General features: G+C 48.7%; 1 protein-coding gene across 1 annotated transcript; it reads right to left on the bottom strand.

The window, feature by feature from the left end:
* Positions 1-26903: 26903 nt before the first annotated feature.
* si:ch73-62b13.1 (uncharacterized protein LOC100002270 homolog) lies at positions 26904-71151 on the bottom strand. Its single transcript, XM_041216336.1, has 3 exons — positions 71081-71151; positions 63544-63731; positions 26904-28201 (listed from the first exon to the last, which is right to left on the bottom strand). Exons 2-3 carry the CDS (start codon positions 63686-63688, stop codon positions 27075-27077), a joined length of 1272 nt encoding a protein of 423 aa, XP_041072270.1. The 5' UTR covers positions 63689-63731; positions 71081-71151; the 3' UTR covers positions 26904-27074.
* Between the last annotated feature and the right edge of the window lie 938 nt (positions 71152-72089).

Here is a 72089-nt window from a genome sequence, read left to right as displayed (position 1 = left end):
CATGAAGCCTCATCCCGCCAGTGGACGAAGTTTCATGTATTATCAGAAGCCCGCTGGGGCTCCTGGCCTGCCCGCCAGCCTTAAGGTTGGACGGGCAGGGCATTTATCAAGCTTAACTATCCTGTCAATGGCCTGAATTGGCCATTGACGGGTCGGCGGGTGGACAGCTGATTTCACTGTCTGCCCGTCTTCCTCAATATTTAAATGGACCAGGATGATGTCGGGGGTTCCTCCTGACATCATCCCGCGTCATTTTCCCATCGGCGAGCGGTCCCTGCCCCCAAATCGCTGACTGGAAAATTCTGCCCCTAATCTCATTATGGTGACCATGGCAAGTATTGTTGGTTGCTTTTTTGAAAACAACCTATCTGGTTCACTAATATCGTTTAGAGAAGGAAATCTGCCATCCTTACCCAGTCTGGCCTACATGTGACTCCAGACCCACAGCAGTGTGGTTGATTCTTAAATGGCCTCCAAATTGGCCTAGCAAACCACTCAATTTGTATCAAACCACTACAGAAAAGTCAATAACGAATGGTATCCACAATCAGCCTAGGCACCAGAAGTGACAACGGCAAACTCAGCCCTGTCGGCGCTGCAAAGTCCTCCTCACTAACATCTGGGGAGATTGTGCCTAAATTGGGAGACCTGTCCCACAGACTAGTAAAGCAACAGCCTGGCATGGTGATACTCACGGAATCATACCTTCCTTCACTGTCGCTGAGTCAAAATCCTGGAACTCCCTCCCTAACAGCACTGTGGGTGTACCTACACCACATGGACTGCAGCGGTTCAAGAAGGCAGCTCACCACCACCCTCTCAAGGGCAATTAGGGATGGGCAACAAATGCTGGCCTAGCCAGCAGCGCCCACTCCCTTTATTTATGTATTTATTTACACCTCTAGCAGATCTCCCGTCACAGTAACACAGTAACTTTAGATACTGTGCAGAAGGAGGCCATTCAGCCCATCGAGTCAGCATTGGCTGTCTGACCCTCAACCCCCTTTTCTGCAAGGAGAACAACCCCAGTTTTTCCAGCCAAACCTTGTCTATAAAACGGGAATAACAGGGATTCCAGTTTTAATCATTTTCATGGAAATGGAATGCGGAGAAAAATATTTACTGGAAGTAAATTTAACATCACACTCATTGCAGTGAGTGTTAAATAAATGAATGAAGTTAAGTATTGGATCTAACAACAGTGTTGGAATGACATCATGGTGCCTTAGCAATCTCTTATTTCTAGCTCCACATTAAAGATGAGAGATGGAATCATCCAATTTAGAAATAATTCTATGAGGAATTCATCAATGTTTGACCTATCAGAGACCCCAAGAAAATTACATCACCAGTAATGAGAGTAAACACTAAAATGCTCACCAATTTGTTGCCACTGACCTTTGGCATTAAAATTTCAAAAAGAATAGGTTGCCCGTTGAATCTGCATTCTGAACAACCATGTTGAGCTTTCTGACATGCCCCATGTTGGGGTGTTTAATCATTCTGAAGATTCAACACTCGTTTGGAAGAATTGAAAGGAGTAAAATGCGCTTCCATTCAAAATTGAACTTATTGCCAGGGATATGAACTTAAATGGGAGGTGATTTTAATCCTAATTTACCAATGGAAAACAAGATGGCGTGGACTGTTACAATTGCCCATGTAACCTCACCTCTCTGGGACCGATTGGTTTGGATTTTAACCCATTTCCCTGAACAAGCAAAAGGTTATTCACCTGAAGCTGGCAGCATCCTCCTTTACACCTGCTGTTGGCTCCTGATCAGGCCATTGAGATCATACTGCAATATTAGCTCAGCTCCGATATCTCCCCCAAACCAAGCCAGACCGGGAGTGGCTCAGGAATGGATGCTGCTCGGAGTAGGAATGGATTGGAAGCAGATCGAGACCAGTGGAGGCCCAAAGGGTGAGTCTCAAACTTCTTTCATTTCTTTGGGGGCCTATATACACAGAGAACACCCTCCACCCAACCCCCTTGATCCCACTAACCCCCACCCATACCATCACAAGGAACTGTATGGGGCAGTCCAAAAGCCCATAAACATTCACTCTCTCCACTAGCGATTCACAGTGGCCTCTGTGTGTACCATCTACAAGATGCACAACAGCAACTCACCAAGCCTCCTTTGACAGCACCTTCCAAACCTGCAACCTCTACCACTTAGAAGGACAAGGACAGTAGACACATGGGAATACCACTACCTTTAAGCCACACACCATCCTGATTTGGAAATATATCACTGTTTCTTCACTGTCGCTGGGTGAAAATCCTGAAACTCCCTCCTTAGCAGCACTGTAGGTGTACCTACACCACATGGACTGCAGCCAAGACTACTGGTTCAAGAAGGAGGCTCATCTGCTCTTTCTCAAGGACAATTAGGGACAGGCGACAAAGACCAGCCTTGTCAGCAATGCTAATATCCCATGAATAATTTTATTTAAAAACTGAACACTTGAAAAGCAACTCAATAAATTCACTAAACTCAATAAATTAAGCAAATTGGTATTGCCAAGTGGGGGTAAATTCACTGAATCTGTATTCCAGTGAGGTCCCGGGGAAGCAGCAGTTGAAGATGGGGTTCCCTCGATTCTCTGAATATTGTCTGTCCTTAGGTTGATCAATGTCAAAGGAAGGACGGTAGGAAGGAGCAGGAATAGGCCATTCAGCCCTTTGAGCCTGCTCCACCATTCAACTAGATCATAGCTGATTATCTACCTCAACACCACCCCCATATCCCTTGAGGTCATTAGTGTCCAGAAATCTATCGATCTCTATCAAACATGCTCAATGACAGAGCTCCCACAGCCTCCTGGGGTAGAGAATTCCTAAGATTCACTACCTTCTGTGTGGAGAAGGTGTCAGCTATGTCCTGCAAAGTGAATTTTCCCTGAAGGGTTCCTCTGCTTTCGGAATTAGAGGATATTTGGGGATGGATTTTGCTCTGTGCATAATGTTAAAAGGAACATCTTTATTAACGGCTGAAAGTTGATGGTGACAGCTTAGCAAGGTTGCATTTCCACTGGCCATTGAGACTGCAGTTCCTGGGTCAGCAGGGGGGTTGGGAGGGAGGGGGGGGGCGAGGTGCTTAAGCTCCACATGGGCAACCTTTCATGAGATTGGCAGCTTCGCCAGGACCACCTTTCTGTAGGCCCATTCTTTAACCAACTCACAATCATCTTGGTGTAGCTCCAAATGCATCAGGCCCACCTGCAAACAATGTAGACCATTGTAAAAACAGCCTCCAGGGAGGCTTGAACTTTACACACAGTAAACTTGAGTACCTGATTTATTTATATTTCAACCTGTTGGAAGCCTTAATGCATTAAGAGGGGCCACCATCTATTGGAACATTGCCGACTAATTCAATTACCCATCTAGTCAGCCTCCTAATGCGGCTTGTAAATTGGAAGATGTGATGTTAATAATAGAAAGGGGTTACATCCAGGTGTAATGGCAGTACTTAGATTAATGTTGGTCTTTAACTCCAGGGGACCGCAATATAAGGGGGACGAAGTGATGCTTCAGTTTTACAGAGCCTTGACCGACCCTCGTTTGGAGTAACTCGGTTCAGTCCTAGGCACCTCACCTCAGGAAAGAAATATTAACCTGGGAGGGAGTGCAGCTCAGATTCAGCAGAATGATATGGGGTTAAAACGGTTAAATTACAAGGAAAGATTGCACAAATTTGTCTTGTATTCCCTTGAGCTTGGAAGATTTATTTGATTATCGATTTGAAGTAGTTAATAAGGTAGATAGAGAGAAATTATTTCCGCTGGTGGGGGGAAGCATTTCTTTAAACAAAGGGCAGTCGAAACCTGGAACTCTCCCCCACCTCCTCACCACCCCCCACCATCGATTGTGGGTCAATTGGAATTTTTAAGAATAAGATCGAAAGAAGCTTGAAATGAAAGCAGAAAATGGTGAAAATACTCAGCAGGCCAGGCAGCATTTGTGGAGAGGGAAACAGAGTCTGTGACTTTTCATCAGAACTGGGTAAGTTAGAATTGTAATAGGTTTTGAGCAAATGGAAAGGAGGGTGGGGGGCAGGGGGTGGTGGGGGCTGGTGGAGGTTGGAGAAAAGGAGAAAAGGGAAGGTACATGATAGGGTGATGGGCAGGAGAGGTTAATGGTGTAAAAGGTTTCATGGTGTAAAGCCAAAGGGAAGAGTAATGGGGTAAGTAAAGACACAAAATTATGCCTAGAGGACATGTGAATGGCAGGATCATGACTAGCTGGTGTCTAGAGGAGGTATGAATGGCAGGATCATGAATAGCTTCTTCCTCATCACCGTCGACAGTCCCCCGGAATCGAGGATGATGTCAGTCAGGCTTGGTGAGACTTTAGATGACTGAGGAGCCCAATTCTGGATCCACATGTTCTTGCACGGTTGCTGCACAGCGGAGGGAACTCACAGCCCCGTGTTGGCTTCCTTCTCTTCCCTCTGCTGCTGCCGTTCCACCTCGCTGGCGAGTCGCTGACCCTCGAAGCAGCTTGTGCCCTGATGGACCAGGTGGTGCCACGCCAAGCGATCGGCAGCATTCTCTTCCCAGTCAGCGGCGTCAATGGCTCCGTGTTTTAGGGCGACCTTGAGCATATCCTTACACCTTTACCTTTGGCCGCGTTGGCCAATGGAGAGCTGGGAGAAGCTGGTAGACACAGCTTCATGAAGGACGCGAGTGTTAGTTTGGTGGTCCTCGCATTTGACCCCCAGGATTTGGCGCAAGCATTGCTGTTGGAAGCTCTCAAGGATCTTAATGTGGCACCTGTGGACAGTCCATGTTTCGCTGCAGGAGAGGAGGTTGCTCAACACTGGCCTTATAAACCAGAACCTTTGTTGACTTCCAAAGGACCCTGATGTCAAAGATACGGCGCAGCTTGAAGAAGGCAGCGCTGGTGCAGTTGACTCGCTGTTGGACTTCATCATCGATGATAGTTCCTTGGGAGAGGTGGCTGCCGAGATAAGGGAAATGCTGCATATACTCCAGGGCCACCCCATTCTCGTGAATGGCATGGGGGGGTGCTCAACTGGCCCAGGGGAAGTTGGTGAAGGACCTTCGTCTTCGCAATGTTTAAGGACAGGCCAAGCCTCTTATACAAGTGGTTGAAGAGGTCAAGCGTCCTTTGCATGTCCTGTACAGACTGAGCCATCACGCAACAGTCACCCACAAACTGAAGGTCGTGGATGTCCACGGCAGTGAGTTTTATTTTGCCCGAAGCGTCGAAAGCTGAACAGTTTCCTGTCCAGACGATGGCGAATGCTGACACCAGGTGGTAGGTGATCTCTGATGAAGTGGATGATGACAGTCAGCTAAATGGTGAACAAGGTGGGGGTGATCTCACAACCTTGTTTGACCCCAATTTGTATGTGAAAGGTGTCAGTTTCAGATCGTTCACTCAGGATGGTGGCAGCCATGTTGTTATGCAGGAGTCTCAGGATGGTGACAAACTTTAATAGGCAACCAAAGCATTGGAGGACGATCCCTAGAGATTCATGAGTTAAAGAATCAAACGATTTGGTCAGGTCGGTAGAGGCGAGGAACAATTCCTCGGAACTTGAATGGTTGCTATCTAGAGAAGGTGTGAATGACCCAACCATGAATAGCTACTGTCTAGAGGAGATGTGAATGGCCCAACCATGAATAGCTACTGTCTAGAGGAGGTGTGAATGGCCCAACCATGAATAGCTACTGTCTAGAGGAGGTGTGAATGGCCCAACCATGAATAGCTACTGTCTGGAGGAGGTGTGAATTGCCCAACCATGAATAGCTACTGTCTAGAGGAGGTGTGAATTGCCCAACCATGAATAGCTACTGTCTAGAGGAGGTGTGAATGGCCCAACCATGAATAGCTACTGTCTGGAGGAGGTGTGAATGGCCCAACCATGAATAGCTACTGTCTAGAGGAGGTGTGAATGGCAGGATCATGAATAGCTACTGTCTAGAGAAGATGTGAATGGCCCAACCATGAATAGCTACTGTCTAGAGAAGGTGTGAATGGCCCAACCATGAATAGCCACTGTCTAGAGGAGGTGTGAATGGCAGGATTATGAATAGTCACTGTCTAGAGGAGGTGCGAATGGCAGGACCATTTATTGCTGCTGTCTAGAGGAGGAGTGAATGGCAGGATCATGAATAATTGCTGTATAAAAGCAATAACAAGAAATAAAAATAAAATCAAAACCAAAACCAGCAAAGAAAAAGGAAACAATATGGGGACAAGGTTATGATTTATAGTTGTGGAACTCATTGTTGAGTACAGAAGGTATAAGGTGCTAAGTTGAAAGATAAGGTACTGTTCTTTGAGCTTGTGTTGGCTGATGGGGTGGAAAGTGAGGACAAAGGGAATTCTATCATAGTCTGGTGGGGGCAGAGGAGGGGTGAGAGCAGAAGGGCATGAAATAAATTAGACATGGTCGAGGGCCCTGTCAACCATGGTGGGGGCTGAATACTTGGTTGAGGAAAAAGGAAGAGATATCAGAAACACTAGTATGGAAGTTTGCATTGTCTGAACTGATATAATGAGTCCTTATAGGAAATGTAAGGGGGTGTAAGGAAGTATTGTCAAGGCAGCCATGAGAGTGTATGGGCTTGTAGTGAATATTAGTTGATTGCCAATCACAGATATTCCCTTTTGTTCTCTGTTTATTTCAGATTTTGAGCATCTGCATAATTTCACTTTTGTATTGATAGATTTTTGTTAGGTCAGGATATAAAGGGATATGGGGCACAGGTGGGTAAACAGAGTTAAGACACAAATCAGCCATGATCTGCCTGAATGGCGGAACAGGTTTGATGGGCTGAAAAGCCTCCTTTCCTGTGCAGCAAAAAAGTGCGATTATAAATTTACAATCATCTATCTTTTCTACTGAACTGTCAACATCCCGCTCCTTCACTTGGTCTCCCACTGAGCTAGTGAGAATTGTCAGGCCTGGGTCTGACGACCAGCTCTACAATGTGGATTCCAGTGAAGAGTAGTGAAGCAGAGAAGACAGCAACAGCCCCGGGAGCCAAGTGCTGCACTTTGATTTAAAATGAAGGTGATGAAGACCTGTCAAGAAGGAGCCAGAAATACATCTGAGCGAGACTGATGAGGAGCACAAATTAAATGTTGGACTGTCTTCATGGACAACAGGGGCAGACAAGGTGGGAATATCTGAGAGGTTTCTATTTTGATGGCCAGTTCCTGTCACAGTGCAAGTTGAAAGGGAGTTACTTAAATGATCTGCAGATTGAACACAGTAATTTCAGGGTCCGTTTTATTTGAACTTCAATACTTCATAAAAGTTCCTCCAGGAGATTCTATGGATGTTTTAAGCCTCTACCTTTCAGATGAGATTCAAAAATGATCAGGGATGGACAATATTTAATAATCCACCCCCCCACCCCTCCCCCATTCAGGAGTGTTCAGTCTTTTTAATTTATTCATGGGATGTGGGCGTTGCATGTCACCCGTTCCTAGTTGCCCTTGAGAAGGTGGTGGTGAGCTGCCTTCTTGAACCGCTGCAGTCCATGTGGTGTAGGTACACCCACTGTGCTGGTAGAGAGTGAGTTCCAGCATTTTGACTCAGCAACAGTGAAGGAACGGTGACATATTTCCAAGTGAGGATGATGTGTGACTTGGAGGGGAACTTGCAGGTGATGGATTCGTCTCCTGCCTTTATCCTTCTAGGTGGTAGAGGTCACAGGTTTGCAAGGGGCTGTCTGAGGAACCTTGGTGAGTTGCTGCAATGCATCTTGTAGATGGTACACACTGCTGTCACTGTACGTAGGTGGTTGAGGGAGTGAATATTTAAGGCAGTGGATGGGGTGCCAATCAAATGGGCTGCTTTGACCTGGATGGTGTTGAGCTTCTTGAGTGTTGTGGGAGCTGCACTCATCCAACCAAGTGGAGAGTATTCCATCACACTCCTGACTTGTGCCTTGTAGATGATGGACAGGCTTTGGGAGTCAGGAGGTGGGTTATCCTCTCCAGGATTCACAGCTTCCGACCTACTCTTATGGCCACAGTATTTATATGGCAAGTCCAGTTCAGTTTCTGGTCAATGGTAACCCCGATTTGATGGTGAGGGATTCAGCAATGGTAATACTGTTGAATGTGAAGGGGAAATGCTAGGTTCTCTCCTTTGGAGATGGTCATTGCCTGGCACTTGCGTGGCTTAATGTTACTTGTCACTCATCAGCCCAAGCCTCAATGTTGTCTAAGTCTTGCTGCATGCGGGCACAGACAGCTTTAGTATCTGAGGAGTTGCGAATGGTATTAAACATTGTGCAATCATCAGCGAAAAGCTCCATGTCTGATCTGGTGTTGGAGTGAAGGTCAGTGATGAAGCAGCTGATGATGGTTGGGCCTAGTTCACTACCCTGAGGAACTCCTGCAGTGATGTCCTTGGACTGAGATGATTAGCCTCCAACAACCACAATCACCTTCCTTTGTGCTAGGTATGACTCCACCTAATGGGGAGTTTCCCCCTGATTCCCATTGACTCTAGTTTTGCTCGTGCTCCTTCATGCCACACCTGGTCAAAAGCAACCTTTCTGTCAAGGGCCAGTCACTCTTAACTCACTTCTTGAATTCAGCTCTTTTGTTGATGTTTGGACCAGGACTGTAATGAGGTCTGGAGCCAAGTGACTCTGGAAGATATCAGACTGAGCATTGGTAAATAAGTTATTACTGTGTAAGTGCTGCTCAATAGTATTGTCAATGACACCTTCCATCAGTTTGATGAATGAGGTTGGACTGATGGGGCAGTAATTGAGCGGATTGGATTTGTCCTGCCTTTTGAGGGCAGGTTATACCTAGCAATGTTCCACATTTACAGGTAGATACCATCAATGTTGCTGTAATGGAGCAGCTTGGCTAAGGACGTTGCTAGTTCTGGGGCACAAGATATTGTCAGGGCCCATAGCCTTCGACAAATCCAATCCACCCAATTACTGCTCCAGCAGTATAATCTCAGTCATCAAACTGATGGAAGGCGTCATCAACAGTACCATCGAGCAGCCCCTCCACAGTAATCACCTACTACTTCCGCCAGGGTCAATCAACTCTAGGCCTCATTACAGCCATAGTCCAAGCATCCAAGTGAGCTAAGTGTGACTGCCCTTGACAAAAAGGCAGCACTTGACCGAGTGTATCATCAAGAAGCATGAGCAAAATTGGAGTCAATGGGAATCGGGGGAAACTCCCCATTAGTTCCTCCTCTGGTTAGTTGCTTAATTGTCCACCACCATTCAGGACTGGAAATAGCAGCACGGCAGAGCTTTGGCCTGCTCTGAGAGATGGTGGCATAGCAGTAATGTCACTAGCCTGGTAATGTGGAGGCTTAATCGTCTGGGGGTATGGGTTCAAATCTCACCATGGCTGCTGGTGGAATTTAAATTCAGTTAATAAATGTGTGATATAAAGCTTGTCTCATTTAGGGTTGCCAAATGTGATTAAATGTAATCCTGGAGATTTCATCACATGACTTACCATTATTTGGCCAACACATCCATCCTTGTGATGTACTGCCTACAGTGATTGGCAAGTGAAAAGACCCATTACCCAATTCGATGATGCTTGACTATCAGCCAAAGGGCCTTTTCTCCGCATTTTCAATATATCAGGTATATCAGGTACAGAGAAATGTTCAGAGTAATTGACAAAAAAACTTCTTTAATGTGCTGATGACTTTTCTCCAGGGTTGCACACAGCAGTGACCTGACGATTGATCTTCAATTCCTGGAGACTCCAGGCCAATCCTGGAGGGTTGGCAACCATAATCTCAGTAATGGTGACCACAAAACTATCATTGATTGTTGTAAAAACTCATCTGGTTCACTAATGGCCTTTAGGGAAGGGAATCTGCCGTCCTTACCTGGTCTGGTCTACATGTGACTCCAGGCCCACAGCAATGTGGTTGACTCCTAACTGCCCCTCTGAAATGGCCCAATAACCCACTCAGTTCAAGGGCGTTTAGGGATGGGCAACAAATGCTGGCCTTGCCAGCGACGTCCGCATCCTAAAAAAGACTAAAAATAAAGATCTGTTGGTTGTGGGATTGCTTAGTTCTGCTTCTTCATTGAGCGTACATATAGTCCTGTTGCTGTCGCTTAACCAGCTTGACACCTCATTTTTCAGTAAGCCTGGTGCTGCTCCTGGCATGCCCTCCTGCACTCTTCATTGAACCAGGATTGTTCCCCTGGTTGGTGGTAATGGTAGAGTCGGGATGTGCCAGGCCATGAGGTTACAGATTGTGGTTGAATACAATTCTGCTGCTGCTGATGGCCCACAGCGCCTCATAGATTTCCAGTTTTGAACTGCTAGATCTGTCCTGAATCTATCACATTTAGCATAGTGGTAGTACCACACCATATGATGGAGGGTATTCTCAGTGTGAAGACGGGACTTCATCTCCACAAGGGCTGTGCGTTGGTCACTCCTACCAACACCGTTACGGACTGATGCTTTCGCAACAGGTAAATTGGTGAGGATGAGGTCACATAGATTGTTGCCTCTTGTTGGTTCCCTCACCAGTTGTCGCAGACCCAGTCTGTCAGATATATCCTTCAAGACTCAGCCAGCTCGGTCAGTTGTGATGCTACAAAGCCACTCTTGGTGATGGAGGTTGAAATACCCCAGCCAGAGTACATTCTGTGCCCTTGCCACCCTCAGTGCGGCATCAAATTGCTGTTCAACATGGAGGTGTGCTGAATGATCAGCTGAGGGGGATTGCGGGGGATGGTAGGTGTAGGTGGTAACCAGTGCGAGGTTTCGTTGCCCAAGTTTGTCCGGATGCCATGAGACTTCATGGGGTCTAGGGTCAATGTTGAGGACTCCTAGGGCAACTCCCTCCCAACTGTGTTTCCAACATTTCTGTTTTTATTTCAGATTTCTGGAAGGATTTCGGTTTCATCTCAGAATCTTTTTATTTGGAGTATTTGGCACTGGTGCAGTCAAAGTTTGAGTGCTGATCTGAGCCTCACAAAGTCATTGATATGCAGCCAAAGGTAAGGAGAAGGCAGAAGACAATGAGTACAAAAATTTAACACAAAATCGACATGAATAAAATCAAAACTAATTTACCAAAATGAGCTAATGACCACCATCACATCTCCCAATATAAGGAGCATTTTAAACAACATTATCTTTTGAAATACTGTTACGATCCCAGCTAATGTTAATACTGGACAAGTTAGATCCCAGACACTGTGGAGGAAAGTTACTGAATAAATTCACAGGAGTCTGCTGGTGAACTTTTAATACAAAGAATAAAACATTTATTAAAACAAGAAAACTGAACTGTATTGCGCCAAACAAAAAGGTTGGAAAAATCTAAGTACAAACACAAGAAGATGATTCAAATTCCCACTATTGCTTTACCCCAGCAATATCTTTACAGACACATAAACCAGTGAAAAGTTACCATTAGCTTGACACAAAGGCTCTCACTCGGGCTGGCACAGTTGCAAATGGTTTTCTTCTGGTAATTTCATAAGTATTCACTTCATACTTCTCACCCAACTCTTATCTCTCCCCAAGACTGCCAAAAAAACTGCACTCCTAACTCTCTCTGTTGCTTCAACTGCAAAGCAAATTAAACTCAGTCTCCCAGTAACCTGATCACTTCACTGAGCCCAAGACTGATTGTTCAGTTAACTACTGTCCTGCTAGCCTTGTAGTTTTTTTTCATTCTCAGAGAGCTTAAGCATTCCTGACTTCTCTCTCTGACACACACACACTGAGCACTCCCTCCCTACTCCTGTCTTTTCTGTGTCTGTGTCACTGGATCACTGTAGTAAAGCGCTTCCATTTTTCCCTTTTTTTTCCACTGAACTTTTAACCCCTTTTAACCCATCTCTTTCACTTCACAGGTTGTAAAGCCTCATTAAAAATGTAGATATACAAACAAACCCAAAAGACCCGAAACCTTTTTAGTCATAAGTCTATCCAGACATCCAGGCACCAAGATTCACAAACAAAACTTAAATGAAACTGAAACCATTTTTACCTTTCTTAACACACAAACATATAAATAAATTCAACTTAAATTTACACATTGTTCATAAAACTACATAAACCAGCATACTGTCTATTCCATTCTTAAATGCATATAAAGTAAAATAGAAATCAAACCATATTTAATATGCTTCAAAAAGTTAATGAAGGTAAATGTCCTTGGAACAGAGGAGGCTGAGGGGAAATTTGATTAAGATGGATAAAATTGTGAGGGTCCTGAATAGAGTGGATAGGAAAGGCCTAATTACCTTAGCAAAGAGTTCAGTGAATAGGGAGCATAGATTAAAAGTGTTTTGTAGAAAGATTAGAGGGGAGATGGGGGAAAGTTTTTTCACCCAAAACATTGTAAGGGTCTGGAACTCACTAGCTGAAAGGGTAGTAGGGGCAGAGACCCTCAACTCAATTTAAAGGTGTCTGGATAGGCACTTCAAGTGCTGTAACATGCAGGGCTAAGGACCAAATGCTGGAAAGTGAGATTTAGGCTGGGTAGCTTTGTTTTTTGGCTGGCACAGACATAATGGGCCAAGTGGTCTCTTTCTGTGCCAGAAACATTCTATGATCCTGTGATTCTAAATCCGATTATCCAGTGAGCTGTACAAAATTGGGGACTTTTGAAAAGGTGTTTTTCATTGTTTTTTGAGTTTGTAGAGCTAGGAAACGTGAGGTAATTTGTCCCAAATTGCAAATTAAATTTAGCTGTTGTCTGTCTAAACAGAATTAACTTCTGTGTTTTTAACTCACGGCTTAGACTTGTAAATTAATTTTTAAATTGGCTTATGTTCCATTTTTACATAACACAAACACTGCTTGCAAATCTGTGGTTTATTTGTGCAAAACTTAATAACTGATTTAATTTATCTCAAGGCTAAATTAAATTCCAAATGGTAAAATGCAAATTTTGAAATTCATATTCCATGTACTCTTATTAAATCATCACGAACCGAATAATTGACCTGACTTTGAGTCAGTGATAAGATCTGATTGCACTATTTGCTGTTTTATTCTGTATTACAATACACTCCTGTCAAAGCGGAGACTTGGGACAGAGGTGTATGCGTGATTAATTGTACAATCACTCCACGCATACTGTTCCCCTCTCTACACGATAGACTCCCTCAGGCACATGGATGTGAAATTCTATCTGATTCCATCTGTTATTAGGTCATTGGTGATGGAACAATCCGTCAGACAGAAGGAGAAAGTTGCATGCTGTTAGTCAGAGATCCAGGTTTTTCATAGCTCCCACATAAGAACGTAGGAGCTAGAGTTAGTCATTTGGGTCCTCAAGCCTGTGCTCTTCCATTCAACAAGATCCTGGCTGATCTCCTGCCTCAACTCCACATTCCCACACTATCCCCATTTCCCTTAATTCCCTTAATACCCCAAACTCTATCAGAATTCTATTCTGCCTTGAATATAAATAGTCGTTTGGTAGCACAGAACTTGAGTATTGCTGGAAAAAGAGACATTTTTTGTGGAAGCTTTTCTTCTTGCACTCATCAGGACAAATCACAAGAAAATGCCAATGTCAGGAGAAACGACAAATTTATACTGTATGAGAAGAGAGTGCTGATTGGTTGGCAAGTGGACTCTGATTGGTAGAGGTGTTGCCATAGAGAAAGCATCAGTTGATAGTGACTGACAGTTAACTGCCAAGCATTCTTTGAAATTTAAATGAGGCAGCTTGACTCTGGTCATGAATTTGTCCTGGGGAACGAACCAGTGAATAGCTGTCACTTATTTTGTTTGGCTGAAACAGGCGAAATGTGTGTACATATTCTTTCCGTCTGCAAAAAGCAGAACTCTGTGTATTAATATATGTAACTTCCAGTCCACACTAATGCACCATGCTGTGAGCCTGAGTGACCATCTTAAATTGTTTGTCAGCGTAATTCTTTGCACACTGAGGATTATTTAGCAAATGTTGCCCAATCGCAGAATCACACCCAACATTGGGCACTGTTTTTTGAGTTTTGCAAGCATGGGCTGGTTGGGTACGGTCTGTACCTTGCCTCTTGTGAACAGCAGAAGCAACATGCTGTTTGATACTGTGAGAATGGATTTTTAAAAATATTTTGGGTGTCTGTGTGTGTGATTTAATTAAGCTGGGCAGAGATTAATTGGAGTCTGGTTGTCTGATGGGTTTAAAACATGAAAAGAATAGAGGTGTTAAGTTTGAGGTACAAGTAAATAGGTTAGATCTAACATTTGAGTTTTTAGACAAATTGAGAGTTTGCCTGAATATCAAAGGGGAGTCAGAGGTTAAAATAAACATGTTTGCATCTTGCAGGAGTTCCATAGGTAAACAGTAGTGGGGATATTTTATTGACCCAAAAGCAAAGACAAGATGGACAGGGGAGGAATATTTGGAAGGGTTTGAGTTTCAAAGAGGTGTGAGAACAATGGAACTGAGATGAAAGGGAAGACAAAAAGGTATTTTAGAGTTGCTGTTTAGCTGGAGCAATGGAGGTAGCTGGAGCTGTTTGAGTTATCGAGCTTTGGCTGGCACTCTGGGCTGGGAGAGGATGCAGTTTGAATCACCCATCCAATCAAGCAAGAAAGGTATTGGGCTGCAACAAATAGTTTTATTCTGAAGTGGATTCCACCACAGAGTGGAGGAGGGTAGTGGCCACGTGGTATGCCTTTATTGAAGCTACAGCAGTTTGCCTTGTATAATCTTACTGGATTTCATAGTTAGACATCTACAAGGGAATGTTGCCTGGAAGGTGTGCACTTATGGGTTGACTAAGTCGATAATTTTTGAGGAATGTTTTGTAAGACTAACCTTAATTGTGTCACTGTAATTTTCTTGCTAATAAAACTTTTACGTTGAATTTTTAAAATCCCAAAAGTATACTGGATATCTTACTGCTGAGATCGGTATGTCTCCTTCTCATTTTCAGAATACAAAAAAATGGTTGTGGCCCATCACCCAAGTTTCCCTTTGGGATTTGGTTTGTGCAGCAATTAACACCGACTGTGATCATAACAATATGATCCACCAGTTTTTGGGACATATGGGCCTACATACCGAGCATAATGCAGGCGTCGAAATTCATATACCACATTATGCTACCAATCAGAGTCCACATGCCAACAAATCAGCACTCTCTGCTCACACGGTATAAATTTGTTGTTTCCCTGACAATGGCAATTGTCTTGATGAGTGCAAGATGAAAAGCTTCAACAAAAAAATGTCTCTTTTTTCAGCAATAGTCAAGCCTTGAATATGCTCAATGACCGAGCATCCACTGCCCTCTGGAGTAGAGAATTCCAAAGATTCACAACCCTTCGGGCAAAGAAATTTCTCCTCATCTCAGTCCTAAATGACTGACCCCTTATTCTTTGACAGTGGCCCCATGTTCTAGATTCCCCAGCCAGAGGAAACAGTTTCTCAACATCTACCCTGTCAAGCCCTTAAGAGTTTTATATGTTTCAATGAGATCACCTCTCATTCCTCTAAACTCCAGGGAGTATAAATGTAGTCTACTCAGTCTCTCCTCATAGGAAACATCTTTCATACAGAATTTAATTATATAGTAGTTATTGCACAGTAGGAGGCCATTACACCTATCGAGCTCTCTGTACAACACTCCAGTCAGTCCCATTCTCCCACTCTACCCCTCTAACCCTGCAAGTTTATTTCTCTTCAGTGCCCATCCAATTTCCTTTTGAAAGAACTGCCCTTGTAGGTAGTGAGTGTAAGTTGAAGAGTGCCAGCTGGGTGACATGAGCTGGGCGAAGAGAACAATCCCACACGGTCATTGTAATCAGGGCCGGAATTTCTCAGACAGTGGGCGGGCTCAGTGAGAGTGGGCGGGCGGGGGCGGTGGTGGAGCTGATTGCCGCCTGCGATTGGCGCCGCGCCGCCATTTTATGCGGGTGGGCCAATTAAGGCCCGCCCAGCGTAAGACGCAAGCGGAAGTGCAGCGTTACCTGTGTACCTGTGGGGAGGAGGGAGAGTTGGGGCCAGCGCTCTTTTCTGCATGTGCGTGAAAAGAACGCTTCAGTCTTCCTGAAGCACGGAGCTGCCTCAGGGAGATTAAAGGGCTTTTGAAATGATTAAATAAATGGTTTAAAAACTTATTTAAACATGTGGCTGTGTCACGTGAGATGCAATATGTTTTCATATTTAGGAAAAAAAACTATTTAATTAGTAAGAGCTTTAGGAAACCTCATCCCGTTGTTGATGAGGTTTCCTAAAAAACGGGGAAGGCCGCTTGGCCTTTTCGCCTGCCCATCAACCGTGAGGTTAATCAGGCCGCAGTAACAATTACATTAATCACTTCCTTAATGGTCTTAATAGGCCGTTTACATATCGGCGGGTGTGCAGAACACCGTGAGGCAGTGCAATGATATCGGGACGCACGCCTGACATCATCGCGCGTCATTTTACCCATTGGCATGTTGGGCCCACCCCCACACGCCAACTGAAATATCCTGCCCCAGGGGTGACGTTGTAAATGGGCCGATATTGATTCGGTCATCCATTCTCATTTCAATTTCCCCTCCTGTTAGCATCAATAGAAGAGGGGGGGGGATGCAGGCAGCCAATCCGATATTGCCCCAAGTTGAAATTGCCCCTTAGATCGATCCCAACAGCAGAAGGGTCGGCCCAGATCGCATTCAATATTGGGCTTCAGGCCTCATTTGGATCGGACCAGCAAGGAGCAGTGAGTGGCTCCTGAGTCCCTGGGCAGCTGGTCCAACATCTGAATAACTGGTAACAGCTCTTAAGTGGAGCCTGCAAGTGGGGGTGGGGGATGAGGACAATCACAGAGGATGAGTGTAAGGACGAGTGGGAGGGGGATGGAAAATGTGAGAGGGCAAACGATCTGGAGAGATGATCGAGAGATGGGGGAGGGGGAGAGGGAGGGGGGAGCCAAGCAGGGTCAGCGATGACCTTTAGCACTGCACTAGAATCAGGGAACAGCTCTGCACATTACACGTTCGCCTTTAGTTAAGTATTTTCTTAAACTCATTATTTTGGTGGTGGACTGGATCTATCCCCAGGTCAGGCCACCCGCAGATCCGGTTTTCTGGATGCCGCAAGCCATGTTCAGGTTAGCCCAGTTTGGGGAAGGGGTCCCGAATCCCATCTGTTTAAGGCCTGAGTGTCTTCACCAATATGGTGGGCGATACCTACCTGAAGCAGAACGTATGCACATTCATGCCACTTGGACACTTTGCTACCCATTTCACCCCTTTCAAACTGTACACAGCTGGCACAAAGGTCTGTGCAAAATATTCCAGTTCCTTTTATCATAAGATTATCATTCTTTGTCAGAAGGAAGCGCTGAGTGCCAAAAGCTAATCTTAAAGTGTTGAATTGGATGCGTGTTGAGACCACAGTTCCTTTCCTTAATTTTCAGCTGACTAGTTCCGACATGAGGAAGGTGACACTTGCAGTCAATGAGCTGTCCTCTCGCTGAAACATCCACTCCCCACTCAACCCTCCCTTTGGGAGAATGGTACTAATAGGGCTGGATCCTCACTCCAATCTTCTCCTTCCTCCGGGGCTGAATTTATGAAGCAGCTAACAATGAGTAACACAGATTTGTAACCTTTCCATTTATAGCAGTATTTCCTGCATTTATTAGTACAGGTGTTTTTCACCAGGTGATCCAGTCCAGTTTAGTTTCTGTGCCAACCAGAGTTTCACTGAGTACTCAATCCAGCTCAGCCCAAGTCACAAATCTTAGAAATTAGGAGGCCGTTCAGCCCACTATGCTAATTCAACTCTTCATCTGGAGCTCTCCACCTTAATCCCATTTTCCTATCCTGTCCCCTTTTATATTCTTTCTGTTCCAAAGCCTTCTTGAATTCCCTTTGAAATGTTGACCCAACCTGTGACTTGATAGCCCTCCATAGTGAATCACTCCCTGTTCTACTAACCCTCTGTATGAAGACATTTCTTCTAAGTTCCCTCTTCATTCTCCCAGTGAGAATCCTCAGTCTGTACCCTTGTTTCTGATTCACTAGCCAGTGGGAAAGTCTTATTCGCCCAAATCCTTCCTAATTTCCTAACCCATTTGCGCGTGTAGAAATGAATAATTGCTGGTTAATTACTTGATTCCTTCATGGGACGTGGGCATCACTGGCAAGGCCAGCATTTGTTACCCACCCCTAATTGCCCTTGAACTGTGGGAGCCAGGAGTCAACCAAATTGCTGTGGGTCTGGAGTCACATGTGGGTCAGACCAGGTTAAGGCAGCAGATTTCCTTCCCTAAAGGACATTAGTGAACCAGATGGGTTTTTACAACAATCGATGATAGTTTCATGATCACCATTACTGAGACTAGCTTTCAATTCCAGATTTTTATTAATTGAATGGAAATTCCACCAGCTGCCATGGTGGGATTTGAACCCCAGAACATTCAACCGGGCCCTCTGGATTACTAAAGGAAAAGCAAAATACTGCAGACGCTGGAAATCTGGAATAAAAACAGAAAATGTTGGAAAAGCTCAGCAGGTCTGGCAGCATCTGTGGAGATTGAAACAGCGTTAACGTTTCAAGTCGGCAGGCCATTTCAATCCACCCTGCTCTCTTGCCCCCATGTCCGTCCTTGGCCGGCTGCATTGCTCCAGCGAAGCCCAAGGCAAACTGGAGGAACAGCACCTCATCTTCCGACTAGGCACTTTACAGCCTTCTGGACTTAACATTGAGTTCAACAACTTCAGACCATGAACCATGTCTTTCCTTTTAATCATTTTTTCAATTTTTTCCCCCAGCCGCACCCCACCCCCCAACCCACCCACCCCCACCCCCCCCCCCCCCCCCAAACCCCCCCCCCCCCCCCCCCCCCACCACCACCACCACCCCACAAGGCCCCTTGTAACTTGTTCTTATGTTTTCTTTTCAGGAAGAGCTGATCCTTATTCTGCTATTAACACGTTCTGCTATCTGATCTTTATGCCACTGTTGGCACTTGCCTTAGTCTTTAACATCATCATTAACATCCCCTTTATCTTGGTCCATGACATCTTTAACAAATCTCTCCTTAGCTCCCACCTATAAGGATGTTCTGGCCCTGGAGAGGGTCCAGAGGAGGTTCACGAGAATGATCTCAGGAATGAAAGGCTTAACATATGAGGAACGTTTGAGGACTCTGGGTCTATACTCGATGGAGTTTAGAAGGATGAGGGGGGGATCTGATTGAAACGTACAGAATACTGAAAGGCCTGGATAGAGTGGACGTGGGGAAGATGTTTCCATTAGTAGGAGAGACTAGGACCCGAGGGCACAGCCTCAGAGTAAAGGGAAGACCTTTTAGAACAGAGATGAGGAGAAACTTCTTTAGCCAGAGAGTGGTGATTCTATGGAATTCATTGCCACAGAATGCTGTGGAGGCCAGGTCATTGAGTGTATTTAAGAGCGAGATAGATAGGTTCTTGATTGGTAAGGGGATCAAAGGTTACGGGGAGAAGGCAGGAGAGTGGGGTTGAGAAACTTATCAGCTATGATTGAATGGCAGAGCAGACTCGATGGGCCGAATGGCCTAATTTCTTCTCCTATGTCTTATGGTCTTATGGTCTATCCCTGACCCTCTATTCTGCTCCACCCCCTCTCTAACAGTATAAAATCCATCACATTTCTACCTCTCCAGCTCTGAAGAAGGGTCATACGGACTCAAAACATTAACTCTGTTTCTCTCTCTCTCTCCACAGATGCTGCCAGACCCGCTGAGCTTTTCCAGCATTTTCTGTTTTTACTCTGGATTACGAGTCCAATGACATTACCACCGCATACCCCTGAGTAGTTACTACGATTGTACAATGTTTCTCTGTCACTATTTTAATGCAGGTGCCTAACCTATTTATTTTAAATGGACCCATATTTTCATCAAATACAATGAGGTGTGATTTGAAGTTGTTTACTCTGTAACTGGAATCATTTCCAGTATTCTGTATATTGAACTATTCTATAAAATCTCTTTGTTACTCGCCAAGTGTATAGTCCAAAAACAAAGTCATCAGTTACTTTGTTAGAGCCCTTACTGTGTAGCCATGTTCTGGTATCTGTTGCCAGTATTGCACAACAGATCAATCTCCCTCCACTGAAGCCATTGTTTTCAGTCTGCACTCCAAACTACATTCTGTTAGCTACTGACCCCATCCTTCTCTCTGGTGTCTGAGATTAAACTAGTCTGTTCACAACCTTGGTGTCACATTTGACCCCAAGCTAAGCTACCAGCCTCATATTCATGCTGTTGAGGCCGCCTATATCCACCTCCATATCATCCCCCAGCTTTGCCCCTGTCTCAGCTCATCTGCTGTTGAAACCCTCATCCACGCCTTCATTACCTCCAGACTCCACTATTGCAACCCACCCCTGGCTGGTCTCCCACAGGATTTTCTACTCTCTGTAAACTTGAGGTCATCTCTGGTCAACTTTGCTGCCCATGTCTTAACTCACACCAAGTCCCATTTCCCCTATCAACCCCTGCGCTCACCGTCCTACATTGGCTCCTAGTCAAGCAACACCTCGATTTCAAAATTCTCATCCTTGTTTACAAATCCCTTCATGGCCTAGCCCCTCCCTATCTCTGTGATCTCCTCCAGCCCCACAACCCTCTGAGATATTTGCGCTTCCCTAATTCTGGCCTCTTGAACATCCCCAATTTTAATTGCTCCATTAATGGCAGCTGCACCTTCAGTTGCCTGTGCCCTAAGCCCCCCCTAAATTCTTCACCTCTCTTTCCTCCTTTAAGACACTTCTTAAACCTACCCCTTTGACCAAACTTTTGCTCATCTGCCCTAATATCTCCTTATGTGACTCAATTATAAATTTTGTTTTATAATGCTCCCATTAAGCGCCTTGGGAGCTATTATTTAGTTAGAGGCACCATATGAATATAGGTTGTTGCTATCATTTCACAGGAGCCAATGTGTTCCAGTCATCTGCTCTTGCCACCCAAATTCTCAGCGTCTTCAACAGCCATCTCTTCAGGGAGCGGACGGGGTAGAGACTTCTGCAGATTTGGCCTCACTGGTCAGCGGATTCCTGCCCTTCCCTCCATACCTGCACCATTTCCTGGGAGACACGTGATTCCAGTCTCACTATTGATGCACTACTGACTGGCCCTGTACAACAGGAGCTTAGGATTTTGGCCCAAAGTAGGTGAAACCTTTGTGGTACACGTAGCCACTTTGAACATCTCAGACAATGCTCGCTGTGGCCGATGAATACATTTATTTTCAAAGTTTCTTGTTCCCAGCTAAATAAGGGCATAGATTGAAAAGACAAAGTTTGGGTGGTATGGGTCTGGAGTCACATGTAGGCCAGACCCGTTAAGGATGGCAGATTTGCTTCCCTAGCAGATATTAGTGAACCAGGTGGGTTTTTTAAAATTCTTTCATGGGATGTGGGCATCACTGTTGAGACCAGCGTTTATTGCCCATCCCTAATTGCCCTTGAGAAGGTGGTGGTGAGCTGCCTTCTTGAACCGCTGCAGTCCTTGTGGTGTAGGTACACCCACAATGGCAATCGATGATTTCATGGTCACCATTACTGAGGCTGGCTTTATATTCCTGAATTATAAATTGAATTCAAATTCCACCAGTTGCCAGCGGTGGGATTTGAACCTATGACCTCAGAGAATTAGCCTGGGCTTCTGGATTACTGGGTCCAGTGACATTTTCACTATGTCTCCATCTTCCCCCGATGATACGAGAGGGATGAAAGGAATGGGGTAGTCCAGGAGGGATGGCCTGGGTTGGGGATTGAAAGATTGTTGCAGTAAAGAGATGGATTGCGTGGCAAATATTTTGCAGGTCTCTGCTGGTTTGCTCGTGCTTTTCTTTAACTCACTTACCGATCTTACGGAGCCTAACCAATCACAAATGAATCCGTTCATTACAATGATGTTTAACCTAAAGGCTTTGGTCCCTGGGGGTTGGTGGTGTCATGGTAATGTTAATGGAATAGTAAGCCAGAGGCCCAGACTATTGCCAGGCTCACCATGGAGGCAGTGGAATTTAAATTCAGTTAATTCACAGGTCTAGAATTACAAGTTAGTCCCAGTAATGGTGACCATGAAATTTTCGGATTGTCAGAAAACCTATCTGGTTCACTAATGCCCTTTAGGGAAGGAAATCTGCCACTCTTACCTACAGAACCACAGCAGGTTGACCATTAAATGCCTCCTGACATGGCCTAGTTCAGTTGTAACAAAAACCACTATAGAAAAGTCGAAAAGGGAACAAACCAGATAGATCACACCCTGGGGATTACCATTGACCAGAAACTGTACTGAATCAATGATATAAATACTGTGGCGATAAGAGCGGGTAAGAGGCTGGGCATTCTGCCTGACTCCCCAAAGCCTGTCCACCATCTACAAGGTACAGGTCAAGCGCCTGATGGAATACTCCCCACTTGCCTGGCTGAGTGCAGTTCCAGCAACACTCAAGAAGCTTGACACCACCCAGGACAAAACAGCCCGCTTGATTGGCACCCCACGCATCACAATAAGCATTCACTCCCTCCACCACCGATGCACAGTAGCAGCAGTGTGTACCACTGCAGCAGCTCACCAAGGCTCCTTTGACAGCACCTTCCAAACCCATGACCACTACCACCTAGAAGGACAAGGGCAACAGGTGCACAGGAACACCGCCACCTGCAAGTTTCCGTCCAAGCCACTCACCATCCTGACTTGGAAATATATCGCCGTTCCTTCACTGCCACTGGGCCAAAATCCTGGAACTCCCTCCCTAACAGCACTATGGGTGTACCTACACCACATGGACTGCAGCGGTTCAAGAAGGCAGCTCACCACCACCTTCTCAAGGGCAGTTTGCAGTGGAAAATACCATGCTAGTCTGGTCATTGACGCCCACTTCCCATGAATGAATATAAGAGAAAACACCCGACATTTACCTAGGCACTGGAAACGACATCCCTAATCCTAATTGCCCTTAAACTAAGTGGCTTACTAGGTCATTTCAGAGGGCAGTTAAGAGTCAACCACATTACTGTGGCTCTGGAGTCACATGTAGGCCAGTCCGGGTAAGAATGGCAGATTTCCTTCCCTAAAGGACATTAGCAAACCAGGTAGATTTTTACAACAATCGACAATAGTTTCATGGTCACCATAACTGAGGCTAGCTTTCAATTCCAAATGTTATTAATTGAATTTAAATTCTACCATCTGCTGTGGTGGGATTTAAACCCGTGTTCCCAGAGAATTAATCTGGGACTCTGGATTACTAGTGCAGTGACATTACCAGTACATCACCATCTCCTCACTACCACTGGGCCAAAAGATCAGAACAGATCTAGCAGCTCAAAATGGCATCCATGAGATGCTGTGGGACATCAGCAGCACCGGAACTGTATTCAACCATCATCTGTAATCTCATGAACATATCCTTCACTCTATCTTTACCAAGGGATCAACAGTGATGCAATGAACAGTACAGGAGCAGCAGCAAGCATATGAAAAAATGAGGCATCAACATGGTGAAGCTACAACACAGGACCACACGCATGCTAAACAACAAAGTAGCATGTGATAGATGGAGCTAAGTAATCTCACAACCAATGGATTAGACCAAAGCCCTACAGCCTTGTCACATCCAATTGTGAATGGTGGTGGACAATTAAACAACTTACTGGAGGAGGCTCCACAAGTAGCAACATCCTCAATGATGGGGGAGCCCAACTGCCTAGTAAGTCCAAAAGACAAGGCTGAAGCATTTCCAACCACCTTCAGCCAGAGGTGCCAAGTGGGGGATCCATCTTAGCCTCCTCCTTTGGTCCCAGACATCACAGATGCCAGTTCAATTCACTGCAAGTGATATAAAGAAACCACTGAAGGCACTGGATACAGAAAAGGCTACGGTTCCTAAAACAGCTACGTGTGGTCTAGATGACTTGTGCCTCAGAACTAGCCGCAGCCCAACCAAGCTGCTCCTGTACAGCAATAACACTGGTATCTACCCAACAATGTGGAAAATTGCTCACATATGTCCAGTCCATCAAAAGCAGGACAAACATAATCAAGCTAATCATCAACCCATCACTCTACTCTCCATCAACAGCAAAGTGATGGAAGATGTCATCGACAATGCCATTAAGTGCACTTACTCAGCAATAACTTGCTCACTGATGCTCAGGTTGGGTTCCGCCAGGGCCACTCAGCTTCTGGCCTCATTACAGCCTTGGTTCAAACATGGACAAAAGAGCTGAACTCAAGAGGTGAGGTGAGAGTCACTGTCTTTGACATCAAGGTCACAGTTGACTGAATGTGGCCTCAAGGACCCTTAGCAAAACTGGAGTCAATGGGAATCGACAGGAAAACTCTCCACTTGTTATACCAAGCACAAAGGAACTCCTGGACAACACTCAGGATTGGGCTGATAAGTAGCATGTAACACTCCCACCATACCAGTGCCAGACAACGAACATCTCCAACAAGAGAGAACCTATCCATCTCCCCTTGACATTCAATGGCATTACTATCACTGAATCCCTGACCATTAATATCCTGGGACATACCATTAACCAGAAACCTAACTGGACCAGCCATATAAATACCATGGCCACAAGAACAGGTTAGAGGCGGTGAATTTTGAGGTGAGTAACTCACTTCCTGACTCCCCGAAGTCTGTCCACCATCTACAAAGCACAAGAGAGAAGTATGGATGAGTGCAGCTCCAACAACACTCAAGAAGCTCAGCACCACCCAGAACAAAGCAGCCTACTTGATCAGCACCCCATGCACAACCATTCACTCCCTCCACCACCAACACATAATGGCAGCAGTGTGTACCATCTACAAGATGTACTGCAGCAACACGCCAAGGCTCTTTCCACGGACCTTCCAAACCCGCAACCTCTATTACCCAGAGGGACAAAAGCAGCAAATGCATGGGAACACCACCACCTGCAAGTCCCCTCCAAGCCGCACACCATCCTGACTTGAAAATGTATCACTGTTCCTTCATTGTCACTGGGTCAAAATCCTGGAACTCCCTCCCTAACAGCACTGTGGTTGTACCTACTCCATGTGGACTGCAGGGATCCAAGATGGCAGCTCACCACCACCTTCTCAAGGGCAATTAGGGATGGGCAACAAATGCTGGCCCAGCCAGCGATGCCCACGTCTTATGAATGAACAAAAAAAGGGAATTTATTTTTACATTAATTTTCATTGTCATTTCCACCGGTATCTGCTCGCACACAACAACAGTTAATAAGCACACTTCACCATTCACCCATCACTGGTGAAAACACAGTCACAGCGAACTAATATTGGATTTAATATCAATACTTTTTAATTGAAATGAAATTACAGTCAGATGCACTTGCTGAAGTCAGCCTCCGGGATGGCAAATGACCAAGCTTATTCCTTTGGCGTTCTCCTATTTAACATAAGATAAAATATTTTGTTTATACGACACCTTAACATCTCAAAATACTCCACATACAATCAATTACACTGAAGGGCCCATCCTGTTTTTATGGAAGCTATAGCAGCATAGCAGGATCCCAGTAGCAGTTCAGAGATGAATGACCAGTTTATGATCTATTTGTTGAGGCGGATGGTTAAAACCAAAACCATCACTAGTTCTCTTTCCCCAAATGGCCACTCTCTCTCTCCGCCCTAATCACCCTCTCTATCTCTAACTCTCTCCCCATCACTCCCCTGTCCATCTCTCTCTTAAACACTCACTCTCTCCCTATTAATGGCCCTTTGCTATATCTCTCTTTCTTTCCTTTTTTCCTTATCCCTTTCTCTTTCTCCCTCCTAATCTGCCCTCTCTCTTCCTCTTATTCGCCACTCTCTCTCCCCATCCTAATCTCTCTTTCTCCTTCCTATAAGACCATAAGACATAGGAGCAGAAATTAGGCCATTCGGCCCATCGAGTCTGCTCTGCCATTCAATCATGGCTGATAAGTTTCTCAACCCCATTCTCCTGCCTTCTACCCATAACCTTTGATCCCCTTACCAATCAAGAACCTATCTATCTCGCTCTTAAATACACTCAATGACCTGGCCTCCACAGCATTCTGTGGCAATGAATTCCATAGATTCACCACTCTCTGGCAAAAGAAGTTTCTCCTCATCTCTGTTCTAAAAGGTCTTCCTTTTACTCTGAGGCTGTGCCCTCGGGTCCTAGTCTCTCCTACTAATGGAAACATCTTCCCCATGTTCACTCTATCCAGGCCTTTCAGTATTCTGTAAGTTTCAATCAGATCCCCCCTCATCCTTCTAAACTCCATCGAGTATAGACCCAGAGTCCTCAAACGTTCCTCATATGTTAAGCCTTTCATTCCTGGGATCGTTCTCATGAACCTCCTCTGGACCCTCTCCAGGGCCAGCACATCCTTCCTGAGATACGGGGCCCAAAATTGCTCACAATATTCTAAATGTGGTCTGATCAGAGCCTTATAAAGCCTCAGCAGCACATCCCTGCTTTTATGTTCTAGTCCTCTCGAAATAAATGCCAACATTGCATTTGCCTTCCTAACTACCGACTCAACCTAATATCCATACATACTCTTTCTTCCTCCCAATCACCCACTCTCCCACTTATGCTATCTCTCCCTCCTACTAATCTACTCTCTCGCTCTCCTTCCTCATCCCTCCCTCTACTCATCACCCTCTCTGTCCTTCTCTCCCTCCTAATTCTTTTCCCTCTCCCCTAATCATTCCCTAATCACCGCTTCTCTCCCTCTGCCTTCTGATCACCCTCTTTCCTTCCTAGTTCCTCTTTCCCTCTTCCTCTTTCTCCTGATCCCCCTCCTCCTATCAATATTGCTACTAGGGACTCAATCAGCCTAATTCTGCTCCCATGGATCGGATGAGCTTCTTTCGAAGTCTGATTGGAGACCACAGGCCATGGGCAGTAAACCAGGGGGCCAATTTCAGGTGTGACTTGAGACTCTGGTATGTGCCACACTTATTTGAGGCCATAAACAGACCCGACCCAACTTCTGGCCCACGGCCCCTGGCTCTCCCTCCTGTGGGCTCCAATCATCTCTCCAGGAAACTCTCCACTTCAGCAAGCTCTCAGTTGATCATTTGAAAGGTATCCACAAAGAATGTGGCTACACAAAAGGTGCAAATGCCTTGGATTCCACTAAACTATTGGAGACATTCCGCAACTCCTTCAGTGACTGCACCAGTTGGTAGCCTAGCTGGATTAGAGTGGCATTGCAGAGATGTTGCACTGTTTGGACAATCTGGAAGGAAAGGTTGAGTCTCCAGCTTTCTGCAGTTGCTGTCGAGTTCCTTGTGGTTGTGTATTTGTAATTTCTTGCCGCACCACTTGTTCCTCTAGTGTTCTGAAGTATCCATTTCTTAACCTGATTGTCCACATCCAAACCAATGAAATGGTAAATCTCAGCAGTTTTTTTGAAGGGCTCTCTGGCCAGTTCTTCGTATCTCACCAACATGTACTTGCCCCTCAGCCAGGGTGGTTTGCTGAGTCCAGTGCCTACGGAGTTGAAGAGGTCGCTGCAAGTGGTGGCTATTTGGGATAGATCAACACTGCGTGGTCTTCTGCCGGTGGCGTTCCAGATTTTCCAGGCCCGGAAATTGTCCGTGAAAGTCCCCATCCGGGAGGCGAGTATTCCCCTGGGATCCCGGACCAGGTGGATGATCTTCAGATTGAGCCTGGGGTCCTCGCTCAGCAAGCGGAGGTCTTTGATCTCAGGAATCCTGACGGTTTTTATTGCTATGTGTGACCGTGTCTGGCAGACCTGAGATGCCAAGGTTAAGTTCAGTGCTTTGCACTGCCTGGCACAGAGGTGTTCAATTGCATCCTTCGAATTCTGATCCATGTGGCAAAGCGGGGGCTCACACAGAGCGTTACTGGCACCCCTTCGGAAAAACACCGTGGTCTCATGGTCCCTGGGCACAGGTTTCAGATAATTCTCCAGGAAATTCAGATTGCAGTCATACAGGTTGCTGAGCAGGTCCCTGTGTGCCCCCAGGAGAGCTCGCCTGTCCACCATGTTCCTCATTCTGGCACTGGAGTTCGCAAAAACCTGTTGCACGTGATAGAGAGGCTCAAAGAGGTAAAAGATAGCAGGATGCTGATTGAATAACTGCCCCAGGAAGGAGGATCCACTCCTGGTGGTGGCAAAGATTAGGATGTGCTTCCTGTCGTGTGTCTGGTCATTGTTTCTTGGTTTCCTGTGCGGGTGAGACATCCCAGAGCAGCTACTGAAACCTGCAACAGAACAGAGGAAAAGGCACAGCCTGTCAAAGGTTTTGGTGTATAGCTGTGCTATGTGTCTGGCGGTAGAATAATAGTTGGCCACACATTCCCTGCAGCTCTGTTTAAGGATACCTGTTAATCAGTTAATTCAGGATAATTGTGCCCAGTGCTCTGGGTATAACAGTACAGCTTCGTTTCCTCTTGGGATTCAAGCTCCAAACCTCCCAACTGGACCTTCGGGATATTGAACCAGCAAACACGGAACGTCCCTTATCAGTGGGCAGCACTCTCACCTCTGAGTTAGAAGCTCATGTGTTCCATCCCACTCCAGATATGTGAGCGCATTTTCTAGGCTGACACCCCTAGTGCTTAACTAACGCTGGGGGGGGGGGTGGGGGGTGGATGGGAAATTTGTAAATCTAAAGAGAAAAGCTAAGACCATAGAGAAGTGTAGCAATGTGGGTAAAGATAAGTAGGGTGCGACAGGAAGGGTCAGAGAGTTTAATAGTTATAGTGCAACAGTGAATAAGGCCAAATCAGAGAAAAATGGTAAAAAGTTAAAATAATAGGTACTTTATCAGAATACATGATGCATTCATAACAAGATAGCTGAATTAATGGTGCAATAGAATCATAGAATAGCTACAGCACAAATGGAGACCATTCAGCCCTTTTTGTCTGTTCTGGTTCTTTGCAAGAGCAAAGAAACAATTTCCTGGACCAATACATTGTGGAGCTAATGAGGAAAGAGGGTATTTTAGGTTTTGTCCTGTATAATGGGTAAGAGTTAATTAATAATCTCATAATAACAAATATTTTGGGAAAGAGTGATCATAATATGGTAGAATTTCACATTGAGTTCAAGAGTGGTATTTAAGTCTGAAACGAGAGTATTAGAATGAACTAACAGCATATTACATAGGTAAGGGCAGGTTAGGTAAGGGAGATTGAGGAATCTGATTAAAAGGTACAATTGTAGATAAGCAAGAGCGAACATTTAAATAAATATTTTATAATTCTCAACATTGAAGAACAAAAACTCCTCAGGAGTAATCTGTGTTTAACTAAAGAGGTTAAGGATATTATTAGATTGAAAGGAAAGGCTAATATTATTGCCAAAGAGAGTGGGGATTAGGAGAGAGTTTTATATACCAGCAAAGTATGACCAAAATATTTGATAAAGAGGAAGAAAGTAAAATATGAGAGTAAACTAGCCAAAAATCTAAAGACTGATTGTAAGTGCTTCTACAAGTTTGTAAAAAGGAAGAAAATAGTGAAAGTAAACATGCATCCCTTAGAAGCTGAGACAGGAGTAATTATAGTCGGGAATAAGGAGATGACAGAGATATTAAACAAATATTTTGCATCCATCTTCACAGTGGAATACACAAAATACATACCAGAAATAGTGAGGAGCCGAGGGTCTAATGAGGGCAATGAACTTAAGGTAATGAATATTAGTAATTAATATTCATGAATCTATCTTATTGATCTTATTGAATGTTGGAGCAGGCTCAAGGGACCATAAAGTCTTAATATTCTTACGTTCTAAGGAGTTTCTCCACAGTCAGAAGTGCCATCTTCCAAATGAGCCATTAAATCAAGGTCCTCTCAGGTGGATGTAAAAGATCCAATGGCAGAAGAAGAGCCAGGGAGTTCTCCCCAGTGTCCTGACCAATATCTATCCCTCAATCAATGTCGTTAAAACAGATTATCTGGTCCTTATGATATTTCTGTTTGTGGGGGCTTGTGTGAAAATTCTGCTGCATTTCCGACATTATAACAGTACAACATTATGCTTCTAAAAGTACTTCATTGACTGTATTGGGCTTTGGGACAGACAGGAAAGTGGAGTTGAGACCACAACCAGATCAGCCATGATCTTATTGAATGGCGGAGCAGGCTCAAGGAGCCAAATAGACTACGCTTGCTCCTAAGTCCTATGTTCCTTTGTAGGGGCACCTAGTGGTTGTGAAAGTCCCTATAGACAGCTGAAACATTATAGGGACTTCCTCAAAGCATTTCTGACGAAGTCAAACATCCCCACTGACTCACTGGGAGTCCCAGACTTGTGACTGACAAAAATGGAGAAGGTTCATTCAGGAAGACACTGAACACATTGAGAAACTTCATCGGGAACGTGCAGAGGTGAAGTCGAGACATTGGAGGGGGTGCACAAATCTCCAAATGACCCATCTACCCAACCTTTCAAGTACCACCTCCTCCGCATGTGGCAGACTCTGCAGCTCACACATTGGATTGATCAGCCATCTCAGAACCCATTGAACCGGAATGGAGGCAAGTCATCCTCGATCCCGAGGGACTGCCAGAGAAGATATAAATGTAAGTTGTTTTCTTTCCTTTCTCTCGTTCCGCAGGTCTGTTGTTTCTTCTGAAGATTCTAGTAAATATTTTAAGGAAAACCTTCCTCCCCTAAACCACAGTGACTCCGTCTTGCCCTATCTCTGGGTTTCATTATCCACCACCCCCCCCCCCCCCCACCCCCCACCTAATATTTTACTGATAACACAATCTCAGCATTCAGGTTTTTAAAATGCATTGTTTCATGCAGTGTTTGGAAAATATTTCATTGACTGCACTGACTGTCAATAGGCATCACTATGTCCATGGTTTATGAGTCACTGATCCCAGTGGGAATCATACGCAGACACTGAGACTGAAATCTAAATTTTGCACTAGTCCTCTCCTCCAGCTCGTTTATCACCAAATGTCACATTGACTAAACTGGGAAAGTTGGATCAAGAAAGGTTTATCATCAAACGCAGTTACTCTCTCTGTTCAATCCAATTTAAAATGACGGATGTTCATTGGTCTGCCCCGCTGACATAGCGGAGCAGCTAGAGCACCGAGGGCAGGTCACTTTGTGAATGACCGCTGAATCTTGGGGACTGGCGAGAAGAACAGAACTCTCCACGGGGGCTGGATTCTGAAATAAAGACCTGCATTTCGAAACAAAGGGCGAATAGTGTGGGTGTCAGAAAGATGAAGCATGAAGCAGGAAAAGCTGTAAACACCCAGCAACTCAGGGAGTCTGTAGAGAGTGAGAGAGGAGGAGTGAAGGGTTAATGTTTCTGCCCCATCAGAACCTCTTGAAATAAAAACAGGAAATGCCGGAAAAACTCAGCAGGTCTGACAGCATCTGCGGAGAGAGAAACAGAGCTAACGTTTCAAGTCCTACGGACTCGAAACATGAACTCTGCTTCTCCCTCCACAGATGCTGCCAGACATGCTGAGTTTTTCCGGCATTTTCTGTTTTTATTAAAGTTTCATTTTTGGGCTAACTCGCTGACAGCCAAGGCACACTGTCGCACCAATCACTGGTGACCTTCATGGAATTTTCCACCATTCAATCACGTCTGAGCGTTGGAGAGTCTGAGACTGTCTTGAAGCGTTGTTAAAATCTGCGATGAAGCAAGAATAAGGGATGATCTCATTAAACCTCTGCTCAATAAAACTGTCATCGGCCACTGCAAATGAAACAAATACAGACTCGTAACAATTGAATAAATTACAAAATAAACTAATGACATCCAACACAATGCACAAATGTCATTAAATTGCTTCTTCTGTATTGTTATGACCACTAGAATTCATTAGATGGTTATACTTTAAACTGTCTCTTTTAATTTAAGGTAAAACAGAATGCCCTGGAATAGGGAATGGTGTGAAGTTGTACTGAATTCTGCCCAACAACAGGCTATGTGACCGGGCAGCTAGTCAACAGGGGGCCCAGGTCAAACCCTATGGAAAATCAGGTGCAAACTTTAACACCTGGATATAAAAGAGAAGGCAGCTGTCCTTGCTGCTTGCATACTCACAAACTTAACTCACAGAGTCTCAGAGGCAGTCAGACTAAGTTTTGGGGAAGAAGACTAACAACAGGTGCTGTTAAGCCAGGAAGAAGTAAAGAGTTGCTTTTGGGGTAATACCTAAGCGGAGGGCTGGTGAAGATGGAACCCATATTCGAGGAAACAAGGACTGTCAAGATTTAAGGACCACAGAATCACCAGAGGGAACTTTGCAATGGGGAGTCCATTTGATTAAAGTTGAGTAACGGGGTTTTCCTTTTCAAGGATAATGGAAGATTCACCCTAGTGAAGCAGGGAGAAGAAATCCTGTTAGAGTCAAGAGGAGCTTTGGTCTTTACCTCGGGGTACATGTCTATGGACAGTGCATAGGGTTTCCCGTTGTGTTAAGAAGTTAAGGGGGATACCTTTCTGTAGTTTAGTGTATTAGTTACCTACTAAGTAATGTTTAGTCAATGGTAATTTTAGTCAACTTGTTACAGTAAAATGTGAAATCTTGTCGTGGGATTATGGGCCACTGGGAAATTGATCTCTCTTTTTAAAATTTATCAGCCTCTACGTGGATTGTAACAGTATAGGATTCTTGCAGGGGGTGTGGGGTTAAACCCAGTGTGAGCATTGTCTGCCTCCAGCAATCCCAATCTCTCAGCAATCTAGGTCTCAGTGGTACCTGATCCAGCTATTAGATATCTTTAGACTCTTATTGTTTTCATGGCCTACAATCTGAACATTGTCCACTCAACCACTCAATCGACAACTCACCTGCTGGAGGCTTCATGTCAATGGGTAAATGTAAAAAATAGCACCTTCTTGTGTTGAACACCAAACCTCAGTAAAATCCTGATGGGTAATTGTTCTCGCAGTTTATCCTAAACTCTAAATTGTAGAAATTGAAATAAACTACAAGAAAATACACCCAGCAGCGCTGTGTCTTATAATATTAATCACAGCAAGATCTTCTTTATCACCTCAGACACAGCCTAGGTCAGCTAGGAACCTCTAATGACGAGACAAACGGACACATTCACTAGAACCAATAGTGCGACAAGATTCAAATCGTTCTCAGAACATAAATGTAATTGCTGCAGAGAAAGAACAAGACTGAGAGAGAGCTTGCTCAGAGAGAGGGTACAGGATGATGGATGAGTGGGGGATGGGGCTGAGGGAGAGCTCTCTCTGAGACCGCACAGGGACAATGGGCCGAATGGAGCATGGCCAAAGCAGGACTAAAACACTTCACAGCGACTGAACAAAATAATTTCAGAGGGTTTTACTGTTTCATGTTGCTTTCTCAGATGACTAGAGAATTGCAGATGTATCTTTTTTCATGTTGGCCAATTGCAACAAGAGTTCACGATCATGAGTTTGGGAGCAGATGGTGAAAGTGCAGCCTAGGGCCTGCTGCCTGGTCCTCAGTGCATTGCACTAGTCTAACGTCTCACTTCATTCTTAAAGGCAATTCCTTAAAACATATTTTGCAATCTCCTTTGATGGTGTAGAGAGAAACACACGGCCTTATATTGCACTGTGATACAGAGGTCATCAAGTTCCCAGAATCTGTCTCTGCATGTTACTGAGTTAGTTGCTCTGGGTGAGAGTGCTGCATAGGTCTTTACAATTTGGAGACAGGAAGGGTAAAAAGAAATAACTAGAGCTCCCATTCTTGGTCATCACCCAGTGATTCTTCCCACCTCCATAAACTTCAGGTCATCCAAAACTCTGCTGCCCATATCCTAACTCGCACCAAGTTCCATTCACCCGTTAGCCTCTGTGCTCGTGACCTACACTGGCTCCTGCTCCACAAAGCTTTGATTTTGAAATTCTCATTCCTTGTTTTCAAATTACTCCATGGCCTTATCCACATGCTCCATCTGACCCCACCCCCCAACACCACCCTCCATCTCCATCTCCATCCTCTCCGTAATCTCATCCAGCTCCTTGGCTACCATGCCCACATACAGCCCAACCCACCCCCCCCACCAAACCCTATCCCAAACTCTCTCCCTCTGACTCTGGTTCCTTGTGAAACAACACCTGTCTACCCTGCCCAGAAAAGATGGCATTTTCATCTCACCACTGATCCTTCAGTCGCCCATGCTCCACACTCTGGAATTCCCAGGATAAATCTCTCCGTCTCCTTCAAGATGCTCCTTAAAGCCTACCTCTTTGACCAAGCATCTGGTCATCTGATCTTTTCTTTCTCCTTTGCCTTTATCGTCAGGATGTTGGCCACATTAAAGGTGCCCTACACAGGCACAGCGTTGTGGGTTCTAAAACTCACACATCAGCTTTTGTGGTGAATTCAGTTAAATGAAGGGTCTAAATTAAAAATGTGAGTCCATCAATATGAATAAATCCGCTGCACATTTCCAGCAATTGTAGCTATTTTTTTAAATTTAATCTGGTCTGGTGAATTTGTTTCATGACATTCAATATTTACATTAAATTTTCATAGAAAATCAACTACAAAGAAATAGGCAGCATAAATAATCGACATCGCCCTCACACTGACAATATCCTTCACTCCATAATGATCACAGCTCAGTCGGTGCTGTTTGTTTTTTGCTTTATCTTTCAAATGTCATTCTTGAGTTGAGAGCAGATTGGGTTCATTGATTCAAATTGCAAAGGTCTTCTTCCTCTCTCTCTATATATATATCAGTTCCACTTTGATCTAAGGAACTGTCTTGTCCCGCAGTAACAATGTACATGGTTTAACACTGACAGCAGGATCTTCACATTACGCTGTTGACCTCCTGTAAATTAAGATCAGGGTTTTTGTCAAGTCTGTTTCCTCAGTTTAATTGAATTTATTCTCAAAGTATTTTGATTTGCTGCAGAGACCTCCTGCACTAATTAAAAAGTACAAGAATCTGATTTTATCCAAAAGTAAGGAAGGCCTCGGAATTCGGGCTTTGAGACATAGGGAGAGGAGGTGGCCATTCAGCCCCTCATATCTGTTCCCCATTCAGTGAGATCCTGACCGATGTGCCTCTTAACTATATCCCCTCACCTTAGTTCCATATCCTTTACAGTGCTGACTCTCAAAAGTCTAGTGGTCTCAGATCTAAAATAACTAATTGAGTTAGCCTCTGCCACTTTTTGTGGGAGAGAGTTCCACACTTTTACCAATCTTTGTGTGAAGAAGTGTTTTATAACTTCTCTCCTGAATGGTCTGGCTCTGATTTTAAGGGTATGTCCTTTTGTTCTGGTCTCCCCCACCAATGGAAAATGTTTATCCCTCTTCCACACTTACAACAGTGGCTATCTTAAAAGTGCATAATTGGCTAGAAAATGCTTTGAGACATCTTGTGGTGAAAGATGCTATATAAATGAAATAGTCTTTCTCTCCTTCTTACTTACTTTCTTTCCCCGATCAATTCCTTTCAAAATCCTAAAAATTTCAACAACCTCAATCTCTCCACCAATACTCAAGAAGCTCAACACCATCCAGGACAAAGCAGCCCACTTAACTGGCACTTCATCCATTACCTTCAATGTTCATTCCCTCCATCACCGACGCACAGTAGCAGCAGTGTGTACCATCTACAAGAGGCACTGTAGGAACTCACCAAGGTTCCTTCGACAACACCTTCCAAACCCGCTACCTCTACCACCTAGAAAGACAAGGGCAGCAGATGCATGGGAACACTGCGAGTTCCCCTCAAAGCCACACATCATTCCTGACTTGCTGATCCTTCACTGTCGCTGGGTCAAAATCCTGGAACTCCTTCCCTAACAGCACTGTGGGTGTACCTATACCACATGGACTGCAGCGGCTTGAGAAGGCGGCTCACCACCACCTTCTCAAGGGCAATTAGGGATGGGCAATGAATGTTGTCCTAACCAATGACACCCACTTCCCAGGAACGAATAAATAAAATAAGAATGAAATCAGCCCTTAACCCCACCCTCCCCCCCCCCCCCCATTTTCCAGGGAATACAAACTGAATTTATGTGACACAGCACCAGGTTTGGCTGAGCTTGGTTTGTGTCAATCATCAAGTTTGTGGGTGGTGGGGGGGGATGGTGAGCAGGGTAGGGGGGGTGGTGGGTGGTGGGGGGGGTTGGGGGGTGGGGTGGGGAGGTGTGTGGGGGTGTGGGGGGGGTGGGGGTGGGGTGTGGGTGTGGGGGGGGGGTGGGGGTGGGGTGTGGGTGTGGGGGGGGTGGGGGTGGGGGGGGGGGGTTGGGGGGGTGGGGTGGGGGGGTGTGTGGGGATTGGGGGGATGGGTGTGTGGGGGTGTGGGGGGTGGGGGGGGTTGGGGGTGGCGTGGGCAGGTGGGGAGGGCGTGGGGGGGTGTGGGGGGCTGGTGCTTGAATAAAGACAGGGAGCCAGTTCACCCCACCTCACCTGGGGCATTACAATTTGGGGATGCCCCCAGCCAGACGGTGATAAACTGAGGGGTCTCGTCCGTATCAACAACTTTGAGGAACCTCACCTGGGGGTGGGTCACAACACCATTGAGGACTCTCTCTCTGTCTTTCGCTGCGTTTCTGTCAAACCTTCGGTATTTGCTGTTCACTTGATGCCTCGTTTTACCGCTTATAAATAAATTGGTAACAGCTCCGAGATGAACCTGTTGACCCTATGGTGGTGATATCAGCTGTCAGATGAATTCAGGAGCTCAGTGATGAACTGCCTTTGTTCCGTTAGCCAAATAGACGCTGGTGCTAATTCTTCATCCGAAAGGTAAAAATAAGGCCAGAGAGCCAGAGGATACAGATTTAAGATAATTGGCAAAAAAGCCTGAGGGGGAATTGAGGAGAATTCTTTTACACAACGAGTTGCGATGATTGGAATGCACTGCCTGAAATGATGGTTGAAGCATATTCAATAGTAACTTTCAAAAGAGAATTGAATACATACTACTACTAGGGGGAGAAAAATAGCTGGGCTCTGTGGAAAGAGTAGGGCAGTGCAGCTAATTGGAGAGCTCTTTCATAGGCACAATGGGCCAAATGTTTTTTTTCTCTCAGAGGGTTGTGCGACTTTGGAACTGTCTGCCTCAGGAGGTGGTGGAGGTGGGGGTCATTGAATATTTTTAAAGCAGAGGTAGATAGATTCTTGTTAGGCAAGGGAATCAAAGGTTATCGGGGTTAGATGGGAATGTGGAATTCGAAACACAAGATCATCAGCCATGATCTTATTGAATGGCGGTGCAGGCTCGAGGGGCCGAATGGTCTACTTCTGTTCCTATTTCTTATTACTTCACTCTCTCACATCTGCTTCCTATAATCCTTTCACCGCTTCTAGCCCTTATTTAAGCCCTGAAACAATCCCTAACTTCGGGGTTTCATTTCAAACAATACAGCCTCTCATCTGTGTGACATCTTGTGAATGCTCTTAGTCATTGTCAGAAAATTAATTACCCATAACTGGAACTAGTAATTACCAATGATTACTGGAAAAAGCATTTATTGTTCTGCTGTAGTGGGAGTTTTTGTTCTTATGGTCTGCTTCTATGTAGTGCTCTGAGTCAGAGGGTTCCAGGTTCAAGCCCCACTCCAGGACTTCCACACAACAATCAAGGTTGACACTTCAGTGCAGCGTTGAGGAAGTGCTGCATTGCCAAAGGTGTCATCTTCAGATGAGACATTAAACCGAGACCCATCTGTCCTCTCAGGTGGGCACTATTTTGAAGAAGAGCAGGGGTGTTATCCCCTGTGTCCTGGCTAATATTTATCCCTCAATCCATATCACAGAAACAGATTATCTGGTCATTATCACATCGCTGTTTGTGGGAGCTTGCTGTGCACAGATTGGCTGCCATGTTTCTTACATAACTGCAGTGACTGCACTTCAAGAGCACTGCATTGCCTTTAAAGCACTTTTGAGATGTCCAGTGATCATGAAAGGCACTATATAAATGCAATTCTTTCTTTCTGTATGAACAATGGAGCAGGTACAAATAAAAAGGCACAGGCACTGAGAAATACAATTAAAATACTCTGTATTCAATTGAATCAAGCCTCCTGCTGAAACATGGAATAGAATCTCAGTCACACTACCACCAATGTCCAACTCAACTTCCTAAATCACTCCAACATGTGAAATAAAGTCAAGCCCGTGGTCACTTAAATGTTGTGACTCCCGGTGACTTGAACAAGAAGCAGATTATTTTCCAGATTTCTGGAGTTAGCAACAGAGAGCTTTGAATCTTCAAACATATTTTGGGATTGGGATTTCCATTTAATCTTCACTCTCTCACATCTGCTTCCTATAATCCTTTCACCGCTTCAAGCCCTTATTTAAGCCCTGAAACAATCCCTAACTTCGGGGTTTCATTTCAAACAATACAGCCTCTCATCTGTGTGACATCTTGTGAATGCTCTTAGTCATTGTCAGAAAATTAATTACCCATAACTGGAACTAGTAATTACCAATGATTACTGGAAAAAGCATTTATTGTTCTGCTGTAGTGGGAGTTGTGAAACCGTTAATGGAATTATTACATTAGTTTGTCAATTGCCTTTCATTGAAAAATCAAATTTAAAAACAAAACTCAGGATGCTGATACTCAACAGCTTTACCATCACTGAATCCCCCACTATCAACATCCTGGGGGTTACCATTGACCAGAAACTGAACTGGACCCAGCCATATAAATACTGTGGATACAAGAGCAGGTCAGAGGCTGGGGATCCTGCGACGAGTAACTCACCTCCTGACTCCCCAAAGCCCATCCACCATCTACAAAGCACAAGTCAGGAGTGTAATGGAATACTCTCCACTTGACTGGACACTTGCAGCTTCCAGAACACTCAAGAAACTTGACACCAAAGCAGCCCGCTTGATTGGCACCACATCCATCACCTTAAACATTCACTCTCTTCACCACCGACACACAGTAGCGACAGTGTGTACCATCTACAAGATGTGGGTGTGCCTACATCACATGGGTTGCAGCAGGTAAAGAAGGTGGTTGACCTCATTATCAAGGGAAAATAGAGATGGGCAACAAATGCTGGCCTAGCCAGAGATGCCCACATCCCATGAATGATTAAAAAAAATCTTTCTCTGCTCCCTCTCTTGGTGTAACGATAATTCAAAACAGCTACACTTTGATAATAAAGAATGAAAACCAAAGCCATAATAATAAACATAATTATGTCAACATGAAAATACAATGTTACAATAAAATTTAAGCTCAATTGTAATTAAATGTCACTATAGCAGGATCGAGGCAACGGCACTACATCTAAAGTAAAACAAAGAGATTAAACATCTCTGCAGATTAAACATCTCCGATTTACAGCAGGGAATATTCAGACCAGTTCCTGCCCTGGCTCTTTTCTAGAGCAATCCCAAACGAGTGCCACTGCTCATCATCTCCTCACATCCCTGGCTCAATCCCAACCTAATCCCACTGCCCCATTCTCTCCCCTTAGCCCTGTACCCTTCTCTGCTTCACTCCATTCTCCTCCTTAACAGCTCCTTCATGTTGAAGAGATGATGAACAACTTATTGTGTCCTGTCCACCGCTGAACTGATCTTCAAGCCTCAGGAACATTTCCTTCCAAGACATCACCTGACTCTGCCTTTACCTCGCTCACTGTTTCTGAAATCCTCAGGCGTGTGTCTCACACCTGAGCTTTCCAAAAGTCCTGGGTTTAACACTAGATTTTCCTTTAGATTCAGTATCACTGATCACCCTGATCAGTGGATCTCGGGTCTCCTCTGATCTGGAGTGCACCTATTCAGTTCTATATACAGTTAGATAATAGTTTAACCCAAGGATTGTTATAGAGAATTCCTGTTACGTGTTCTAGCGACTGTAATCTTGCATTGCTAAACAGAGAGAGATGAAGCTCCAACTATTTCACTGCTACCATAGTGACTGTCAGTTTTCAATGAAACACTAGCAAGGCTGACAAAATCATTAACAAAAATTCCAACTTGACGGGGAATTTACTTATTTACAACTTGGTAGCAAGAGGACTGGTGAAGCACATCCATAATTGTTAGAGCTTTGGTTGCTGCCCAAATGATCATTTCTTTGAAACCATGAAGCAGTGTTCTGATTGCAGTCACACACACACACACACACACACACACACACACACACACGCACGCACACACACGCACGCACTCACACACACGCACGCACACAACACACGCAACACACACACAACACACACGCACACACAAATTACACACACTCACATATTACACACACACACAAACACATACACACTCAAACACACACTCACACGCACACAACACACACACAAAAAACACACACGCACACATACACCCACACACCACATACACATTCACTCACACACACACACACACACACACGCACGCACTCACACACACGCACGCACACAACACACGCAACACACACACAACACACACGCACACACAAATTACACACACTCACATATTACACACACACACAAACACATACACACTCAAACACACACTCACACGCACACAACACACACACAAAAAACACACACGCACACATACACCCACACACCACATACACATTCACTCACACACACACACACACACACACGCACGCACTCACACACACGCACGCACACAACACGCGCAACACACACACAACACACACGCACACACAAATTGCACACACTCACATATTACACACACACTCAAACACACACTCACACGCACACAACACACACACAAAAAACACACACACACACATACACCCACACACCACATACACATTCACTCACACACTCACACAGCACACACACGCACGCACACAACACATGCAACACACACACACAACACACACGCACTCAAACACTCACACATTACACACACTCACATATTACACACACACAACACAAACACAAAAACACACACACACATATACCCACACACCACACACACACATGCACAACACGTGCACACGCACAAACATGCATACATGCACACGCACACACGTGCAGACGCACACACACAATGCACATGCACATACACATACAGCACATGCACACGCACAACACACATGTGTGCACACACAAACACGCACGCGCGTGCACACACACACACACACACACACACGTTACAGTCACGTATATTAGGCTAGTGGTCTTGTGGTGCAGTGGGTAATATCCCTGCCTCTGAGCCAAGGTCCAGATCCAAGTCCTACCCCAGGGTTGAGGGTCAAGGAAGGTGTGTTCATAACATGGCCAAATAGGTGGAGTATGAACCTGTAAATCCTTCCTACCACAGGCAGGCGATAAGAGTGAGAGAGATTCCTGGTCAGCCATGTGATAGAAAGAACATTGGTGCCTCTACAATCACTATCCATAGTTCCAGACTACAACATGCATGTAAAAGTGCATGTTACCACAGCAACTCAAGCTCCCTGAGTGAACTTGTGACCACACAACCATCATGTAAGGCTGGTCTCATTGTGCTGAGATTTGTGTGCACAGTTCTAACTTTCAGCCAGTGGATTGGTGCAGATGTACATTACAACTGCACCACATTGACACAAACAAACCACCAATGCCCCACATGAAGCCGTGTCAGGCATGTCAACCCTGGAACTAAGGACAGAATTTTGTGCCAGTGGGATTTTATGGTCCCGTTGAAGTCAATGGACATTTGAATTGCTTGCTGCATTTTACAGACCCACCCTGGCCATAGTGGGGCCATAAAATTCTGCCCTAAGTCCTTGATCCAGGATAGTGTCAGGGGAAGTTACTGGGAAACACGACAGTACAAGTCACAAAAGAGGAACCTTCTGTCCAGCCCAGGAAACGTTTCCACGCCTTCATCCTCAGGCTGATTCCATTTACACGGAGCACTTTCACTGTCAGGAAGGGAACCATCGGAACAGGAGGAGGCCTTTCAGCCCCTTGAGCCTGTCCCACCACTCAACTGGACCCAGTTGTATATCAACATCACCACAATCATTAATGCAGAAATGTATCAACATCAGTTCTGAAAATTTCAATTGACCCCCAGCCTTAACAGCTTTTTTGTGGGGGGAGTGTTCCAGATTTCTGTAGCGTATTGAAAATCACAATGTGCATTGTGTGCCCTTGAGACTACCATACACATATGTACCTGCAGAGAGTGTGCTGGAAAGGGGAAGTAAAGGATCCATGTTTAACAGCTCATGGAGTTTTAATTCTAAATGTCTCTGGCTGAATATATAACTGTTTCTGTCCTAAGAAGTTCACAATTCCCATTAGGTGTGGGAAAAAATGCTTCCTGATATCACCCTTGAACAGACTAACTCTAATTTTAAGGTTAAGCCCACTTGTGTGGACTCGTCCCACCAGAGGAAATAGTTTTTCTGTATCCTATTGTTGGGTCCCTGGGACATGAAAAGAAATCCAGAACTTTAGTTTTATTGTTATTTTTTAAAAGTTGACTTTTTGCAGAACTATAAAAAGATGGCTGCTACAAATCACATGGCCACAGAGTTGACCTGGAGTTACAACAACAAAAATTCTTTTCTCAGCTATGGAATCTCACACCTCATTGTACAGGTTCCTTGTAATCACAAAGCACATAGCTTGCACATCGAAACTTATTATGCCTGCAAAGCTGCTAACAGACTCATCTCACACTTGGAAATGTCCAGGCCCATTCCAAAAGGGAATCATTTGCCTTTAATAAGTTTACCTTGCTGGCAGAGTCACTGGGTCTGCCTAGACAATGGCTTCCCAACACCAGACCCTCAATATGGATGGTAACTCTTTCAATAATGAACAGTTGAGATATTATCAGTCCTGAAATCAAAGCCAGTTCCAGACATTGGATAAACATCCCTTTTGAAGTCATTGTGAAGAAAGAAGGTCACATGACCTGAGTGACCACTTGGAGATCTCTATATGCCTTTGAGAACTGAGAAGTCCTCAGACTGCTGTTTTAACAGCAACTGGAAAGGACACCAGTCTTTGTGAAGTCTGGCTATCGGTTACCACCTCTCAACTTCATGAAGCTTGCTTGATTTTAAAGGTCTCTGATTGACGCCTGCCAAGTAGCCTAAGCACAGAAATCCCCATTGTGCTGCAGTATTGTTTATTTCTAGGATCTTTATTTGTTATCTTCAACTCATCGGAACCGAACTCTGCCACAGAGGAAAGACCCTCTGGACCCTGAATTTGGACTCTGGAAATCACGTGAACTAATATTCATTTCTGTGGTTCTTATACCATAAAACTCCTTTTCTCAATCTCAATCCCACTCCCCCCCTATCTTTACTGTGTGTGTGTATGTGTGTTTGTCTGTGTGTGTGTGTGTGTGTGTGTGTGTGTGTGTGTGCCTGTGTGTGTGTGGTCTGCCTGTGTGTGTCAGCCTGTGTGTATGGTCTGTGTGTGTGTCTGCCTCTGTGTGTGCGTGTGTGTGTGTGTGTCTGTGCCTGTGTCTGTGTGTCTGCCTGTGTATGTATGTCTGTGTTTGTGTGTCTGCCTGTGTGTGTCTGCCTGTGTGTGTGTGTGTGTGTGTGTGTGTGTGTGTGTGTGTGTGTGTGAGTGTGTGCCTGTGTCTGTGTGTCTGCCTGTGTGTGTATGTCTCTGTGTCTGTGTGTCTGCCTGTGTGTGTGTGTGTGTGTGTGTGGGAGTGTGTGCCTGTGTCTGTATGTCTGCCTGTGTGTGTATGTCTCTGTGTCTGTGTGTCTGCCTGTGTGTGTCTGCCTGTGTGTGTGTGTGTCTGTATCTGTGTATAGTGGAAAGGAAAGTTGCAGACGCTCCTTCCCCAGGTTTTATTTTGAATGTGAAATAACCTAACCTTCCGAGATAATCATGATGCGAATTTGCTGTGGATTATTAGTAAACTGGATCACAGAAACCAAGGGGTTAGGAAGCCACATCACCACATACTTTAAACATAATTCAAAACACCTTCTACTTACCGACAGGTGGTAGAGGAAATAGGTACAGTTGACTTGTCTCTCTCTTGTCTGTAACACCACTGATTCCCTTCATCATTTTAAACCTCTCAATCAGATCAACCCATCACTTGTCTATATTCATACAAGTGCAGTGAAGCTGGCTATACAAAGATGGTGAAGAGGCCCCCAAGCCACACTGAATCAGTGAAGATTCACTTGAATGATACCAGGATTATAGTTATGGTGGAAAACTCAAAAATTGGATCTTTTTCCATTGGAACAGAAAAGGAAAACCTTTACAGGGTCTATGGAGAAAGAGCAGGGGGAATGGGATTGATTGGATATCTCTTTCCAAGAGCTGGCAAAGGCATGATGGGCCGAAAGGCCTCCTTCAGCACTGTATCATTCTATGATTCTGATACCCTTTTGATAGTTACTGTTGAATCTGTTTCCACCGCCCTTTCAGGTGGCGGATTCCAGGTCAGAACAACTCTCTGTTAGAAATATATATTTAGAAAGTAGTCTTTCGAGCAAGTGATAATCATAATAGTTATAGTCAACTCTAGGAAGCAAGACTGTACATGGTCACCAGCTTAATTCGTTCCCACATTTGATCAGAGATCGGTTAACCCTAGGACCATATTTCCCATGAGGGCAACTAAATGCACATTCATGGATGGCCCAAATTTGTTTACATTGGTCTGTGACCAACCTGATTATTTGGTTAGATATGTGACCTCTGTTAACCTATAACACATAGCCCAGAATTCTCAGTCACAATAGCTAGCACCAGTCAATCACATTCTGCCCATTCCAGTTCAGGCATTACAGCATCCAACGTAGTGTAAACATTCAGCCCTGAGTTCCTCATCCCCATTCCTCAATCCTCATCTCTCACTCCCCATTCCTCACCCCCCTTTCCCCGCTCCCCACTCCCCATTCCCCACTCCCCATTCCCCACTCCCCATTCCCCACTCCCCAATCCCCACTCCCCATTCCCCACTACCCATTCCCCACTCCCCATTCCCCACTACCCATTCCCCACTCCCCATTCCCCACTCCTCATTCCCCACTCCCCATTCCCCACTCCCCATTCCCCACTCCCCATTCCCCACTCCCCATTCCTCACTCCCCATTCCCCACTCCCCATTCCCCACTCCCCATTCCCCACTCCCCTTTCCCCACTCCCCATTCCCCACTCCCCACTCCCCATTCCTCACTCCCCATTCCCCACTCCCCATTCCCCACTCCCCATTCCCCACTCCCCATTCCCCACTCCCCATTCCCCACTCCCCATTCCCCACTCCCCTTTCCCCATTCCCCATTCCCAATTCCTCACTCCCCATTCCTCACTCCCCATTCCCCACTCCCCATTCCCCACTCCCCACTCCCCATTCCCCACTCCCCATTCCCCACTCCCCTTCCCCACTCCCCATTCCCCATTCCCCACTCCCCATTCCCCACTCCCCATTCCCCACTCCCCATTCCCCACTCCTCATTCCCCACTCCCCATTCCTCACTCCCCATTCCCCACTCCTCATTCCCCACTCCTCATTCCCCACTCCCCATTCCCCACTCCTCATTCCCCACTCCTCATTCCCCACTCCCCATTCCTCACTCCCCATTCCCCACTCCTCATTCCCCACTCCCCATTCCTCACTCCCCATTCCCCACTCCTCATTCCCACTCCCCATTCCTCACTCCCCATTCCCCACTCCTCATTCCCCACTCCCCATTCCCCACTCCCCAATCCCCACTCCCCATTCCTCACTCCCCATTCCCAACTCCCCATTCCCCACTCCCCAATCCCCACTCCCCATTCCCCACTACCCATTCCCCACTCCCCATTCCCCACTCCCCATTCCCCACTCCCCATTCCCCACTCCCCATTCCTCACTCCCCATTCCCCACTCCCCATTCCCCACTCCCCTTTCCCCACTCCCCATTCCCCATTCCCCACTCCCCATTCCTCACTCCCCATTCCTCACTCCCCATTCCCCACTCCCCATTCCCCACTCCCCATTCCCCATTCCCCACTCCCCATTCCCCACTCCCCATTCCTCACTCCCCATTCCCCACTCCCCATTCCTCACTCCCCATTCCCCACTCCTCATTCCATACTCCTCATTCCCCACTCCCCATTCCTCACTCCTCATTCCCCACTCCCCATTCCTCACTCCCCATTCCCCACTCCTCATTCCCCACTCCCCATTCCTCACTCCTCATTCCCCACTCCCCATTCCTCACTCCTCATTCCCCACTCCCCATTCCTCATTCCCCATTCCCCACTCCTCATTCCCCACTCCCCATTCCCCACTCCTCATTCCCCACTCCTCATTCCCCACTCCCCATTCCTCACTCCCCATTCCCCACTCCTCATTCCCCACTCCCCATTCCCTACTCCTCATTCCCCACTCCTCATTCCCCACTCCCCATTCCTCACTCCCCATTCCCCACTCCTCATTCCCCACTCCCCATTCCTCACTCCCCATTCCCCACTCCTCATTCCCCACTCCCCATTCCTCACTCCCCATTCCCCACTCCTCATTCCCCACTCCCCATTCCCCACTCCCCAATCCCCACTCCCCATTCCTCACTCCCCATTCCCAACTCCCCATTCCCCACTCCCCAATCCCCACTCCCCATTCCCCACTACCCATTCCCCACTCCCCATTCCCCACTCCCCATTCCCCACTCCTCATTCCCCACTCCCCATTCCCCACTCCCCATTCCCCACTCCCCATTCCTCACTCCCCATTCCCCACTCCCCATTCCCCACTCCCCTTTCCCCACTCCCCATTCCCCATTCCCCACTCCCCATTCCTCACTCCCCATTCCTCACTCCCCATTCCCCACTCCCCATTCCCCACTCCCCATTCCCCATTCCCCACTCCCCATTCCCCACTCCCCATTCCTCACTCCCCATTCCCCACTCCCCATTCCTCACTCCCCATTCCCCACTCCTCATTCCCCACTCCTCATTCCCCACTCCCCATTCCTCACTCCTCATTCCCCACTCCCCATTCCTCACTCCCCATTCCCCACTCCTCATTCCCCACTCCCCATTCCTCACTCCTCATTCCCCACTCCCCATTCCTCACTCCTCATTCCCCACTCCCCATTCCTCACTCCTCATTCCCCACTCCCCATTCCTCACTCCCCATTCCCCACTCCTCATTCCCCACTCCTCATTCCCCACTCCCCATTCCCCACTCCTCATTCCCCACTCCTCATTCCCCACTCCCCATTCCTCACTCCCCATTCCCCACTCCTCATTCCCCACTCCCCATTCCCCACTCCCCATTCCCAACTCCCCTTTCCTCACTCCCCATTCCCCATTCCCCATTCCTCATTCCCCATTCCCCACTCCCCATTCCTCACTCCCCATTCCTCACTCCCCATTCCTCACTCCCCATTCCTCACTCCTCATTCCCCACTCCCCATTCCCCACTCCCCATTCCTCACTCCCCATTCCTCACTCCCCATTCCCCACTCCCCATTCCTCATTCCCCATTCCACACTCCCCATTCCTCACTCCCCATTCCCCACTCCCCATTCCTCACTCCCCATTCCTCACTCCCCATTCCTCACTCCCCATTCCCCACTCCCCATTCCTCAATCCCCATTCCCCACTCCCCATTCCTCACTCCCCATTCCTCACTCCTCATTCCCCACTCCCCATTCCTCACTCCCCATTCCCCACTCCCCATTCCTCATTCCCCATTCCCCACTCCCCATTCCTCACTCCCCATTCCTCACTCCTCACTCCCCACTCCCCATTCCCCACTCCCCATTCCTCACTCCTCATTCCCCACTCCCCATTCCCCACTCCCCATTCCCCACTCCCCATTCCCCGCTCCCCATTCCCCACTCCCCATTCCTCACTCCTCATTCCCCACTCCCCATTCCCCACTCCCCATTCCCCACTCCCCATTCCCCACTCCCCATTCCTCACTCCCCATTCCTCACTCCCCATTCCTCACTCCTCATTCCCCACTCCCCATTCCCCACTCCCCATTCCCCACTCCCCATTCCCCACTCCCCATTCCCCGCTCCCCATTCCTCACTCCCCATTCCTCACTCCTCACTCCCCACTCCCCATTCCTCACTCCTCATTCCCCACTCCTCATTCCCCGCTCCCCAATCCCCACTCCCCATTCCCCACTCCCCATTCCTCACTCCCCATTCCCCACTCCCCATTCCCCACTCCCCATTCCCCATTCCCCACTCCCTATTCCCCATTCCTCACTCCCCTTTCCCCACTCCCCATTCCTCACTCCTCATTCCCCAATCCTCATTCCTCACTTCCCATTCCTCACTCCTCATTCCCTAATCCTCATTCCCCATTCCCCACTCCCCATTCCTCACTCCTCACTCCCCACTCCCCATTCCTCACTCCTCATTCCCCACTCCTCATTCCCCACTCCCCATTCCTCACTCCTCATTCCCCATTCCCCATTCCTCATTCCCCATTCCCCACTCCTCATTCCCCACTCCCCATTCCCCACTCCCCAATCCACACTCCCCATTCCCCGCTCCCCTTTCCCCACTCCCCATTCCCCATTCCCCACTCCTCATTCCCCACTCCCCATTCCCCACTCCCTTTCCCCACTCCCCATTCCCCATTCCCCACTCCTCATTCCCCACTCCCCATTCCCCACTCCCCATTCCCCACTCCCCATTCCTCACTCCTCATTCCCCATTCCCCACTCCCCATTCCCCACTCCCCTTTCCCCACTCCCCATTCCCCATTCCCCACTCCCCATTCCTCATTCCCCTTTCCCCACTCCCCATTCCCCATTCCCCACTCCCCATTCCTCACTCCCCATTCCCCACTCCTCATTCCCCACTCCCCAATCCCCACTCCCCAATCCCCACTCCCCATTCCTCACTCCCCTTTCCCCACTCCCCATTCCTCATTCCCCATTCCCCACTCCCCATTCCTCACTCCCCATTCCTCACTCCTCATTCCCCACTCCCCATTCCTCACTCCCCATTCCCCACTCCCCATTCCTCACTCCCCATTCCTCACTCCTCATTCCCCAATCCTCACTCCCCACTCCCCATTCCTCACTCCCCATTCCTCACTCCTCACTCCCCACTCCCCATTCCTCACTCCTCATTCCCCACTCCTCATTCCCCGCTCCCCAATCCCCACTCCCCATTCCCCACTCCCCATTCCTCACTCCCCATTCCCCACTCCCCATTCCTCACTCCCCATTCCTCACTCCCCATTCCCCACTCCCCATTCCTCACTCCCCATTCCCCACTCCCCACTCCCCATTCCCCACTCCCCATTCCTCACTCCCCATTCCTCACTCCCCATTCCCCACTCCCCATTCCTCACTCCCCATTCCCCACTCCCCACTCCCCATTCCCCACTCCCCATTCCTCACTCCCCATTCCCCACTCCCCATTCCCCACTCCCCACTCCCCATTCCCCACTCCCCATTCCTCACTCCCCATTCCTCACTCCTCATTCCCCACTCCCCATTCCCCATTCCTCACTCCCCATTCCTCACTCCCCACTCCCCATTCCTCACTCCCCATTCCTCACTCCCCATTCCTCACTCCCCACTCCCCATTCCTCACTCCCCATTCCTCACTCCTCACTCCCCACTCCCCATTCCTCACTCCCCATTCCCCACTCCCCATTCCTCATTGCCCATTCCCCACTCCTCATTCCCCACTCCTCATTCCCCACTCCCCATTCCTCACTCCTCATTCCCCACTCCCCATTCCTCACTCCTCATTCCCCACTCCCCATTCCTCATTCCCCATTCCCCACTCCTCATTCCCCACTCCCCATTCCCCACTCCTCATTCCCCACTCCTCATTCCCACTCCCCATTCCTCACTCCCCATTCCCACTCCTCATTCCCCACTCCCCATTCCCTACTCCTCATTCCCCACTCCTCATTCCCCACTCCCCATTCCTCACTCCCCATTCCCCACTCCTCATTCCCCACTCCCCATTCCTCACTCCCCATTCCCCACTCCTCATTCCCACTCCCCATTCCTCACTCCCCATTCCCCACTCCTCATTCCCCACTCCCCATTCCCCACTCCCCAATCCCCACTCCCCATTCCTCACTCCCCATTCCCAACTCCCCATTCCCCACTCCCCAATCCCCACTCCCCATTCCCCACTACCCATTCCCCACTCCCCATTCCCCACTCCCCATTCCCCACTCCTCATTCCCCACTCCCCATTCCCCACTCCCCATTCCCCACTCCCCATTCCTCACTCCCCATTCCCCACTCCCCATTCCCCACTCCCCTTTCCCCACTCCCCATTCCCCACTCCCCATTCCTCACTCCCCATTCCTCACTCCCCATTCCCCACTCCCCATTCCCCACTCCCCTTTCCCCACTCCCCATTCCCCATTCCCCACTCCCCATTCCTCACTCCCCATTCCTCACTCCCCATTCCCCACTCCCCATTCCCCACTCCCCATTCCCCATTCCCCACTCCCCATTCCCACTCCCCATTCCTCACTCCCCATTCCCCACTCCCCATTCCTCACTCCCCATTCCCCACTCCTCATTCCCCACTCCTCATTCCCCACTCCCCATTCTCACTCCCCATTCCCCACTCCTCATTCCCCACTCCCCATTCCTCACTCCTCATTCCCCACTCCCCATTCCTCACTCCTCATTCCCCACTCCCCATTCCTCATTCCCCATTCCCCACTCCTCATTCCCCACTCCCCATTCCCCACACCTCATTCCCCACTCCTCATTCCCCACTCCCCATTCCTCACTCCCCATTCCCCACTCCTCATTCCCCACTCCCCATTCCCTACTCCTCATTCCCCACTCCTCATTCCCCACTCCCCATTCCTCACTCCCCATTCCCCACTCCTCATTCCCCACTCCCCATTCCTCACTCCCCATTCCCCACTCCTCATTCCCCACTCCCCATTCCTCACTCCCCAGTCCCCACTCCTCATTCCCCACTCCCCATTCCTCACTCCCCATTCCCCACTCCCCACTCCCCATTCCTCACTCCCCATTCCTCACTCCCCATTCCCCACTCCCCATTCCTCACTCCCCATTCCCCACTCCCCACTCCCCATTCCCCACTCCCCATTCCTCACTCCCCATTCCCCACTCCCCATTCCCCACTCCCCACTCCCCATTCCCCACTCCCCATTCCTCACTCCCCATTCCTCACTCCTCATTCCCCACTCCCCATTCCCCATTCCTCACTCCCCATTCCTCACTCCCCACTCCCCATTCCTCACTCCCCATTCCTCACTCCCCATTCCTCACTCCCCACTCCCCATTCCTCACTCCCCATTCCTCACTCCTCACTCCCCACTCCCCATTCCTCACTCCCCATTCCCCACTCCCCATTCCTCATTCCCCATTCCCCACTCCTCATTCCCCACTCCTCATTCCCCACTCCCCATTCCTCACTCCTCATTCCCCACTCCCCATTCCTCACTCCTCATTCCCCACTCCCCATTCCTCATTCCCCATTCCCCACTCCTCATTCCCCACTCCCCATTCCCCACTCCTCATTCCCCACTCCTCATTCCCCACTCCCCATTCCTCACTCCCCATTCCCCACTCCTCATTCCCCACTCCCCATTCCCTACTCCTCATTCCCCACTCCTCATTCCCCACTCCCCATTCCTCACTCCCCATTCCCCACTCCTCATTCCCCACTCCCCATTCCTCACTCCCCATTCCCCACTCCTCATTCCCCACTCCCCATTCCTCACTCCCCATTCCCCACTCCTCATTCCCCACTCCCCATTCCCCACTCCCCAATCCCCACTCCCTATTCCTCACTCCCCATTCCCAACTCCCCATTCCCCACTCCCCAATCCCCACTCCCCATTCCCCACTACCCATTCCCCACTCCCCATTCCCCACTCCCCATTCCCCACTCCTCATTCCCCACTCCCCATTCCCCACTCCCCATTCCCCACTCCCCATTCCTCACTCCCCATTCCCCACTCCCCATTCCCCACTCCCCTTTCCCCACTCCCCATTCCCCACTCCCCATTCCTCATTCCCATTCCTCACTCCCCATTCCCCACTCCCCATTCCCCACTCCCCTTTCCCCACTCCCCATTCCCCATTCCCCACTCCCCATTCCTCACTCCCCATTCCTCACTCCCCATTCCCCACTCCCCATTCCCCACTCCCCATTCCCCATTCCCCACTCCCCATTCCCCACTCCCCATTCCTCACTCCCCATTCCCCACTCCCCATTCCTCACTCCCCATTCCCCACTCCTCATTCCCCACTCCTCATTCCCCACTCCCCATTCCTCACTCCCCATTCCCCACTCCTCATTCCCCACTCCCCATTCCTCACTCCTCATTCCCCACTCCCCATTCCTCACTCCTCATTCCCCACTCCCCATTCCTCATTCCCCATTCCCCACTCCTCATTCCCCACTCCCCATTCCCCACTCCTCATTCCCCACTCCTCATTCCCCACTCCCCATTCCTCACTCCCCATTCCCCACTCCTCATTCCCCACTCCCCATTCCCTACTCCTCATTCCCCACTCCTCATTCCCCACTCCCCATTCCTCACTCCCCATTCCCCACTCCTCATTCCCCACTCCCCATTCCTCACTCCCCATTCCCCACTCCTCATTCCCCACTCCCCATTCCTCACTCCCCATTCCCCACTCCTCATTCCCCACTCCCCATTCCCCACTCCCCAATCCCCACTCCCCATTCCTCACTCCCCATTCCCAACTCCCCATTCCCCACTCCCCAATCCCCACTCCCCATTCCCCACTACCCATTCCCCACTCCCCATTCCCCACTCCCCATTCCCCACTCCTCATTCCCCACTCCCCATTCCCCACTCCCCATTCCCCACTCCCCATTCCTCACTCCCCATTCCCCACTCCCCATTCCCCACTCCCCCTTTCCCCACTCCCCATTCCCCATTCCCCACTCCCCATTCCTCACTCCCCATTCCTCACTCCCCATTCCCCACTCCCCATTCCCCACTCCCCATTCCCCATTCCCCACTCCGCATTCCCCACTCCCCATTCCTCACTCCCCATTCCCCACTCCCCATTCCTCACTCCCCATTCCCCACTCCCCATTCCCCACTCCTCATTCCCCACTCCCCATTCCTCACTCCTCATTCCCCACTCCCCATTCCTCACTCCCCATTCCCCACTCCTCATTCCCCACTCCCCATTCCTCACTCCTCATTCCCCACTCCCCATTCCTCACTCCTCATTCCCCACTCCCCATTCCTCACTCCCCATTCCCCACTCCTCATTCCCCACTCCTCATTCCCCACTCCCCATTCCCCACTCCTCATTCCCCACTCCTCATTCCCCACTCCCCATTCCTCACTCCCCATTCCCCACTCCTCATTCCCCACTCCCCATTCCCCACTCCCCATTCCCAACTCCCCTTTCCTCACTCCCCATTCCCCATTCCCCATTCCTCATTCCCCATTCCCCACTCCCCATTCCTCACTCCCCATTCCTCACTCCCCATTCCTCACTCCCCATTCCTCACTCCTCATTCCCCACTCCCCATTCCCCACTCCCCATTCCTCACTCCCCATTCCTCACTCCCCATTCCCCACTCCCCATTCCTCATTCCCCATTCCACACTCCCCATTCCTCACTCCCCATTCCCCACTCCCCATTCCTCACTCCCCATTCCTCACTCCCCATTCCTCACTCCCCATTCCCCACTCCCCATTCCTCATTCCCCATTCCCCACTCCCCATTCCTCACTCCCCATTCCTCACTCCTCATTCCCCACTCCCCATTCCTCACTCCCCATTCCCCACTCCCCATTCCTCATTCCCCATTCCCCACTCCCCATTCCTCACTCCCCATTCCCCACTCCCCATTCCTCACTCCTCATTCCCCACTCCCCATTCCCCACTCCCCATTCCCCACTCCCCATTTCCCGCTCCCCATTCCCCACTCCCCATTCCTCACTCCTCATTCCCCACTCCCCATTCCCCACTCCCCATTCCTCACTCCCCATTCCTCACTCCCCATTCCTCACTCCTCATTCCCCACTCCCCATTCCCCACTCCCCATTCCCCACTCCCCATTCCCCACTCCCCATTCCCCGCTCCCCATTCCTCACTCCCCATTCCTCACTCCTCACTCCCCACTCCCCATTCCTCACTCCTCATTCCCCACTCCTCATTCCCCGCTCCCCAATCCCCACTCCCCATTCCCCACTCCCCATTCCTCACTCCCCATTCCCCACTCCCCATTCCCCACTCCCCATTCCCCCATTCCCCACTCCCTATTCCCCATTCCTCACTCCCCTTTCCCCACTCCCCATTCCTCACTCCTCATTCCCCAATCCTCATTCCTCACTTCCCATTCCTCACTCCTCATTCCCTAATCCTCATTCCCCATTCCCCACTCCCCATTCCTCACTCCCCACTCCCCACTCCCCATTCCTCACTCCTCATTCCCCACTCCTCATTCCCCACTCCCCATTCCTCACTCCTCATTCCCACTCCCCATTCCTCATTCCCCATTCCCCACTCCTCATTCCCCACTCCCCATTCCCCACTCCCCAATCCCCCACTCCCCATTCCCGCTCCCCTTCCCCACTCCCCAATTTCACCCATTCCCCACTCCTCATTCCCCACCTCCCCATTACCCCACTCCCCTTTCCCCACTCCCCATTCCCCATTCCCCACTCCTCATTCCCACTCCCCAATTCCCCACTCCCCATTCCCCACTCACCATTCCTCACTCCTCATTCCCCATTCCCCACTCCCCATTCCCCACCTCCCCCTTTCCCCACTCCCACATTCCCCATTCCCCACTCCCCATTCCTCATTCCCCTTTCCCCACCTCCCCATTCCCCATTCCCCACTCCCCATTCCTCACTCCCCATTCCCCAACTCCTCATTCCCCACTCCCCAATCACCACTCCCCAATCCCCACTCCCCATTCCTCACTCCCCTTTTTCCCCACTCCCCATTCCTCATTCCCCACTCCCCACTCCCCATTCCCCACTCCCCATTCCTCACTCCACATTCCTCACTCCCCATTCCCCACTCCCCATTCCTCACTCCCCATTCCCCACTCCCCACTCCCCATTCCCCACTCCCCATTCCTCACTCCCCATTCCCCACTCCCCATTCCCCACTTCCCCACTCCCCATTCCCACTCCCCATTCCTCACTCCCCCATTCCTCACTCCTCATTCCCCACTCCCCATTCCCCATTCCTCACTCCCCATTCCTCCACTCCCCACTTCCCCATTCCTCACTCCCCATTCCTCACTCCCCATTCCTCACTCCCCACTCCCCATTCCCCCTTCAACTCCCCATTCCTCACTCCTCACTCCCCACTCCCCATTCCTCACTCCCCATTCCCCACTCCCCATTCCTCATTCCCCCATTCCCCCACTCCTCATTCCCCACTCCCCACTCTCCCCATTCCTCACTCCCCATTCCCCACTCCCCATTCCCCACTCCCCATTCCTCACTCCTCACTCCTCACTCCCCACTCCCCATTCCCCACTCCTCATTCCTCATTCCCCATTCCTCACTCCCCATTCCCCATTCCCCACTCCCCATTCCCCACTCCCCATTCCTCACTCCCCATTCCTCACTCCTCACTCCCCACTCCCCATTCCCCACTCCCCACTCCCCATTCCCCACTCCCCATTCCTCACTCCCCATTCCTCACTCCTCACTCCCCACTCCCCCATTCCCCACTCCCCACTCCCAATTCCCCACTCCCCATTCCTCACTCCCCATTCCCCACTCCCCATTCCTCATTCCCCATTCCCCACTCCCCATTCCCCACTCCCCATTCCCCACTCCTCATTCCCCACTGCCCATTCCTCACTCCTCATTCCTCACTCCCCATTCCTCACTCCTCATTCCCCACTCCCCATTCCCCATTCCCCACTCCCTATTCCCCATTCCTCACTCCCCTTTCCCCACTCCCCATTCCTCACTCCTCATTCCCCAATCCTCATTCCTCACTTCCCATTCCTCACTCCTCATTCCCTAATCCTCATTCCCCATTCCCCACTCCCAATTCCTCACTCCTCACTCCCCACTCCCCATTCCTCACTCCTCATTCCCCACTCCTCATTCCCCACTCCCCATTCCTCACTCCTCATTCCCCACTCCCCATTCCTCATTCCCCATTCCCCACTCCTCATTCCCCACTCCCCATTCCCCACTCCCCAATCCCCACTCCCCATTCCCTGCTCCCCTTTCCCCACTCCCCATTCCCCATTCCCCACTCCTCATTCCCCACTCCCCATTCCACACTCCCCTTTCCCCACTCCCCATTCCCCATTCCCCACTCCTCATTCCCCACTCCCCATTCCCCACTCCCCATTCCCCACTCCCCATTCCTCACTCCTCATTCCCCATTCCCCACTCCCCATTCCCCACTCCCCTTTCCCCACTCCCCATTCCCCATTCCCCACTCCCCATTCCTCATTCCCCTTTCCCCACTCCCCATTCCCCATTCCCCACTCCCCATTCCTCACTCCCCATTCCCCACTCCTCATTCCCCACTCCCCAATCCCCACTCCCCAATCCCCACTCCCCATTCCTCACTCCCCTTTCCCCACTCCCCATTCCTCATTCCCCACTCCCCACTCCCCATTCCCCACTCCCCATTCCTCACTCCCCATTCCTCACTCCCCATTCCCCACTCCCCATTCCTCACTCCCCATTCCCCACTCCCCACTCCCCATTCCCCACTCCCCATTCCTCACTCCCCATTCCCCACTCCCCATTCCCCACTCCCCAATCCCCATTCCCCACTCCCCATTCCTCACTCCCCATTCCTCACTCCTCATTCCCCACTCCCCATTCCCCATTCCTCACTCCCCATTCCTCACTCCCCACTCCCCATTCCTCACTCCCCATTCTCACTCCCCATTCCTCACTCCCCACTCCCCATTCCTCACTCCCCATTCCTCACTCCTCACTCCCCACTCCCCATTCCTCACTCCCCATTCCCCACTCCCCATTCCTCATTCCCCATTCCCCACTCCTCATTCCCCACTCCCCACTCCCCACTCCCCATTCCTCACTCCCCATTCCCCACTCCCCATTCCCCACTCCCCATTCCTCACTCCTCACTCCTCACTCCCCACTCCCCATTCCCCACTCCTCATTCCTCATTCCCCATTCCTCACTCCCCATTCCCCATTCCCCACTCCCCATTCCCACTCCCCATTCCTCACTCCCCATTCCTCACTCCTCACTCCCCACTCCCCATTCCCCACTCCCCACTCCCCATTCCCCACTCCCCATTCCTCACTCCCCATTCCTCACTCCTCACTCCCCACTCCCCATTCCCCACTCCCCACTCCCCATTCCCCACTCCCCATTCCTCACTCCCCATTCCCCACTCCCCATTCCTCATTCCCCATTCCCCACTCCCCATTCCCCACTCCCCATTCCCCACTCCTCATTCCCCACTGCCCATTCCTCACTCCTCATTCCTCACTCCCCATTCCTCACTCCTCATTCCCCACTCCCCATTCCTCATTCCCCATTCCCCACTCCCCATTCCCCACTCCCCAATCCCCACTCCTCATTCCCCACTCCCCATTCCCCACTCCCCATTCCTCACTCCCCATTCCTCACTCCTCATTCCCCACTCCCCATTCCCCACTCCCCATTCCTCATTCCCCACTCCCCATTCCTCATTCCCATTCCCCACTCCCCATTCCTCACTCCCCATTCCTCATTCCCCACTCCCCATTCCTCATTCCCCATTCCTCACTCCCCATTCCTCAATCCTCATTCCTCACTTCCCATTCCTCACTCCTCATTCCCTAATCCTCATTCCCCAATCCTCATTCCCCACTCCCCATTCCTCACTCCTCATTCCCTAATCCTCATTCCCCAATCCTCATTCCCCACTCCCCATTCCTCACTCCCCTTTCCTCACTCCCCATTCCTCACTCCCCATTCCTCACTCCTCATTCCCCAATCCTCATTCCTCACTTCCCATTCCTCACTCCTCATTCCCTAATCCTCATTCCCCAATCCTCATTCCCCACTCCCCATTCCTCACTCCCCTTTCCTCACTCCCCATTCCTCACTCCCCATTCCTCACTCCTCATTCCCCAATCCTCATTCCCCACTCCCCATTCCTCACTCCCCTTTCCTCACTCCCCATTCCTCACTCCCCATTCCTCACTCCTCATTCCCCACTCCTCATTTTCGCTCCCCATTCCTCACTCCCCATTCCTCACTCCCCATTCCTCACTCCTCATTCCCCACTCCTCATTCCCCGCTCCCCATTCCTCACTCCCCATTCCTCACTCCCCATTCCCCACTCCCCTTTCCCCACTCCCCCTTCCCCATTCCCCACTCCCCATTCCTCACTCCCCATTCCTCATTCCCCATTCCCCACTCCCCATTCCCCACTCCTCATTCCTCATTCCCCATTCCTCACTCCCCATTCCCCATTCCCCACTCCCCATTCCCCACTCCCCATTCCTCACTCCCCATTCCTCACTCCTCACTCCCCACTCCCCATTCCCCACTCCCCACTCCCCATTCCCCACTCCCCATTCCTCACTCCCCATTCCTCACTCCTCACTCCCCACTCCCCATTCCCCACTCCCCACTCCCCATTCCCCACTCCCCATTCCTCACTCCCCATTCCCCACTCCCCATTCCTCATTCCCCATTCCCCACTCCCCATTCCCCACTCCCCATTCCCCACTCCTCATTCCCCACTGCCCATTCCTCACTCCTCATTCCTCACTCCCCATTCCTCACTCCTCATTCCCCACTCCCCATTCCTCATTCCCCATTCCCCACTCCCCATTCCCCACTCCCCAATCCCCACTCCTCATTCCCCACTCCCCATTCCCCACTCCCCATTCCTCACTCCCCATTCCTCACTCCTCATTCCCCACTCCCCATTCCCCACTCCCCATTCCTCATTCCCCACTCCCCATTCCTCATTCCCCATTCCCCACTCCCCATTCCTCACTCCCCATTCCTCATTCCCCACTCCCCATTCCTCATTCCCCATTCCTCACTCCCCATTCCTCAATCCTCATTCCTCACTTCCCATTCCTCACTCCTCATTCCCTAATCCTCATTCCCCAATCCTCATTCCCCACTCCCCATTCCTCACTCCTCATTCCCTAATCCTCATTCCCCAATCCTCATTCCCCACTCCCCATTCCTCACTCCCCTTTCCTCACTCCCCATTCCTCACTCCCCATTCCTCACTCCTCATTCCCCAATCCTCATTCCTCACTTCCCATTCCTCACTCCTCATTCCCTAATCCTCATTCCCCAATCCTCATTCCCCACTCCCCATTCCTCACTCCCCTTTCCTCACTCCCCATTCCTCACTCCCCATTCCTCACTCCTCATTCCCCAATCCTCATTCCCCACTCCCCATTCCTCACTCCCCTTTCCTCACTCCCCATTCCTCACTCCCCATTCCTCACTCCTCATTCCCCACTCCTCATTTTCGCTCCCCATTCCTCACTCCCCATTCCTCACTCCCCATTCCCCACTCCTCATTCCCCGCTCCCCATTCCTCACTCCCCATTCCCCACTCCCCATTCCCCACTCCCCACTCCCCATTCCCCACTCCTCATTCCCCATTCCTCATTCCTCACTCCCCATTCCTCACTCCCCATTCCTCACTCCCCTTTCCTCACTCCCCATTCCTCACTCCCCATTCCTCACTCCCCATTCCTCATTCCCCATTCCTCATTCCCCATTCCTCACTCCCTATTCCCCACTCCTTAAGACCACAAGATGTAAGAGCAGAAGTAGGACATTCGGCCCACTGAGTTTGCTCCACCATTCAATGAGATCATGGCTGATCTGATAATCCTCAACTCCACTTTCCTGCCTTTTCCCCATAACCCTTGATTCCCTTACTGATTAAAAATCTGTCTATCTCAGCCTTGAATATACTTAATGACCCAGTCTCTACAGCTCTCTGCAGTAAAGAATTCCAGATTGACTATCCTCTGAGAGAAGAAATTCCTCCTCATCTCTGTTTTAAATGGGCACCCCCTTGCTCTGAGCCTATGCCTTCTGGTCCTAGACTCTCCCACAAGGAGAAACAACCTCTCAGCATCTACCCTTGCATAGTTTAGTGCATTGTATAGTTTTAGCAAGACTTCCCAATTTTATACTCAATTGCCTTTGATTCCCTTTGATTTCCCTTGATATAAGGCCAACATTCTATTTGCCTTCTCTATTATCTGCTGAACTTGTATGTTAGCTTTTTGGGATTCATGCACGAGGACCCCCCAAATCCCTGTGCTGCAGCTTTCTGCAGTCTTTCTCCATTTAAACAATATTCAGCTCCTCTATTCTTCCTGCCAAAGTGCATAAACTCACATTTTCCCACATGATATTCCATCTGCCGAGTTTTTGCTTAGTCACTTAACCTGTCTATATCCTTCTGTAGACTCTTTGTGTCAACCTCACCACTTGCCTCCCATCTATTCTTGTGTCATCCGCAAACTTGGTGATAGTACATTCATCTCCCTCATTCAAATCATTAATATATATTGTAAATAATTGTGGCCACAGCACTGATCCCTGTGGCACTCCACTAGTTACAGGTTGCCAACCTGAAAATGCCCCCTTTATTCCAACTGTCTGTCTTCTATTAGTTAGCCAATCCTCTATCCATACGACCCCCAAAACCATGGGCTCTTATCTTATTAAGTAGCCTTATGTACAGTACCTTATCGAATGCCTTTTGGAAATCTAAATATATTAGTTCTACTGATTCCCCTTTATCTATCACACTATTTACCTCCTCAAAGAATTCTAATAAATTTGTTAGGCATGATTTCCCCTTCATGAAGCCATGGTGATTCTGTTTGATCCACCGGTGGATGAGGTTTCGTGTTTTTTCTATTGCCCGCTGGGGCTCTTGGCCTGCCTGATAAGGTTGGATGGGCAGGTCCTTTAATGGTTTAAATGACTCTGTCAATGGCCTCAATTGGCCATTGACATGTCGGCAGGCCCGCAGCTGATTTTGCTGCGCCCCCGCCTTCCTTGAAAATGTAAATGGGGCGGGATGAGGTCGGCGAGCGGGCCCCGCCCCCTGCTTGCCGACGGCAAAATTTTGCCCTTTGTATTTCTAAATGCCCTGCTGTTACGTCCTTTATAAAAGACTCCAACGTTTTCCCAATGACAAATGTTAAGCTGACTGGCCTATAGTTGCTTGTTTTTTGTCTCCGTCCCTTTTTGAATAAGGATGTTACATTGGCCTTTCTCCAATCTTCTGGGACTTTTCCAGAATCTAAGGATTCTTGGAATATTACCACCAATGCATCCACTATCTCTTCCTAGCTACTTCCTTTAATATCCTAGGATGCAACCCGTCAGGTCCAGGGGGCTTATCAGCCTTTAGCCCCATTAGTTTCCCTCATACTTTTTCTCTAGTGATGGTTATTGTATTTAGTTCCTCCCCGTGATTATTTAGTATTTTTGGAATGCTATTAGTATCTTCTACTATGAAGGCTGATGCAAAGTATTTATTCAACTCCTCTGACATTTCCTGGCTCCCCATTATTATTTCACCAGCCTCATTCTCTAAGGGGCCTATGTTCACTTTGGTCTCTCTCTTCCTTTTCATATATATAAAGAAGCCCTACTGTCCGGTTTTATAATACTTGCTGGTTTACCCATAAAGTTTATTTTCTCCCTCTTAATTATTTTTTTGGCCATCTTTTCTTGGTTTTTAAAACTTTCCCAATCCTTTGGTTTACCACTAATCTTTGCCACATTTAATGCTGTTTTTTCTTTCAATCTGATGCTGTCCTTAACTTCTTTGGTTAACCATGGTTGGTTTATCCCCTTCCTTGAATCCTTCTCCCTCACTGGGATCTATCTTTGTTGTGAGTCATGAACTATTTTCTTAAACATCTGCCATTGTTCATCAACCGTTTTTTTCTGCTAAACTCCTTTCCCAGTCCACTGCAGCCAACTCTGCCCTCATTCCATTGTACTTACCCTTATATAAGTTTAGTACAGTTGTTTCCAATCTATTTCTCACTCTCAAACTGAATGCTAAATTCTACCATGTTATGGTGACTGTTTCCTAGGGGATCCTTTACTCTGAGATCATTTATTAAGCCTGCCTCCTTACTATTTAGCCAAATAGCCTAATCTCTGGTTGGGTTCACAACATATTGTTCTAGGAAACTGTCCCGAATGTACTCTATGAATTCTTGCTCATGTCTACCTCTGCCAATTTGATTTTCCCAATCTACATGAAGATTAAAGTCACCCCCATGCTTAATATACTGTCTTTTTTAAATGCCTTCGTTATCTCCTGATTTATTCTCTGTCCTACGCTATAGTTACTATCAGGGGCCTATAGATTACTCCCATCAGTGTCTTTTTCCCCCTCTTATTTCTTACCTCCGCCCATATGGATTCTATATCTTCCAACCAAAATTCTTTCTTGCTATCGTACGTACTCCATCTCATACTAACAAAGTTACCCCACCACCCTTTCCTTCTTGCCTGCCCTTTCAAAAAGTCACATAGCACTGAATATTTAGCGCCCAGCTTTAATCTTCTTGTAACCACCTCTTCATCATGGCTATAAGATCATAACCATTAACCTCTATTTGTGCCATTAATTCACTCCCTATTCCTCACTCTCCATTCCTCACTCCCTATTCCCCACTCCCTATTCCTCATTCCTCATTCCCCACTCCTCATTACTCACTCACCATTCCCTACTCCCCATTACTCACTCCCCATTCCTCATTCCCTATTCCTTGCTCCCAACTCCCTTTTCCTAACTCCCCATCCCCCAGTCCCCATTCCCCACTCCCCATTCCCCACTCCCCACTCCCCATTACACACTCCCCATTACACACTCCCCATTCCCCACTCCCCATCCCCCACTCCCCACTCCCCATTACACACTCTCCATTACACACTCCCTATTCCCCACTCCCCATTTCTCACTCTCCTTCCCTCACTCCCCATTCCACACTCCCCATCCTCCACTCAACCTCCCTCACTCCCTGTTCCCCACTCCTCATTCCTCGTTCCTCATTCCTCACACCCCATTCCTCACAGTCCATTCCCCATTCCTCATTCTCCATTCCTCAGTCACAATTCCACATTTCCTGCTCTGCAAACCCCACTCCCCATTCCTCACTCCCCAATCCTCACACTCCATTCATTACTCCTCGTTCCCCACTCCCCATTCCCTCTCTACATTCTTCATTCCCCATTCCTCATTCCCTATTCCTTATTCCTCACTCCGCATTCCCCACTCCCCATTCCTCATCCCCATTCCCCATTCTCCACTTCCCGTTCCTCATTCCCATTCCCCATTCCCCATTCCACACTCCCCATTCCTCATTCCCCATTCGTCATTAACCACTCCCCATTCCTCACTCCCCAATCCTCACACTCCATTCATTACTCCCCATTCCCCATTCCCTCTCCACGTTCTTCATTCCCCATTCCTCACTCCCCATTCCTCCTCCCTGTTCCTCAATCCCCATTCCACTCTCCACTCCTTACTCTCCACTCCCAACTCCCCAATCCTCACTACCCATTCCTCATTGCACACTCCTCACTCCCCACTCCCCATTCCTCACTTCCCATTCCCCTCTCCCCATTCCCCACTCCCCATTCCTCACTTCCCATTCCTCACTCCCCGTTCTGCACTCCCCGTTCTGCACTCCCCAAAGATCCACTCCCCACCCCCACACATTACCTCTCCGTTGGGAGTGACACTGTTTCCCAGTCTCTGTGCCAGGGCAATGGGATGTGATGCTGGCGGTCAGGGATCGGATGGCTGTGTACTGAATCCCTAAGGAAGCGCAGACCAGGAGAATGATAGTTTTCCAGGAACACTCCATCCTCCCAATGTTACATCGCGGCTACAATCTCCTCATCTTCCAGCTATAGGAGAGAAAGAAGACATCCAATCAGTGGCCAGGTTAACTCTGGGCTCCCAGGGAGCCAGAGGCACTTACACAAACTAGATAGGGACATAGGAACAGGAGAAGGCCATTCAGCCCATCAAGCCTGCTCCAACATTCAATACATTCATGGCTGAATTAACCACTTCAATGCATTTTACCCACGTTTTACCCTCCCTTCTTAAATAGTGGGGTGACATTTACCTCCTTCCAATCTTCCAAACTAACCCTTTACGTTAGTGTTAATTAGAAATTTATCAATCTCTACCTTAAACACACTCAATGACTGAGCTTCCACAACCCTCTGGAGTGGAGAATTCCAAAGATTCACAACCCTCTGATGAAAGAAATTTCTCCTCATCTCAGTCCTAAGTGGCTTCTTCCTTATTTTAAAATTGTGCCCCCTGGTTCTTGACTCCCCAACCAGAGGAAACATCTTACCTGCATCTCCCAGTCTATTCCTTTAAGTATTTTGTAGGTTTCAATGAGATCGCCTCTCATTCTTCGAAACTCTAGAGAATACAGGCCCAGTTTCCCCAATCGATCTTCATAAGACAGTCCCGCCATCCCTGGAACAAGTCTGGTGAACCTTCGTTGCACTCCCTCTATGGCAATAATATCCTTTCTGAGGTAAGGCGACCAAAACTGCACACAGTACTCCAGGTGCAGTCTAACCAAGCTTCTATACAATTGAAGCAAGACTTCAATACTCCTGTACTCAAATCCTCTCGTAATAAAGGCTAACATTCCATTAGCCTTCCTAATTGCCTGCTGCACCTGGATGTTAGCTTTAAGTGACTTATCGACAAAGACACTCACGTCCCTTTGTACATCTACACTTCCTAATCTCTTACCATTTAGGAAATACTCTGCACATCTGTTCCTTCTACCAAAGTGGATAACCTCACATTTTTCCACGTTATATTCCATCTGCCATGTTCTTGCCCATTCACTAAGTCTGTCCAAATTCTCCTGTAGCTGCTTTACATCTTTCTCACACCACACATTCCCTCCTAGCTTTGTATCATCCACAAACTTGGAAATGTTACATTTGGTCCCCCCGCATCCAAATCATTGATATATATTATGAACAGCTGGGGCCCGAGTGCTGATCCATGTGGTACCCCACTAGTCACAGCTTGTCAACGCGAGAATGACCCATTTATTCCTGCTCTCTGTTTTCTGCCTGTTAGCCAATCCTTAATCCATGTCAGTATATTGTCTCCTATCCCATGTGCTTTTATTTTGCTAATCAACCTCCTGTGGGGGACATTCTGAAAATCCAAGTATACTACGTCCATCAACTCTCCTTTATCAATTTTGTTAGTAACATCCTGAAAAACTTCCAATCCTCATGTTAACTACTACTTCTGGCAACTTTATAAGCCTTTTCTTTTAATCTTATACAATCCTTAACTTCCTTTGTCAGCCACAGTTGACTGACTTTTTTGGGGGTTTTTGTACCTTGAAGGAATGTATAGATGCTGTAAGCTATGTAATAGTTCTTTGAAGATTATCCATTGACTATGTACAGTCATATCCTTTAATGTATTTTCCCAATCCACCTCAGCCAATTTGTCCCTCATGATGTCATAATTTCCTTTATTCAACTTTAACGCCCTTGCTTCAGAGTGAACTACCTCACTTTCAAACATAATGTAAAATTCTATCATATTGTGGTCACTCATCCCTAAAGGTTCTTTTACAACAAAATTATTAATTAGCCCTTTCCGCATTACATAATAATAGATCTAAAATAGCCTGTCCTCTAGTCGGCTCCTCAACATACCGCTCTAGAAAACCATCCCTAACACACTCCAGAAACTCGTCTTCCACAGCATTAGTGCTCAATTGGTTTACCCAGTCTATCTGTAGATTGAAGTCACCCATGATTAAAGTGCTGCCTATGCTACAAGGTTCTCTCATCTCCTGATTAATACCATGCCCCACACAACCACTGCTGTTTGGTAGTCTATAAACAACTCCAATTAATGTCTGCTGCCCTTTGCTGTTTCTTAGCTCCACCCAAAAAGTTTCCACACATTGTTCTTCCAATCTGAGCTCCTCCCTTACTAATGCACTGATCCCATCCCTTATTATCAGCGCAACACCACCTCCTTTCCCTTCTTGTCTGTCCTTCCTAAATGTTGAATATCCTTGAATAATCAGTTCCCAGTCTTGGTCACCATGCAGCCATGTTTCCGTAATGGCAATTATACCACACCCATTTACCTCTACTTGTGCCTTTAGATCATCTACCTTATTGCGAATACTGCGCACATTCAGGTAGAGTGCCCTAAGCTTTGTCTTTCTGACATCATTCCACATTCGAAGTATACTCAATGCTCTGCTTTGTTTCTCCTGCCTCCTGGTCTCGTTACTACTTCCTGTTACCAGCTTTACATCCTTCAAATTTGGGCCACCCCTCAGGTTCCCACCCCCTTGACAAGCTAGTTTAAACTCATCCCGACAGCACTAGCAAATCTCCCTGCGAGTTCAACCGTCCCAGTCCTGTTAAGATGTAACCCGTCCAGCTTGTACAGGTCCCACCTGCACCAGAACCGGTCCCAATGCCTCAGAAATCTGATGCCCTTCTTCCTACACCAGTTCTCCAGCCACCTAGTCAATCGATCAATCTTCCTGTTCTTAAATTCACTAGCATGTGGCACTGGGAATAATCCTGAGATTACTGCTCTTGAGGTCCTGCTTTTTAATTCCCTTCCTAAGTCCATGAAATCTGCTTTCAGGACCTCATCCCTCTTCCTACCTATGCTGTTGGTAACAATGTGGATCACACATTCTGGCTGATCCCCCTCCTGCTGAAGGATGTCCTGCAGCCGCTCCATGACATCTTTGACCCTTGCACCAGGGAGGCAACACACCAGCCTGGAGTCACGTTTACTGCCACAGAAATGCCCGTCCTGATCCCCTGACTATGGAATCCCCAATCACTACTGCCCTTCCATTCTTCTTCCTCCCCCTCTGAGCCACCGGTGGTGCCACCAGCTTGGCTCTGGCTGCACTCCCCAGGGGAACCATCGCCCTCAACAGCATCCAAAATGGAAAACCGATTAGCAAGCAGGATAGACCCAGGGCAGTCCTGCACTACCTGCCTAAAATCTAAGCATAAACTCTGTGGCTCAATTTCCCCAGTCTCCGTTTAGACTCATTGTTAACAGACTCAGCAATTGCTGAAACTGATACATTGGGAGTTTATCAAATCATAGACAGAGTTTTAAATAATACATAACACCATAGATAATTATTAATAGGTAGACTAGCTGCTGAAACCTCAGCCAGTGACATTGTCTGAGCAGAGAGGTAGTGGGGCTGAGAGAGAGGGAGGGGCTCAGAGAGGGAGGGCCTGAGAGTGGGAGGGGCTGAGAGAGGGGAGGGGTAGCAAGATGGGAGGAGCTGTGAGGTGGGGGCTGGGAGATGGGGGCTGTGAGACAGGAGGGGCTGAGAGGGGAGGGGTAGTGGGAGGGGCTGTGAGACAGGAGGGGCTGAGAGGGGAGGGGTAGTGGGAGGGGTAGCGAGAGGGGAGAGGCTATGAGAGGGGAGGGGTAGCGGGAGGGGCTGTGAGAGTGGGTGGGGCTGAGAGGGGAGGGGCTGAGAGGGGAGGGGTAGCGGGAGGGGCTGTGAGAGGGGAGGGGCTGAGAGGGGAGGGGTAGCGAGAGGGCAGGGGCTGTGAGAGGGGAGGGGCTGAGAGGGGAGGGGTAGCGGGAGGGGCTGTGAGAGGGGAGGGGCTGAGAGGGGAGGGGTAGCGGGAGGGGCTGTGAGAGGGGAGGGGCTGAGAGGGGAGGGGTAGCGAGAGGGCAGGGGCTGTGAGAGGGGAGGGGCTGAGAGGGGAGGGGTAGCGGGAGGGGCTGTGAGAGGGGAGGGGCTGAGAGGGGAGGGGTAGCGGGAGGGGCTGTGAGAGGGGAGGGGCTGAGAGGGGAGGGGTAGTGGGAGGGGCTGTGAGAGGGGAGGAGCTGAGAGGGGAGGGGTAGCGGGAGGGGCTGTGAGAGGGGAGGGGCTGAGAGGGGAGGGGTAGTGGGAGGGGCTGTGAGAGGGGAGGGGCTGAGAGGGGAGGGGTAGCGAGAGGGCAGGGGCTGTGAGAGGGGAGGGGCTGAGAGGGGAGGGGTAGCGAGAGGGCAGGGGCTGTGAGAGGGGAGGGGCTGAGAGGGGAGGGGTAGCGAGAGGGCAGGGGCTGTGAGAGGGGAGGGGCTGAGAGGGGAGGGGTAGCGGGAGGGGCTGTGAGAGGGGAGGGGCTGAGAGGGGAGGGGTAGCGAGAGGGCAGGGGCTGTGAGAGGGGAGGGGCTGAGAGGGGAGGGGTAGCGAGAGGGCAGGGGCTGTGAGAGGGGAGGGGCTGAGAGGGGAGGGGTAGCGGGAGGGGCTGTGAGAGAGGAGGGGCTGAGAGGGGAGGGGTAGCGGGAGGGGCTGTGAGAGGGGAGGGGCTGAGAGGGGAGGGGAAGCGAGAGGGCAGGGGCTGTGAGAGGGGAGGGGCTGAGAGGGGAGGGGTAGCGGGAGGGGCTGTGAGAGGGGAGGGGCTGAGAGGGGAGGGGTAGCGGGAGGGGCTGTGAGAGGGGAGGGGCTGAGAGGGGAGGGGTAGTGGGAGGGGCTGTGAGAGGGGAGGAGCTGAGAGGGGAGGGGTAGCGGGAGGGGCTGTGAGAGGGGAGGGGCTGAGAGGGGAGGGGTAGTGGGAGGGGCTGTGAGAGGGGAGGGGCTGAGAGGGGAGGGGTAGTGGGAGGGGCTGTGAGAGGGGAGGGGCTGAGAGGGGAGGGGTAGTGGGAGGGGCTGTGAGAGGGGAGGGACTGTGAGAGGGGAGGGGTAGTGGGAGGGGCTGTGAGAGGGGAGGGGCTGTGAGAGTGGGTGGGGCTGAGAGAGGGAGGGTTCTGAGAGGGGCTGGACAGTGAGGGATATGTGAGGGGGGCTGACAGAGGGGCAGGGGCATGTGAGGGGTATCTTAGATGGGTAGGGCTGAGAAGAGTAGAGGCCGAAAGAGGGCGAGGGACTGAGGGAATGGGCTGAGGGGAGGGGCAGATGGAGACGAGAGGTTAGGGGGGGCTGAGTGGAGGGGCTGAGAGGGGTTGGGCTGAGAAGGAGCAGGGCAGAGGAGGGGTTGAGAGGGGAGAGACTAAGGGAGCAGGGCTGAGTGAAGGGGTCCTGTCAGAAGACAGCGAAGGTGCCATGCCTGACAACAACAATTTACATTTACATAACACCTTTATGTGTCCTGATTGCCACACTTTTTAATTCACTCTTGGTATGTGCGCTTCACTGGCAAGGCCAATATTTATTGTCGATTCTTCATTGCCCTTGAGACGATGAAGGTGAATCCGAAATTCACCGAACAAACCAGTAAATTCATAACAAAAACAGAATTACCCGGAAAAACTCAGCAGGTCTGGCAGCATCGGCGGAGAAGAAAAGAGTTGACGTTTCGAGATAAAAACAAAAAAACTGCGGATGCTGGAAATCCAAAACAAAAACAGAATTACCTGGAAAAATTACCAGTGAATTCATCTCTGTCATTGACAAAGTCAAACCTGCAACTAACCCAGAAACTTTTCCGTGCCCCAAATGTGTCCCTCTCATTCCCTTGGTCACCCCTCCTCCCTGTCCCACTCACTCACCCATCAACACACCACACCCCTCTCTCCAGGCCCAAATCAACACACCACACCCCTCTCTCCAGGCCCAAATCAACACACCACACCCCTCTCTCCAGGCCCAAATCCTAGCCCTCACCACTTTCAAAATCCATTCTCTCCCCAGGTCCAATCCCACTCACAACGCCGCTAGGTACACACTCTGACAGCCCGGGGTCTGTGTGTACACACTCTGACAGCCCAGGGTCTATGTGTACACACTCTGACAGCCCGAGGTCTATGTGTACACACTCTGACAGCCCGGGGTCTATGTGTACACACTCTGACAGCCCGGGGTCTATGTGAACACATTCTGACAGCCTGGGGTCTATGTGTACACACTCTGACAGCCCGGGGTCTATGTGAACACACTCTGACAGCCTGGGGTCTATGTGTACACACTCTGACAGCCTGGGATCTATGTGTACACATTGACAGCCTGGGGTCCATATGTACACACTCTGACAGCCCGGGGTCTACGTGTACACACTCTGACAGCCCGGGGTCTATGTGAACACACTCCGACAGCCTGGGGTCTATGTGTACACATTCTGACAGCCCGGGGTCTATGTGTACACATTGACAGCCCGGGGTTCATATGTACACACTCTGATATCCGGGGTCTGTATATACACGTTGACTGCACGGGGTCTATGTGTACACACTCTGACAGCCCGGGGTCTGTGTGTACACATTGACAGCCTGGGGTCTGTGTGTACACGTTGACAGCCCGGGGTATGAGTGTGCATACTCTTACAGCCTGAGGTCTGTGTGTACACACTCTGACAGCCAGGGATCTGTGTGTACACATTATCAGCCCGGGGTCTGTGCGTACACATTGACAGCCCAGGGTGTGTATGTACACACTCTGACAGCCCGGGTTCTGTGTGTACACACTCTGACAGCCTTGGGTTTGTGTGTACACACTCTGATAGCCCAGGGTCTGTGTGTACACATTGACAGCCCGGGGTCTGTGTGTACACATTGACAGCACAGGGACTCTGTGTGTACACACTGACAGCACAGGGGCAATGTGTACACAGACAGCTCAGGGACTCTGTGTGTACACGTTGACAGCACAGGGACACTGTGTACACTCTGGCAGCACAGGGACACAATGTGTACACTGACAGTCCTGTACCCTCTCCAGCCTTGCTCTCCCACGCACCTTTTCTCTGAGCAGCTCTAGTTTAACATTCGTTTCCACCGTTTCTCGGACCGAGGTGGACGAAAAGGAAAATCCGGCCGCTCCTGCCCAAAATCAGGCCGGGACATCAGAGATTCCTGCGGTTCCCAGAGGCACAGAGCCGTCTGGGATACCGAGAGCTGGGAGAGATCAGGGAGTGAGGTTCCACATCCCAGGAGTGCGGGTTCGGAACATCTACACATCTGGAGCCGCTGCCTCTCTCGTCCTTCAATCTCCCCAATCATTCAGCAATAAAGAAACTTGAGAGAGAGGAAAATCTCCAGGATTAATGCTTCCAAAATCTCTCAGAGAAAACGGTTAGAAAGGACCAAGCGAATCTCCTTTTTTTTTTCAAGTACTTGGGAGTTTTTGGAAGTGGGTCACAGACAAAACCCAAAAAGGTTCAGGGGCTGGAGCCGGTGTTTAAAGTCTCTGGGAACTCGCCAACCTCTCTCTACACCCCCCACCCACCAGCACCCCACCACCACCACCCTGCCCTCAACACACACTCACCTCCCCCTGGATTCATCATCCTCAGTCCCCTTCAGATCCATGTTAGAGTCTGGGGTCTGGCTGAAGGTGGGATTCTGTGAGATACGGACAGCCCCGGAGTTCCCAGCTCACAGAATGAGAGAGGCGGGCAGGTTTCAGGAGCTGCAGTCCCACAGACTGGGGCAATGCAGACTCCCGCTGATTTAGCAGCCGATATATATATAGAGAGAGAGAGAGACAGACAGACAGACAGACAGACACTGTGTGAATTCACCGCTCTCTGCAGTTTTAACACATTCCTGGACACAGAGCGGGCAAGAGCAACCGAACGGGACTCTCCACTCTGACTATACTGTGGAATTAAAATGATCGGGGAAAGGTCCCAGGGAAGGAGAGTAGGGGAGGTTCTCTCTCTCTCTCCCCTGGGGCGTCCTGGCCAGTGTTTACCCCTCAACCACAGCCATCGTATCCAGCATCTCTCATGTGGGATCCTCCTGTGCACCAGTTGACCACCGCACGTGTCCCACTAGTGGACCAGTTGGGCTTTGAACAGCGGATCCCATAGTCTCTGATTCCGGCTAGTTTTGGATTCAATTTCTCCATCAGCTACAGTGGGATTTGAACTGGGGGACCACTGGGGTGTTAACCCCAGCCCCACGGTCCCCTGCTTCTGTCCGCAACAGCGGTTTACATCCCGAATGGAATTCGGTGTCACAGCGAGGTTGGGACATCCTGCAGTGTAAATGTTAGGCTAATTCCTTCTATCCTAAAACCTGCCCCTGTCTTTTTTTTAAATGCAGGGAGTTCAAATCCTGAAGCTATTTCTCCACGTGTAAATGATAATCTCCAGAAATTGAGAGGCAAGTGCAAACAAACTGGACGCATCCTACCTTGCAGTGGTCCCCCCAGTCACAATAAGCTGCGCATAAACTGGTAAGCGTCTCCAAGTCTGCCCCTCATAAATACATTTGGAAGTAACTCTGTTACACGGCTACTGTTAAGCATTGCAAATCCTGGCCATTGGCCGCCT

This window comes from Carcharodon carcharias, chromosome 21 (genome assembly GCF_017639515.1).
Source record: "Carcharodon carcharias isolate sCarCar2 chromosome 21, sCarCar2.pri, whole genome shotgun sequence".
Lineage (NCBI taxonomy): Eukaryota > Metazoa > Chordata > Chondrichthyes > Lamniformes > Lamnidae > Carcharodon > Carcharodon carcharias.
The sequence above is the reverse complement of the archived record's forward strand: the minus strand, read 5'-3'. Positions and strand labels throughout refer to the sequence as shown.

What these genes read in the sequence shown, in the direction of transcription:
- si:ch73-62b13.1 (XM_041216336.1), bottom strand. Translation starts at nt 63,688, where the DNA reads ATGGAGTGTTCCTGGAAAACTATCATTCTCCTGGTCTGCGCTTCCTTA. An exon ending in GTGTCACTCCCAACGGAGAG is followed by an intron (nt 28,202 to 63,543) that starts GTAATGTGTGGG and finishes GTTCTGTTGCAG; the next exon opens with GTTTCAGTAGCTGCTCTGGG.